This window comes from Adiantum capillus-veneris, chromosome 7, assembly GCF_014529385.1.
Source record: "Adiantum capillus-veneris isolate H3 chromosome 7, ASM1452938v2, whole genome shotgun sequence".
Taxonomy (NCBI): domain Eukaryota; kingdom Viridiplantae; phylum Streptophyta; class Polypodiopsida; order Polypodiales; family Pteridaceae; genus Adiantum; species Adiantum capillus-veneris.
In genome coordinates, this window is record NC_140937.1 from 144,437,807 (window position 1) to 144,509,895 (window position 72,089).

At 42.1% G+C, this 72,089-nt stretch overlaps 2 pseudogenes; both read left to right on the forward strand.

Annotated features, from left to right (window-relative positions):
• Nucleotides 1-17,737: 17,737 nt before the first annotated feature.
• On the forward strand, nucleotides 17,738-18,877 carry LOC147454740 (pyruvate dehydrogenase (acetyl-transferring) kinase, mitochondrial pseudogene; annotated as a pseudogene).
• Nucleotides 18,878-56,458: 37,581 nt separating this feature from the next.
• Nucleotides 56,459-57,598, forward strand: LOC147454741 (pyruvate dehydrogenase (acetyl-transferring) kinase, mitochondrial pseudogene; annotated as a pseudogene).
• The last annotated feature ends 14,491 nt before the right edge of the window (nucleotides 57,599-72,089 follow it).

Genomic DNA, 72,089 nt, shown 5'->3' on the forward strand with positions numbered 1-72,089 from the left:
TTTCCATGCATTGACAGAGTATGCATAACATAGGGCCACATTAATCGGCTAAGCATTAGCATAAATTTTTCAACCTATGTACGGCACATACTCCGAGGCGATACCTTGTCGTCCGGGAGGCATTCTCAAATGCGGAACCAATAACAGAAACAACAAAAAAAGGGCATGATTTTTGACTATTTTAAGGGTTGTTGTTTGATTGCGAAATTTTCTGGAGTAACCCAAGTACATATGCCCTTATACAGTAGGTATCTATAGGTATATGGGGTCAATCACCAAATCAAGTCCCTAGGTGTGTGTATATAAGTAGAAATAGCCATTTTTCGGACAAAATATTGGTAAAACGGAGAAATCCGGCCATAAAAATTTCATGTGAGTGTATATAATATTTTGCGGCGATGTTTGTGATTTATTATGATTTTTGGGTTTGATTTGCTATTTTCCTTTTAATTTTGCTAATTTTTGGCAGAAAAAATTCAAAAATATAAAAAGCAGGTGAAAAACGGTCGTAATGAAAAAAAAAATATGGGGATGATCAGTGACTATAGGACAACCTATGGTACAGTGGGGGTGCAATTATGAGACTGGAGTGGAAAGCGTGTTTTGGCCAGGTTTTGACCGAAATGCCAAATTTCTGGTAAACAGAGCAAATGGAGTCCAAATCAAGAAATTCTTGAGCCTAAACCACATCTCGCAAGAAGATAGGAGCACATGTCAAATTTCACGAAATGTGGTTCGGGGACCTCCATTATAAGAAATTTTCACCTCATTTTTAGCTCATTCTCACTATTGACTTTGTGGAGAGAGCTTCTGCTACCTAGAGCGGACCGACCTTCCAGCAGCTTCTACGATGCACACGACTATCCTTCGAGCTCCAGACATGATAAGTAGGCTCACCACCTTGAGCTTTTCGCGCATGTTTGTCATTATGTCGCGAAAACTAGCATAGGGGTCACACACAAAGCGGGCGGTAGAGACCTACAAGTAGAGACGGCGGCCTAACGGCTAACCCAAAAGCAACAAGACTTCATCGGTAGCTTACCCTAGCCTAGGAGACCAATCCTCGATGTCCAAAGGCAGTAGAAAACCATCCGGAAAAACCCTAATTCCTAGAAACCCGCAAGAGGCCACCAAATGGGAAATCGGTGAAACGACGACCAAATGCTACCAAAATTCATGGGTAGGAGCATCTCGACATGCTCGACAAGTCTATGAGACCCGCATGACCAAAAAGTGACCGGAGGCGGCACTAAACTTCAGAAATGGCATCAGACATACAAAGCGTCAAATTGCTCTTGCGGCCAAACCGCAAACCCGTTTGCCACCAAACTGCACGAGCGGCTTTCCTAGACCATCAACAACCAAGTCCTATGGTGGTAGACCACCACAAATAATTGAAGGTATGTAAACGCAACCACGGGTGCTTGTATAGCGACAAATTGCCAAATGAAGCTCCGGTGAAGCCAAAGTCGACAAAAACCATATGGCAAGGACCCCCAAGGGATCGGGAATCTATGGAGACCAACATCAAGAAATTTCATCGCCAAAAAGCACTCCAAAAGTCAAAAAATGGCTCGGAGACTCTGAAGTCCACACAGGGAGTTATTCTCTATCCATTTGACTTTTTTGTTGAAATTAGGCTCAAAAGGGACTCAGGGGGACCAAGGGCAGGCACTAGGAGCACCATCCATGAAAAAATCATCAGGAGACATCCTACGCGTAGGATGTCTCAAGGGCACTTTTGGGCATAGACTCCAACATTTTTTATCATACATAGTTTCTGAATGACATTTACAAGCTATCCACCAAGTCTCATCACATTTGGACCAAAATTGACCTCATATGCATGAAAAAACGCAAAGTTGGGGCATAGAGGAAATATTGGGCCATAGACCTACCAAAGCTTGTCCAAATCACATGAAACTTGCACAACACATTCACCAACACATCAACAACCAATCTGTGTGGTCAGAAGCAAAAAATGGTGAAGTAAATGGTGAAGTAGACATCCTACGCGTAGGATGTCTATTTGACTTTTTTGGCCTGCAGAGGATTTTTGTTCATTCCAGATCCAATCACCTCATCATCAGGTGCTCATATATCAATTTTGAAGCCATTCTAATCATTTTTGACCCCCAACACCTTCAAGATACACTTTTGAAGCCCAAAAACACCTCACAGGCCCTTACAAGCATCAATCCTTGTCCAAATCCAAATCCAAGAGAATGGCCATGTTCCATAGGCCAAGGACTATCCACAGAACAAATTTCATGAGATTTTGATGAAAAAGACATCCTACGTGTAGGATGTCTCCAGCATAAATTAGGCCTTCTGTGCAAAGAGTGACATCATGGGAGCCAATACCATGGTGCAATGAGCCCATATACCAATTTTCAACCCATTTGGACATCAATTGCTACCTATGATGGACTTTCTACCCAATTTGTGACCTAAAGCTGGAATCAACCCAAAAATCCACTTTTTGATATCCAAATCCAAATCCAGGCATGTAGCCATGTTCCATGAGCCATGCACTACCAGCATGGCAAGTATGAACCAATTTTGATGAAAAAGACATCCTACGCGTAGGATGTCTAGATGAAAATTTTTGGCCAGATTTGCACTGTGAGCACATGAACAGCTTCACAAGTTCCTTTTAAGCTTTATTTTCAATTTTCAAGTCATTTGGATAGTTAAAACTAAGTTTCGCAGCTAATATGAAAAAAACGCTAACTTCGGACTACTGAGTGCAACAGGATCTATGGCAGCCGCGAAGTCACCGACAAAGAAGAAAAGAATGACCATCAAGGATTACCTGGAAGAAGTGGAACCCTTCGTCATTCCAGAAGGAACACTAAATCCCACCAGCACATGGATACAAGAAGATCTGTTAGAGTCCAACGACCTAAAGATCTACCGAGGAGTGTTCAAAGACACTGAAGGCAATGTTATCGAGCTACCAATGCTGCCGCGAGAACTCAATGAGTTCGTAAGAAGCAAGATGGTCGAGTACTTGGAGAAGATTGATCTCCACAACTACATTGAAGCAATATCGGTAGGTGTGAACATAAAGAGAGTCTGGGAGTTTGTGACAACCATCAAAGAGGATGGAGTGGCCAAAGTAGCAGACCTACGAGGCACGCCAGAAACAGAGATAATTATCACTGAGCAGGTTGTAGTAGATTCACTAGACCTCTCCAACAAGGGGGATAGTGTAACGAAAAGAAGAGATGAGGTAAAGGTGTACAATGAGAAGAAAGGGAATTACACCTTTGAAGATATTCCCAACCCAAGAGTGGCAATCATGAGCCCGTTGTACAACCAATACTTCCACATGTGTACGAAGAGGCCACAGAAGTAGAGAATTCCGCCAGGTGCAATTGCCACGACATTCACTTGGGCAATGACGAAAGGCACCCGAAAGATAATCAATTATGCGGCGTATATACATGACAACTTAGTAAAGATGGGTAACAAGAAGCCAACCTATATTGTGCCAGGAGAACTAATCACTAAGGTGATTTATGGGGCACTAGACGCAAAAGGAAGGTGGCTTGAACCCCCGTCTCAGAACAACTCGCTGAGGCTAAAAGAAGACAAGGAAGACAAGCCCCAAAGAGCACCAAGGGTGGCTACAAGACTGAAAAGACGGCTAGAACCGGTTCAAGAGGAGCAACCAGAGCAAAAGAAAGGAAAGAAGGAATTTGCCCAAGTGCTTGCCAAAGAAACAAGGTCACAAAAAGTGGCAAGATTAGAGAGACTGATGGAGAGCTTCCGAGCAGAGAGAGCCCTCAAGGGTGATTTAAGTGAACTCTGGAAGCCATCTCTAGAAGCTATGTCGGGATCATCCCGAAGAGTGCAAAGGGACAGATTCGAGGACTATATCAAGAGCTTTGAGATTCTTGATGCCTCATCAGAGAATATACCGCATGTCCCTTTCACAGAGGAGGAAGTGGAGAAAACACGGCAGAAACTGCTAGATGAGCAAGAGAGCCAAGAAAGAGAAAGAAAAACTAAAGAAGATAGGGATTTAAAGGGCAAGCCTACATCTCTACCGTCCAGCCCTAAACCCACTCCTCATCCCTCACCACCGCCATCACCACCTCCTAGCAGCCCTCCACAAGAAGATAAGGAGGTTGAACACAAACCAGAAGAACGGGAAGAGGCCGAGCAAGAGCAGAGTCAAGATCCAAAGCCAAAGGAAGAGGCTAAGCCTCAGAGTGAACAAAAGGAGTTAGAAGATTCTTATCACAACTTTTTGGACCTGCTAGCTACAGGATAGACGGAGGAAGAAGCCGCCACAGTCGCATTCGACTTGGCGAGCACCGGGCCTAAAGAACAAATGCAAGGCATCAGGCTAGTGGAGTTAAAAGAAATTTCCACAGATACAGTGGACCTGCACCCGCCCTCTAACAACTGGGACGTGGTGATGACTAAGCTAACCGGGTTGAGATCGCAGTCCATGGCTTCAGAAGGAGAGATGGAAGCTCTCAAGGCCAATGAGGTGAAGATTAAAATGGAAGTGGACAGTCTACAAGGACAAAGCCAAAGACAGAAGGAGAGGGATAACCTAGCAAGGGCACTGCAAAAATGCCAAGCAATGGAGGAGGCAAATCAAGCAGCAGCAAAAAGAATGCAAGCAGTTGAAGAAGAATGTCAGCAGCTCAACAAATCACTGCTAGATGCCGAGAAGGAAAGAGATAACCTGACACTACAGCTGACAGAAGAGTCTAAAGAAGTAGAAGCCATGAGAAACGCCAAAGAAAAGGCGAAAATAGATCAAGAAGCCAGCCAAGATAAGGTCCTTGAACTCAAAGTAAAAGATCAGACCATCCAGAGGCTGCGAGCATCACCTGCCAGAGTGAGAGCTACTAGCTCGACTCACATCACTACAGAGAGTCAACTCTATGAAGAACAGATGCAAGAACTTCAGAAGGAGCTGACTCTAGAGAAAAAGCAGAGATTAATGATGGCAGAAGGATCTATCGTCATGCAAACAAGAATGGAAGAAGAGCAAAAAACCCTGCAAGAGGAAGTAGAAAGTATGAAAAGAAAGCTCGAGGAGGCGGAGAGGATAAACGCTGAACTAAATGACCTCCTTGTGAATACGGGTGAAGAAGCGAAAACGAAAAAGAAAAAACTCCTAAGGCAAATTGAGGAGTTGAAAGGACAGCAAGCAAGAGAGCCAGAGAGCACACGGCCAACAGCCAATGAGGGCATTGACTTAGAAAATGTGGCAGATCCGGTGGACACGCCTATGCAAGAGGAAATCCTAGAAGGATCCTCTCAAGAGCCACAGGATCTAACACAGAAGGAGGAAGAAAAATTGCATAAAGCAATAGAGGTGGAGCTCAGAGAGACAACAAAGGAAGCCTTGGAGTGGGAGTAGAGGGTTTTCAAGTCTATGACCATTCAGAAGATCGATGCCAGCAACCTCAAGCGCGAGTGGCTTCAACCCTATCTCCCATATCCATCGCTGAAATATGAGGCAGCCACCATCAACAAGCGGATAAGAGAAGAGCCAGCCGTACCACTTTACAATGCAGGTACCTCACAACCAGAAGGGGTCAGGCTAATTGTTGATTCTCAGCCAAAGTGGAGGAAAGCCTGGCTCACAAAGTACCCACAATACCTAATCCACTTGGTAGAGGCACCGAAAAATATCAGAGACAACCTCATCTTTTGTCCTCTACGAAGGATCAAGACGTAGAAAGTGCAGGAAATCTTGCAAAGGAGCCAACCCACTTGGCTGAACTACCCTAAGCTGCCGGGCTTGAAGGCAGGTGAGAGAATAAGTGTCCAATACATGGTGAAAACCCTAACGTGCGCCATCAAGTTGTTCACTGGCTCACTTGACCTTACATGCATTATGATGAAGAAAATCTGCAAAACCCTCTTAGCAGTGTTTGAGACTTTCAAGCCAGGCCAGGTGACCGACATCATCTTTTTCTTCTAGGATACTTACAGATGCGCTTATGATCTGTCTGTTCAGCCTTCCAAGGAGGTGATACATGAAATGTATCAGAGGATAATGTTTCTACCATCCTATCACCTCTAGGCTTTTGAAGAAGCGTTCTACAGAGGCTTCTTCACAATAAACACTGACATTTTTGGCCCGACAATGATGAACCTGCATGCAAGATACGAATCACTGCTAAAGATGCGAGAAACGATACGATGAAGAAGCAGATCAGCGGCCATGTCGGGGACAACATGAGCAAGGAGGGGGGGAGTGTTAGAAGCTGGACACACCCCACGGCAACTAACTACTCGGAAGATTATTATTTTTGTAATTATTCATTCATTGAGGAAAACTTGATTTTTTCACCTTGTAAATACTGGGACTTACAGAAGTTTCCACATGGTATCCTAGTTTTGATAAGTTAGATTGAGTAGATGGTTGATTTTGGAACTTTAGGGTTTGAGAATTGTAAGGTATATATACCACTTTTTGACCTTAATGAAAAACCTTTTGTCATTTTTAAAACGAGTTTTGAAGTCTGTGAGTGAGCGTACTGTGTACGAGAGAGAGTGTGAGATTCATCTTGATGCTTCGTGTGCACCGGTGGTCGGAATCGAGTGCTGAGAAGTGCAGTGTGTTGCCCCTGACGAGAGCTACGTGCCGATACCCACATTGCGCGTGTACGGTCCGGTTTTGTGAGCTCCTTCTACGAGCTTCATCTGGTGTTTGGGTCAGCATGAGTTGTCCGATTTTTCATTACAGCATATCCAGGCGTTCACATTGAGTAGAACTACACATTAGGCACTTTAGATTTTGGAAACGAAGACCTGCAGATTTCTGCCAGACATCCTACGTGATTTTTCACCGGGTGTTTTGGGTTGGAATTTTGGTTCATAGACCTTACGGAGAGCGACCTATTGGTGTTAGTAGGGTCTCCTTCAAGTTCTATGGTGTTTCAAGATTGTTTTGATGGGTGTTCGGCTCTAGAAATCGTTGTAGGAAGTTTCCTCTTATGCACTCTTGAAGGCTCTGACTTAGACAATTGGTAGAGACCTCTGTAGGAATTACTTAGGAGTCGGTCGAGTGTAGGTTGACACCTTATGCTTGCTTCCACGCGTCTGCGGGTCGCGCTTTGTCCTTAGCTGACATTATATGTTAGGTGAGTTCTCGCTGTGCTGACGTCCATCGTGGCGTATCCGTCCAACAGTAGTTTATGGGGAAAATGCTTCCTAAATATCACCACACATCTTTGAATTGTCAAGGTTATATATCACTGCACTTAGCATGGAATATAAGTGCATCCATACATGTGTCAACAATTGCAATATACTATACCGCAGTGAACATGCACATGCTTCCTCCTATCTCGTGTGCAAAGAAGCATGCTATTAGACCAGTGTGAGTGGGGCTCACCTACCCCGTAAGTTAATGAGGCATTTTCCACTTATCCATTGGATTTGGCACAAAAGAAGGTTTACAATGGAGCTTCTCACATGGCATGCCAACCACTGCTCAAATGATGGGATGATGCGTGTCCCTACCGATTCACCTGCATGGAGGAACATCAAAACTCATTTTCCCAAGTGCGAGCTAGAGCCTTGACACTTGAAGCTTGGGTTGGCAATTGACGGCATCAATCACTTTGGCACCAACTCTACATCATGGAGCACTTGGCTTGTGGTGATCACCAACCACAATACTTCACCATGGGAGACTACCAAGAAGGGATATGTACTTCTCTTTTTGCTTGTGCCAAAGAATTACAAAGTGGCAAATATCGATGTCTACCTCAAGCCCCTCATCAAGGAGTTGGAGGAGTTACGGAAGAGCATCCCCATGGTTGATGTTTCACTTCCAAGGGAGATGAGAGAGGCCATTGTGAGGGGTATCCTTATGTGGACCATGCATGACTATCTTGGCCTCGCAGAGATTTCTGTTATGTTTGTTCATTCTTCTCTCTTCCCTACCATTTGAATCTTGAAGCGTTTCTCTAACAATATGATACGAGTGTAGGGTTTTCTTGGCATCGGGTCACAATGCCTATCCTACTTGTGGGCCATCATTGGTGATGGAGCATCTAGATGCCTTCACAAGGTAATCTATCCAAACAACCATCATTTCTTGCCCCAAAAATCACATTAAACACAAGGCTCTAGCAAATAGAAAGACACCTCTAAAGCTTACAATGGTAGATTGGGCAACCATTTGGGAAGACTCTTCCTCTCTTTTTTTTCTCCCCCCCCCCCCCCCCCCCTCTCTCTCTCTCTCTCTCCCTCTCCCTCTCCCTCTCCCTGTCTCTCTCTCTATCCCTCCCTCTATATTCTCTCTCTCTCTCTCTCTCTCTCTCTCTCTCTCTCTCTCTCTCTCTCTCTCTCTCTCTCTCTCTCTTTCCATATATCCCTCTCCCTCTTTTTATCTCCCTATCTCTCCCTCTCTTTCCCTTTCCCTCTCTCATTCTCTCCCTCTCTCTCCCTCTTGCTCTCTGTCCCTCTATTCCTCTCCTCGTTCTATCTCCCTATCATTCCCTCTCTTTCTCCTCTCATTCTCTCCCTCTCTTTCCCTCTTTCCTCTGCCTCTCTCTCCCTCTTTCTCTTTGTCCCTCTATTCCTCTCCCTCGTTCTATCTCCCAATCATTCCCTCTCTTTCCCTCTTCCTCTATCTCTCTTTCCCTCTCTCATTCTCTCCCTCTCTTTTCACTTTTTCCCTCTCTTTCTATCTCTCTACCTCTTTCTCTCTTTCCCTCTATCTCTCTCTCTCTCTCTCTCTCTCTCTCTCTCTCTCTCTCTCTCTCTCTCTCTCTCTCTCTCTGTGTGTGTGTGTGTGTGTGTGTGTGTGTGTGTGTGTGTGTGTGTGTGCAAAAAACGCAATTGTTTTTTGACCTGGTAGACAACAGTTCACTCTTTGATCATAACGTCTTCACCTGAACTTTGATTTGGGTGATCTATAGCGTCAATCAAAGATCACCATGCTCTCTACACATTGATGTAAAAACAATATATTTAGAGTTATGAATGGTATTTTTGTAGCAACATGCTTGAAGTGAACATGTTCAAGAAAGTTGACTCTCATCTCTTATTTTACATACAATGTCTTCCGGCACTCGCAAGGGTTCTTTGTCTTCAACAAGGTCCACAACCATTGTGGAAAATGATCCAAAATCTCATAAGTGTGGAGGTGGCAACACAACCACCCAGCCAACGACATCAAAAACCATGATCATGGCACACTTGGCATTGCTGCAAGAGATCGTAAACAAACAAGGCGAAGACTTACGAGCACTTGCAATGGAGAATGGCACACTCAGGGTACTTGTGGTTGAGAATAAGAATCTCAAGAGGACACTTGAGATGCAAACAACACGCTTGATGCAACTTGAAGAGGAATTCAATGAATGTAAATGCTCTTTTGTGAACTTGAATGATTTGAAGGAGTACATGAGCAAAGTAGAGCATGACCATGTATCCAAAGAGGAGAAATTTGACACCATGAGTTGGGATGTATGCAACATGAAAAATGTATGTACAAACAAGTCTTGGACTGATGTATGTGGTAACAATGTGGTTTCTAGTTTCTCACTCATGCAAGCTATGGTTCAAACAAAGAATGTTGAGAATATGGATGTGGAGGAGTTGAAGGAATGGGAGCGGCGTTCCAAGAGCATTGTTATTTGTGGAATTCTCAAGTTAGAGACACCTCCTTTTCTTGCCATTGTTATTGAAGATTTCTTCAAAACCCACTTTGGCACGTCTGGAGTTATGGTCTATGGAGCACATAGAGTGGGGAAGCAAGGATCTCCTGGCTTGGGAGAACGGCCAATTGTATGCATCATGCCGGATGAGACCAAACAAAAGATTATCCTTGATAATAGCTGGATCTACTTGAGGGACACAGAATGTTTTGTATGTGAAGATTACACTATTAAGCAACAAAATATGCATCACAAGGCATATGAGGAAAAGAATAAGAAAAACAAGGAGATCTCTCACGAAGAAAATGTGCCCAAGGAGGAGGCAAGTCCCTTGAGAAAATAGGGATGCGTGACCTATGAGACCGAATTACAATTGAAAATATGATTTTGGAATTGTAATGGCTATCCATGGAATGTGGGGGTTGGAATTGATGAACTAACAAGCTAAGCCGATGTTGTACTTCTTCTTGAAACTTGGGAGCATGATACACAAAGGATTCAGGGCTTGGAGGATTACAATATACATTCATTGATGTGTTCGTAGAGTCTCAAGCACTCAAGAGGGCTAGAAGGGGTAGCATGTATGGTTAAGAAAGGATTGGAAGATTTTGTATCAATTGTGAAAGATTACAAGCACAAACGTTATGTATGGATGAAAATTATGACACCAAAAAGAGCACCCATTTTTGTAGCCAATTTCTACATTCCTTATCATGATTCCACCTTTTATGCTTGCATAGATAGAGATCAAACATTTTTTGATTTAGAAGAGACACTGCTTATTTCAAAGGCGAAGGTGATGTTATTGTATTTGGGGATATGAATGCTTGCAAAAAAACATTGCAACATGATAATCAACAATTTAATAGGCCATTCATTTTAAGGGTGTTGGAGGAAGTTCACTTGTATGATTGTATTTAATGGATGAGAAAGAGCCGGATCAATATGAAAAGTTACTTTTACACATGTGTAATAGCACGGGTATGCTCATTGCCAATGGTGTATCTTTGTGGAGTGGAACCAATGGATTTACATGTAGGAAACATAATGGGGACAGTGTGATTGACTATATGCTACTTGCCGAATCCATCATGTATCGCATACAGAGTTTTATGTTTGGACAATGGACCCGGGAACCCGACCATTGGACCTTATGTATTGATCTTTCATTTGGAGAAGCAACTAAGCATGATAATCTTAGCCAAATGGAAGAGAAGTTATCACTATGTATGGATTTTAAACGGACACCAATGTACATTGAAATGGTTGAGCAAAAGTTATAGATGACAAAGCTTCAATATGACGCACCATTGGAAACTAAATGGGAAGCCTTTAAGAAAATTATTTGTTCTTGTGCCGAAGAATGCTTTGCCATAAAGCATCTTATACATTGCATTAACAAAGATAGATCACGCAAAAGGTGGTTTGGTAAAGAATGTCAAGATGCTCAAAAGTCCTTGATAAAGCTTGATGCAACTATGGACAAAGACAACTATCAAAGTCATTTGCATACATACAAGGCATTGATTCAAAAGAAGAGAAGAAGATGGGAAGTAAAGCAACAACTTTTTCAAGTCCAGGAAAAGGCACATGCATGTGGAATATTTTGGAGAAACTTGAGGGGCAAGCGGGTTGAGAATTTTGGTAACTTGAGTCTTGTGGATATGTACACACATTGTAGGCAATTATATGAGAAAGCTGAAAAAATGCCATTTTATGGTTCACTCCCATGTATGCCCTCTTTTTTTACTATTGAGCATGTATTCGGTGGGCTTGAAAAGTTGGTCACTCGCAAAGTGGAAGATCTTCAAGGTATCAAGCCGGCGATGATCAAATGGATGGGAGTTTTACCCATGAGTGGATGCATGACATGTTCAACCTTGTACTTCAAAAAAGGTTAATGCTACAAGTGAATGAAGCTTTTCTACAATGACAATGTATTACAGCTTGGGAGAAATCCGGTTGTCTCGCATCGAAGGAAATGGGAGCTAAGTTGAATGGTTGAGATAGTGTGTATCGTTGACAAGGGGATAGGCTCAAGCATATAACTTTGTAAGTGTGAGTACGGTTTCCTCTTCCAGCAAAGAACGTGCTTTTGTAGTTGGGGGCAATATGGGTGGTCTAATGTATAAAGTGTGACCTGGGTGTTGGAGCAATGGAGAAGAGTCAAATCGACTGTGCACATTATGCTCACTGCTGCAAGTTCGAGAGTCTGAGTACCATGCACTACTAGAGTGCTCAGCTTTTGGTCACATCTGCACTTGCTTCTCTCACATTTTTAGCCATGCCTTAGACCTACACACTTTCCTCTCCTAGCCACAGTGTGGGCTCTCCATTGCGACTCTCATCACCATAATTTTGGAGCATTGAGAGTCACTCATTAGCCATACACATACTACATTATATGTAACTTTGGTCCCATAGGTCATATTTGACCTCCAAGGATGATAATAAAATCTATCTATCTATCTCTCTCTCTCCCCCCCTATTCTTCTCTCTCTCTCTCTCTCTCTCTCTTCTCTAACTCCTCCCTCTATCTCTCTCTCCACATTTTTTCTCTCTCTACTTTTTTAAAATGGATGTTTTCTTTTCAAACATTCATTTAAAGTTTTGTTAAAGTTTATTTTAAGTTTTTTAAACTAAACCTACTCTTTTTTTTAGGTTTTTGAAAATTAAACCTACTTATTTTCAATAATTTAGTTAATTAAAACTCAAATTCACTTACATTTTTCTCCTCTCTCTATTCATCGATCTCCCTCTCTCATGCATTAATCACACAAAATATTCTTTCTTCCCTCTCACACTATAATTAACCACACACTAATTACATGCACTAGTCACACACACCTCCCTCTCATTTTCTCTCTCTCTTTCACCAATCAATTGCACTCAACAAAAGAATACATTATACAAGTAAATCAATGCTAACTAATCGCCCAGTGGGAAAATAAACAAATCCATAATATAAATGGTGAGTATTTCAAACTATCTATGTGTGTGTTTGTGTGCGCATGTGTGCATGTCAAACATAGGGTAAGGGAGGGGGAGGTGAAAAACACTAACCTTGATTAGCTCCTTGCGGTCGAACATTCGAGCATGCTATGTCATTCTCCCACCATCGCACCCTAGCTCCAATGAACATCCGTGGAATACTCCCTCTCCAAATTGTTTGTGTGTGTGTGTGTGTGTGTGTGTGTGTGTGTGTGAGAGAGAGAGAGAGAGAGAGAGAGAGAGAGAGAGAGAGATGGAAGGGGGTGTGTATAAGGGGGAATCCGTTGTTGTTGCAGGTGCAATGATGGGTGAAATCTTGAGCAAGATAACTCCAAAAATATGGCATACCTTGCTCTGTTTTGTTTTTTAAAACCGATATTATTGCGGATATTATTGTGTCTATATTGCGGCTATTATCACACATATTTTGCGTTTTGATTTTTTAAAACATTGGAAAAGAATCTAATGTTGTAGAGGGTGATTTTTCAACTTCCAACAATCCTTTTTTGTACAAATTTTATTTTAGTTCATTCTTATTAGATTTTGTTTATTGTTTCTTTAATAATTACTTCTCTTTGCACTATTAAAATTTTAGCTCGTCCCCCTCGCCTTCTCTATACTCCCTACTTAGTTTTGAGAGCACATGAGTTTTTGAATTAAGCTAATTGCAATTCACGTGTCTGTAGGACAATTGGGATAATCGAGACCCTCCCATCTTCCCCAAATGCAAGCGATGGCTCAATGACAAGCTTCTTTGTCCTTGCACCAAGTAAAAATGAACAATCCCTCTCTTGAGGCATGGGGACCATCTATCTTGCAAGGTATTGAGGCATTCTTATCCTTCGGAGCATCTCACATGGCATGACAACTACCACTCAAATGATGGGATGATGCATGTCTCTGCTGATTCACCTCCATGGAGACACATCGAGACTCATTGGCCTGAGTTCGGGCTAGAGCGTTAACACTTGAGGCTTGGGTTGGCAAGTGACAATGTCAATCCATTTGGCACCACGTCTATATCATGGAGCACTTGGCTTGTGGTGATCATCAACCACAATATTTCACCATGGGAGTCGACTAACAAGAAGGGAAATATACTTCTCTCTTTGCTTGTGCGAGGGAAGTACAAACTGGAAAATATTGATGTCTACCTCGAGCCCCTCATCAAGGATTTGGAGGATTTATAGAAGGGCATCCCTATTGTTGATGTTTCACTTCTTCCAAAGGAAAGGAGAAAGGCCATTGTGAGGGGTATCCTTATGTGGACCATGCACGACTATCTTGGCCTTGGTGATATTTCTGGTATGGTATGTTCATTCTTCTCTCTTTCCTAGCATTTGAAGCTTGAAGCATTTCTCTAATGATATGATATGAATGTAGAGTTTTCCACATCAGGCCACAATGCTTGTCCTACTTGTGGGCCATCATTGGTGATGGAGCATTCAAATGCCTTACACAAGGTAATCTATCCAAACAACCATCATTTTCTACCCCAATGTCATAGCAAATACAAGGCTCCAACAAATGAAAAGAGATTGGGCAACCATTTGGGAAGAGCACCACAATATTGATCCACCCTTTTCTACTCCACTAAAAGGTATGTCACGCTACTCCATATTCTTAAGGCTTCCATATTGGAAGGACTTAAAAATACAAAATCTCTTGGATCCCATGCACATATGCAAGAATTTTGCTCAAACCCTATGGGACCACATTACGGGAAAAAAGGACTCTTTGGACACTAGGGAAGATTTGAGGACCTTGAAACGTCTCCCCACCTCCGCCACTCTGCATCAAGCCCCAAATGGAAAGATTGTGCTTTGTAAAGCCCCATGGATTCTAATAGAAGTTGAGCTAGATCAAGTGAAGGATTCCATCGCATCTATTCACACACCCATGGGGTACATGAGGTCACTAAAGGAAGCTTCCACAAAGGCAAAGAAAGGTGGAAGCGTTTTGTTGTATGGGTTGAGGACCCATGATTTGCACAAGATGTTAGAGGTAATTTTATCTTTCCTCTCTATCCTCTCCCTCCTTTCAATTAAATATTATATTATGTGCAAGACTAAAATCATATGGTATTTTAATCTTTTAATATTGTAGTTCATTTTGGCGGTGAGTAGTGTGTGTGCTGGGACAAGAAAGTGAGGGAAGCTATTTTAAAACTTAGGGAGTTAGTAGGGTACCTCATTCAACTAAAATTTTCTATAAACACTATATATCTTCTAGTGTCTTATTTTGATGTACTTTTGTGTGTTATCTTGTAGTTTTTGAGCTCTAAATAAATTGAAATAGATTCTTTTCTTGCTACTCAGTTGTTTGGAAATTGTGTGTGCCATTGAGGATGCATTTTCTCGATCCGTTCTTCTTAGTCATGTCCACATCTTGGTTCATGTGGTTGAGGAGATCGCTATATGTGGAGTATGTATGCACGACAAATGTTATTTCTAGAGATGTTTTTAAAGACTCCCAAAGATTTTGTGTGACTACAGGCCTAGCCAAAGGCATGCATGGCCAAAGGATGGATCATGAAAGATGCATTTGTTTACATTTCAGAGTATTTGGCACACCTTGATCCCTCAATGCCTTGCATGTTCTTAGATGAGGAGGGTGTGAGGATGACTTTACACCTACCAAGTGAAAAGGGAAAATTATTTAACATGGACATGGATCTACATCGTGTTGTCAAAAAAATTTGCATTCTCAATGCAAAGGTTACGACCACGTGGATGGACTTGTGGACAATGGCAAAGGCAAGGCCTTTGCAATAGAGGGAAGCATGGAAGCAAGCTCATGGAGGCATGAGGGCATCCCCAATTCCTCGACACCTTGCATGTTTCCCATATCTCATTAGCGAGAAAATGGATCCATGAGAAAATGACCGAAGCAAAGGCATGGGGAGACGAAATCACTAACAAAGAATTGGAGGTTGCACAAGGTTGTCTGCCAAAGGTATATAGTACTCATATATAGCACTCATTTTCCTTGATTTTATGTTTGTAACTGATTTTTTATTTTATAGTGCCTTTCCTTTAACTCTGTGTACTCAAAGGGTCGACACTTTTGTACATGCCACAATGGTGAGTGTCGAACCACCATGGAGTGCTACAGCATGGTAAACATTGACACAAATGGTGATGAATCTAGGTACTCTGCGACTATTGAAAGGACATTAGTACTAAAGGTAGAATTTTAGAATCTTTTATACCTTTATCTTTGAGTGCAGTGGTTTGCAAATGTGTCTAGACGGCATGAGAATGGGCTCTACATGGTGGACTTTAGTGTGTATCACACGAGGAGGTATGCAAACTTAGTTTTTTCACCTAATCGTGAACAGGTTAGTGTAGACGTTCTTTATCTTTATTTGCTTGTAACATAGTACCAATGTCGGTCAATTTGAGCTTCTCTTCTATAGGTCACATATATCCCATCAATCCATCAACCAAAACCTTGGTTTGTAGTTCTCGTAACACCTCTGGGAAGAACCATTTTTGCCAGTAATGAAGTGGAGACCGTATTCGACCCTCTTCCACCTACTACTTTGGATGAGGTTGAGACAAGGGATAGAGAGATCGATGATTTGGGTCCCAACACCGCCAATCTCAGCGAGGATGATTTCCAAGATGAAGATGATGAGATGAAAGATGACGAGTTTTAAGATGATGAAGCCATGACATCCACAAACAACAATTTAATTTCTCTCTTTATTTATTTAGGAGCCACTGGTTTAGATTTAGATCAAGCTACTTATAGAGATATTTTGGAAGATGATTTATGCATATTTTGTATATTTTATTCCATGAATTTTTTTTGTTGTGTCACCCATTCATCGCTCTCTCTCTCTCTCTCTCTCTCTCTCTCTCTCTCTCTCTCTCTCTAATTTTGTCAAGCATGATAAATTGTCATTGCAACTGCATTTTGACATTGCACAATCATCAGACACCAAGTTAGCAAATTTGAGCTTTAGTCAATTCCATATAACCTAGCCCTTGATCAATTGTCACGATAGATAGTTCATGATAGCAAAGTGTGGAAACATGTGGGCTACGACAATAGAGGCAGAGGGCTCCTTGCAACTGCTAACTTGAGAAATGGTGGTTTCCATGCCTCCTCCCATTTGCAAGAGAATATTGAGGAAGGTTCTTGCAAAAGTGCATGCCATGATAAGAAGCATTGGAGTGTCTGGATGGCCCCTTTCTTTTGGATGTGGAATTCTGGAATACTACAATTGGAGGATATGGTCAACAAATCAAGGTGAGGAAGCTGTAGGCTGTTTTCCATGCTTGCACCGCGAAGCCATATGGAATTATCCAGATTGTTCATACAGACAAACAAATTGATGGAGAGATTTATAATAGTCATGGCTATTGAAAGAAACGGTATTTAGTTGTATAGAGCTTTGGTCATCATGTATGCTAAATGTGGGTATTTTTGAAAGCACAAGTTGTTTTATGACAATTGCTTTCTTGAAAGTTTGACTATAGGATATTGAATAGGGAAAGGCGTAGGGAGCAATGGGCTATTGATAGCCAATGCAGAGCGAAGGATTGACTGTGGATGTAGTTGCTCATTGGCATAGGTTCAAAAGTTAAAACGCTTTCTATAGAAAGATATGCCCAAGAGGGAAAGGGGCGGGAAGCAATGAGCTATTGTCACACGAGGGTTTGTCTCAACCATAGCATTGTGTTGTTTTCAGCAATTGCACTGAGAGGGTTTCAAAAGGATATAGTCAACAAGACGAGCAAAGGGGAAAGAAGCAATATATAGAAAGCATGATCAAGCGTGGTGGTTTGTCTCATGTTTTACTAAGCTTTCCTCTATCCATGTAATCTTCAAAGCATGCCCTTGGCTCTCTCTGTCCTGGAAATGTTTCTTGGGATTGAAAATTCCTCTTCTGCCGTCCGGAATAGTTTATAATGTGTATGGCAAGCAGTTTTGAAGCATTTTGGAATTGAGTAGAGCTAAAATTCCAAGTCGGGCAGGCCACGTAGAGGAATAGAAAAGGCTATCAATCAGTGTTGTTTCGACAACAAGAGACAGGAGCAGCAGGAAAAGTTTTTGCACTATAAATTCCGAGGATGCATCGGCTGGCAGGGAAGGTGGCTGAGGAGGTGGGGCAGTGGAGCCTGAGGAGGCAGACGGCAGTGAGCTTGAAACGCATGCTGGACTTTGGCGTGTTTGCTACGCCGAGCAATCTGCTGCAGTCGGCGCAGTTCCTGCATCAGGAGCTGTCCGTGCGCCTAGCCCACCGCGTGGTCGAGCTGGAGGGCCTGCCGTCCGCCCTCGCCTCCAAGGCGCCTGTGCAGCACGTGCGCGACCTTTACGCCACCTCGTTCCAAGAGTTGCGCGCCTTTCAGCCCGTGCGAGACAGCCACGACGAGGCCGCGTTCACGCAGCTCGTAGACGCCATCAAGCAGCGTCATAACGACGTGGCGCCCTGCATGGCCATGGGAGTGCGCCAGCTCAAGCAAGAGTTCCAATCGCTCTCTGCTCAGAGCCGCTGTGCCACTATAGCTACTGCTGATAACAGTAATATCGACGACCTGCAAATCCATACCTTCCTTGACCGCTTCTACATGTCGCGCATCGGAATCCGCATGCTCATCGGTCAGCACGTTGCTCTGCACCGGCCGGAGCAACATCCCCCCGGGTACGTGGGCCTAATCTCTCCTCGCGAGAGCCCCCAGGCCGTGGCCCACGATGCTATTACCGATGCCCGAACCCTCTGCATGCGCACATATGGAGAGGCCCCCGAGGTGGAGCTGCATGGAGATCCCTCTGCCACCTTCCCTTACGTGCCATCCAATCTCCACCACATGCTCTTCGAGCTTCTCAAGAACTCTCTCCGCGCCGTTGTGGAGCGCTGCACCTCCTTGGGTCGTCTCGACAACCTTCCGCCCGTCAAGCTCGTGGTTGCCGACGGCCTGGAAGACATCACCATTAAGATCTCTGATGAGGGAGGTGGCATTCCTCGTAGAGGACTCCCAAAAATCTGGAGCTACCATTACACCACCGCCATCCATGGTACCTCCGATGTCTCTTCATCACCACCATCCACCCGCCGGGATGATTCAACCCCTACCATGGCCGGCTACGGTTGTGGCCTTCCTTTGAGCAGGCTCTATGCTCGATATTTCGGTGGAGATCTACAGCTCATTTCCATGGAAGGCCATGGCACTGATGCCTACCTCCACCTGCACAAGCTAGGTGATGTTGACGAGCCCCTAGCTTAGACCCTTGTCACACTGGGACGGACTGCACGAGAGGAAGTCTATGTTAAGCAGCAGCGAGGCGTTGTCAAAGGCGTTGTCCAATTAATTGTTCCAGCATAATTTTAATACTGTCTCTCTTGTCGATCTGTCTTTGTCTCTCTTTTCTTTTGGTGAAAAATATTGACACATCTATACTCTCTCTCTCTCTCTCTCTCTCTCTCTCTCTCTCTCTCCCCCCCCCCCCAAAAAGTGAATAGAACTTGAGAAGCCTTATATCTCTTCTTGGTGACTAGAACTTGAGAAGTCATAAAATCCTCAGGTAAACCTCCAATAAGTCTACCTTGACCCGAAAATATACATGGTAAACTAAATATAGAGAATGACATCCAAGTCATTAAAAAAGTGAACATATAGAAAAGGAAAAGGCCGCATTGATCATTAATATCGAATGTTTCCAAGTTTTAGTAAAATACGTAGTGGTAGGCTTGCTTGCCTTAAGACTATAATACACCATGTGCATTACATGAAGTCATTTCATGAGATCACAAACACGGAACAGGGGCATGATCTCCACTGTCCACACGGTTGGTTTGATGAGTGAGTGCTTGGGTTTAGAGAAAATGTAACCTCGGCTAGTAGGTTTATTGTATATATTCGGACTAGTTGGTGGTGAAAGTAACTGGTGCTAATGGAGTAATGGCCCTTACTTCACATTTAGAAAAACACTAATTAACATGAAACATTAAATACATGGAGGTTTTTGGCTGAAGAAGAGTTTAATTTGGTTTACAAGTGTAAATCCATTTTCTTTCACAATTACTTCTCAATGTCCACATGCTTTTCGGAGAATTTATGAACAGTTAATGTGATGGGTTCAAGAGTGTAAGACATGCTTGTGATGAGATCTTTACTATATAGATCTGGACTAGATAATGGTGAAAGTAACTAGCGTTCATGGGGTAATGGCCCTTCATTGCAAGAAAACTTTATGTCACATGAGGTGGTGAAGTAACTAGCTATCGGTAAAAGTGGGTAGTGTCAATGGGATCATACACCTTATGTAATGGCCATTCAATGTTTACCTATAATGATACAATATTTGGACTAGTTAGTGATAAATGCAAGTAATTTCAATGGGATCATTGCCTTTATTGCGTTCATTTAATCGATGATAATCTCATCCCCACCTTAGGTAGTAGCTCCACATGGGTGTAAGCATGTTAACATGCACAACAATAGCATGTCCCAATGAAACCTTAATGAGATTTAGCCTGCTTTAGGCATAAGCTCACCTAAGCATAGATTACATGTTCGGGTGCATAATAAAGCATCTTTTTCACATACATATGATTAGTATATTTATTACCAAAATAAGGAAAAAGATTATCAACATGAGAAGACAAAATATTAAAGGCCAGATTTCATAATGCTGACCATCCCTTAAAATGATTTTCATTACTCATACTCAAATATGTGTGCTCTCATACTTTGTCCTTTTTTTTTTATAATTACAAATGTATTTCCATCCACATGTGTGGAGTGGAAACCTATAGAAATCTTGAGTGGAACATTCAAAGAAATCAATACAAGAATTGCATATGTTATGTATGAAAACAAGTCACCATCCTTTTACAAAACAATTCATTTGTTTGTGAATTTTGTAGAATAAAATGTTCCAACCATAGAGGGTGCACATAGAGACCTAAGGGACTTACCAACTCCAGATTTAGGTTCACCAAATTGGGAAGCCCTTAATACACATTCCATAGATATCTTTAAAAATAAAATCAAAGATGATATGCAAAGAGCATTGACACCAAGAAGGATAAAATATCAAGGGTTTATGTTTTTGTGACATGTTTCAAATCTATGGATTTGCAAAAGACAAAGACCATTTGGTTGAGTAGGAAGATGTCCACAATCGAAGTGGGAAATGTACTTGGAGCTCATTTGATATCTAAAGATAATTTTCACATTGGTGACATGATTAAGTGTAGGGTAAGCCCATTCCTACATCTATCTCTGGGTTTATCTCCTATAATTTCTCATCAATCCCTCATTCTAGGGTATGATTATAGAAGATGGAGAGGAAAACTAGGCAATTGAATTCCTATCGATTCTAAGAAAAAGAGTGCAAAGTTTGAACTAGAATCAAGCTGAAGCTAATCAATGAGCCTAGAAAGTTGGTTGTCCCTATAAATGGTCCAAAGTTTGAGCAAGAAATCAAGCTCATTAAGCCATTCAATGATCCTAGAAAGTTGATTGTCCCTACTATTGAGCACAAAATCATATAGATCCCAAATCGACATGGCTATGGAGAATGAGAAGATCAAAGAGAGGAGAGGATAAGTACTTGGCGGGTGGAAAAAATGAAAGAGTGTTTTTTCAAAAGAGTGTTCACACCCTTGGCCCCCTAAGTTTTGGCTGACCCTAACGATTGCCCCCTTCATCCAAACTTGGCTTCATCATCATCATCATATGCCCCCTTGAGCTAAGTTCTTCACTCTCATGAAACAACGAGTTTTTGGTATAGTCTCTAACCTTAGATTAGGCTCGCAATTTGGTGCTACTACCAAGATACCAACAACACGGGTTTTTTGGTTTATGTCCAAACCTCAGGTTTAGGTTTACCCGTTAACCTCATGAGAGTGGGACACAAAGGTGGGGCTTCTCATTGGGAAGGTCTTACAACTTGCTAGGGTAGTGTCTCGTGACTCATCCCTTTCAATTTTCGATAAGTAGATAGACATGGGGTTAAATGTGGGGTTTTTTTCCAAATGAGCAAACAAATTCTTAGACATTATAGTGTGAAGACCGATCATTGAGAAGGCGAGAAGATGCCAATAGGATGGTCAAAAATCTTGAACCGCAAAGCCAAGATTTTGAGATGCCGAGATCCGTCAATGCCAAAGTCAATGCTAATTGGAGTGTTGAAGAAGCCATGTGAAGACACCTACATGGTTGTGTGTGTGTGTGTTCCTACACTCTCCCAATTTCCAAAGCTAGAGGCTTCAAATCTACTACCAATTGCTGAAAACACTACCGATTGCTAATAATGTGTACTATCTCTTGGACTTATTTTAGCGCTATTGAGAACCTTTTCAAGCCCGTGAGCTTCCTGATTTACATAATTTAGTGTTCCTATATATTGAATTAGCTCGTTTTTATTTCCCTGCCTTGTGCTCAAGAAGGTGCATTTTCTTGCCAATTTCCACGGTAAGGCCTTCCAAAGCTGCCTAATTGCAGATTTGATTCTACCCATGCTTCTCCTTATGTGCCAGGTTGTTCGATTGCAATTTAAAATGTTGCTTCAAGGATCCGCTTCATTTTGCTACTTCAGATATTATGCTTACAAGCACTAATTGTGTAGGATTCTGAAAAGGCTACCTTGGTTTGTTTGCCAGTCTAAAAAGTGACCAGATCTAACTGCTCCAAATCTTTTTGGAAGCTACCCAATTTTTCACATCCACTCAATCTTCTTATGTACCTAAGTTCCCTTGAGCCTTAGCTCGGGATGGAACTCGTGCTCTGATAAGGGGGTGGGGCTCATAACCCTTTCAAAAATTTTGTGCACTGTGTTGGGATGAGAGCTCACCAGCAGGTTTCTTAGATTTAGGACTTTCCAAAAGAGGCATGCTCATTGTATCCAAACCTTCCTCTCTTGTAGTAGCATTGACATGCCAGCTCAAGGACTCCACCTCATAGAATGTGTACTCCTGTTTACAAGCAAGGCAGAGCTCCTACAATGTTATTATGGTGCTTCATTATGCCACTGTTTAGCTTTCTTATTGATCTCCTTGGGATGAAACCAAAGCTTTGATACCAATTGTTGAGCACGGAAGCATATAGGCTCTGGGATTGGCATGGCTATGGAGAGTAAGTAGCTTCAAGAGAGGAGAGGATAAGGACTTTGGGTAGAAAAAGTGAAAGAGAATTTGTTTCATTACATAAAATACTTAATAAACTTCACAATATTTTCACATCATTGGACGCCCTAACCTCTACACCTACAAATTGGAAATTACAAGACATAAGGGAGTCACTTGATTTTCTTGATAAAACTACTCCCAACCATAGATTTAGGCTTGATGGTATTATGAGTACTAGTGTGGAGAATATAGTCTCATGTTAACATTTTCCTCCTCCAAAGGTTGTTTCTTTTGAGCCAATGGCTAATTAGAAGGAGCTAGGTATAGCTGATAGAATCTTGACTTATCTATGGAAGTCAAAGGGAGTTAGTTTTGATATGATGTATGGAAGTTTGAAAGAGGGTTAGATGTGGATTTGTGCCCTCCCAATTTCATCTTTGTATTTAGTTCTTAGAAAAGAAATGATTTCTTTATTTGTAGAAACTGTAGGGTTTTGGTGATATTATGGTCTACAGACATTTGTAATCAAAGTAATAGCTAGCTCAACCTACTTCTTGATGATGGTGATAGTGGCCTTATTTTGTCAAAGGTGTCTACCACCTGCTATATCACTAGTTCATGTTTATGGGTATTTGGGCTACTTCCACCATCATATTCATTTCCCAATTATTGAGTAGTTCGTTATCTACATCTTTGAATACATACTTGCCCATAGTTTGGTAGTAGATAGAAACGATTTCCTCTTCCACAATTTGGTATAATACCCGCTAATTCATAGACTTGGATGCTTTCGTTTTCCCCATGGTACAAGAGTGTAGTGCATCTTGTGTGGAGAAGGAAAAATCACTTGCAGACACGATGGAGTTTCTAGAAGCAGAAGGAAAAGCAAGAACAAAGACTATGTCATGCAAAGTATTTGCAGGTAATATCTTGTAATGTAATTTGCCTTAATATGTGAGAGTAGCGGAATTTAATGAGAGTACTTTCAAGAAATGATTTTGTGAGCATAGCGGGTTGACATAATTGAAGATAGCAACATAATCATAGCAATTAGTTAACTTGGCATAGACAATACTTTTGCAAGAGAGAGAGTTTAGAGAACATGACAACAGTCGAGGACCGGATTTATGTGGAGCCGGTCCCCCCTCCAATAGGCATTTGTATTATGATTTCTCCCATAAAGAGAGACTTCTTACAATACAGTCTTTGTGTTCCTTGTGACCTAGGTGATGCCATGAAGATGGAAGGCTTCATGCATCACAAACATAACATAAACTTGAAGAAAGCTTTAACTATCCCAAGCCTCAGTCCCAAGACCTCAAACACCTTCGAAGGTGGAGAGAGCTAGCGGGGAATGAGGGTAGGTAAGAGGAAGAAGAAACATTTCGTAGGAGAAAGAATTAGTTCCTCACTTATCATACTCTTGTTGCTAGCATACATAATAGCATAGTAATGAAGAAGAAGGAGATGGAAAGCTTAAGCATTGAAGCATGGCTCTTGGTTGGATTTGCACTCCATAGCCAAGAGTGTTGGTGTAGGCTCTCAACCTCTACCACTACAAGAGGCTATTCATATTAGCGACGCTCACACAGCGACGCTCAAAAAGAAAATTCCTGGCGTCGCTATGAGCGTCGCAAATTTCTTTGTAAATTTACGACGCTCATAGCGACGCCGGCTATGCTAAAAAAATAACCGAGCGCGTCCAAAAACTCAGATCTCAGATCTGAGTTTCTCGGGGCCCTCAAGCAAGGAGCAGGTAACACTCTCCCTCACTCTCTCTCTCTCTCTCTCTCTCTCTCTCTCTCTCTCTCTCTCTCTTTCTTCTCCACACACACACACACACACACACACACGAGGAGAGGAAGGAGAGCCATCTATGCTCCTTCCCTCTCCTCATTCTCATGTTCCCTTCCCCTCTTTCTCTCTCCCTCTCTCTCTCTCTCTCACACACACACATACACACACACACATAGTGTTTTTGAGAGAGAGAGAGAGAGAGAGAGAGAGAGAGTACAAACAAAAACAAAAACACACACACACATACATAAACAAAGAATGCACACACACATTGAGAGAGAAAAAGAGAGAGAGAGCATGCATAAACAAAAAACGCACGCATTGAGAGAGGAAAAGAGAGAGAGAACATGCATAAACAAAAAACACACACATTGAGAGAGGAAAAGAGAGAGAAAACATGCATACGATCCAAAAAAACGCACACACATTGAGAGAGAAAGAGAGAGAAACTAATTTAACGTCGTAGGAAACTAATTAAAATTAAAAGACCTAAAGATCTAGCCGACGAGGAGTTGAACTCAAGACCTATTATTCAAGAGGGAAATGGCATAATCAATCTATCATACTTGGCATGGGTGATAGAAAGGTTATACCATTTATCTCTTTTTATTGGCACACACATCCACACACGCGCACACACACAAGAAGAAGAGAGTTATAACGTCGTAGGAAACTATCTTAAAAGACGTTAAAGATTAGGTTATATGTAAACTTACATTAAATTAGATTTAGGTTTATTTTTAACTAGATTTACGTTTATTTACGCTAGATTTAGATTTACGTTATATTAGATTAGATTTAAGTCTCCATAGACTGCGATGCCTGCATGAAGCGGGTGAAGAAAGCCCTCAATGGAATATAGGGTATTGCTGCCTTCACTCATGGTGGGCTCCGTCGATCCAAAAGTACTGGTGAAATGTCTTCAGAAGATAGGGAAGAAGGTGGATCTTCAGGGCGGCAAGAGTCACTACATCCCCGACACAATGACCATCTAGACAACCTCTAGTCATTCAACAGCAACTTCAAAGTTAGTAACAAGAGCAAGAACGGTCTAAAGGGCCAATTGCTGTCGTCAGATGTGGATGGAGATGAGGCAGCATCACCGCCGGAAGTTAACTCTCACATCTTTAGTGATGAGAATGCCAACTCTTGCCGAGTTATGTGAAAAATTATGTGTTAAATTAGTTTTAAGGTTCTTATAATCCCTGTTAGTTTAGTTCTTTGTTTTTAATATAACATAATTTACGTTAGATTTAGATTTATGTTATATTAGATTAGACTTAGGTTTATTTAGGTTTACACACACACACACACACACACACACACACACACACACACACACACACACACACACACACACACACACAAGAAGAAGAGAGTTTTAACGTCGTAGGAAACTATCCCAAAAGACGTTAAAGATTAGGTTAGATGTAGACTTATGTTAAATTAGATTTAGGTTTATTTTTAGTTAGATTTATGTTTATTTAGATTTACGCTTATTTACGTTAGATCGAGTCCACGCAAGAATTACTTACGGTTTAGGGTTTAGAGTTAGATGAACAGTGAAAAGATCTACTGTGAAAAGATGTTAAGATGCTGTGAAGTGCTACAGCTAGAGAAGAGGCAAAGGGGTTTTGTCCACTACATGCAGTATCATGTAGACTTGGGTGTGTAGATTTCTTGTACCCACAAATATAGGTATTGACCAATAAAGACGAGATTATAACCCGGTGGTTCTGATCTCCGTGCACCTCTAGACCGAGGTGTGCGGGGATTGGACATGACTAGAGAATGTGAGGTAGAGAGAGAGAGAGAGAGAGAGAGAGAGAGAGAGAGAGAGATAAGACGAAGAATGCCAATAGAATATTAAATTTGTTGTCCAGGTTATAAGTTTTTTATCCTCATTATGAGTAGCGACGAGGATGTGGGACCGTCCAACCGAAACACCTATCTCTCAACGAGGGTCTTATGTCCTTGTAATCAATGCAAGCATGCTGTGCGACGGACAAGACGTGTTTCTTTGCAGCACGTTCGCGAATTTGGCGAGTTCGATCCATCTATTATAGATCGAGTTGTTGCCAATTATAACTCGTCGGACTCTGACGCTGGCCAACAAGCAGCAATCTTGCAACCCAATAGACGTGTTCGCAGGCGCTTTGGTCAAGCAGCATATGTGAGGCCACAAGATGTAGCCTCTGACAGCTCGGGGGATGATCATGCAGAGCACATTCCCAACGAGGCAATGTTTGAGCCCGAGATTGATGAAATGATCGAGACGATCATGGATTCAGAAAGGCTTATCTATGATGATATGAAAAGTGAAGCCGATACGCCATTGTATAATGGAGCACGTATGTCTAGATTGAAAGCACTCCTGGTTCTTCTCAACATGCAGGCAAAGTTTGGATGGAGTGACACTAGCGTCACAGCGCTTTAGGTGATCTATTACAATTAGTTTACTTTAATAAAACTCTAAATGTATAATGATCTGATAGATTTTTACACGACTGTATCATATTTTTATGTTGTGTAGATTGCTGAAAGAGCACATACTACCAGCTGACAATGTGATGCCAGATTCCCGAGATGAAGCAAGAAAGATTTTGCGAAACTTGGGGATGGATTACAATTCTATCCACGCTTGTCCTAATGACTGCATTCTTTTCAGAGGGGAATACATAGACATGGAGAAGTGTCCGAAATGTGATTTCGAAAGATATCGAGTAGATCTCCACGGGACAAAAATTCCACAAAAGGTTTTGCGACATTTCCCTCTGCTTCCTCGCATCAAGCATTTCTTCGAATGTAAGTCCATGGCCGCCCTAGCATCATGGCATGAGGAGAATAAATCTTCGGATGGTGTGCTACGAATTTCTGCAGATTGCGTAGCGTGGAAACATATAGATGGAACATGGTCGGATTTTGCCAGGGAAGCTCGAAATTTGCGCTTAGGCCTGGCTATGGATGGCGTAAATCCATTTGGTCAAAGATCAACATCTTACAGTGTATGGCCCGTTGTCATCGTCAACTACAACATTCCCCCGTGGTTGACTACGAAGAAGGGGCACCTATGGCTAAGCTTGATTGTGCCAGGGCGATATAAAGTGGGGAATATGGATGTGTATCTTCGTCCACTATTGGAAGAGCTACAACAATTGTGGATTGGCATAGAGGTGGTGGATATGAGCCGACACACAGGACGACGGAATGCTTTGATCAGAGGCATTCTAATGTGGACCATGCATGACTATCCCGGCTAACAGAATGCTCAGGTGATCTATTGACACTCCTCACTCAGACACTGTAAATCTTGTTTTTTCCCATAGTTGATCTATTATCATGTGTATACATGCAGGGCTTCAAACAAGCGGATACAGAGCATGTGTCACATGTGGACCTAGACTGAATGCACGTAGGGTACCCTCACTGAAGAAGAAAATCTACGAAGGTCATCAAGCGTATCTTCCAGAGAATCATGTGTTACGCGACGGCTTTTTGGGAAGAGAGCCACCAAGGATGTCTGCACAAGCATGGTTAGAGCAGAAGGAGATGTGCGATGACGGATTGCCTCCAGGGATGAAGAGACTATCTCTATGGTACGAGTTACCATACTGGCCCCGACTCATGATCAATCACTTGCTCGATCCAATGCACATATTCAAGAATGTGGGTAATCTACTATGGGACCATCTGACCGGCAAGAAAGATACTTTGGGAGCCAGAGTTGACCTTAGAAATGTGGATCGTATGGAGCAATATTGGCCGCAAACAGCGTCTGATGGATCGATAAAACTCCCTAAAGCACCATGGATTTTCACAGGAGCCCAAGAACGCAAAGTAAAAGAGACCATTCGATCTTTGCGGACCCCCACTGGCGTAATGCACTCGCTCCGAACGTGTTTTACTAAAGAAGGAAAGCTTACCGGTTTGAAGTCACACGATTGGCATAAAATGTGTCAGGTACGTTCATAGTGGACTTTAATATCATTGCATAAAATGTGGACTTTAATATCATTGCTGCACATACTTTACAGTTTATTTTACCGGTTGCCATTGAGGGATGTTTGTCTCTCGACATCCGTAACACAATCTACAAACTTGCAAAGCTGGTGCAATGGATCTCACAAAAGGAGATCAACGTAGACTCCATACCATTCGCCAAACTAAATGCTGCGGAGCTTGTGTGCATGTTTGAGAAACATTTTCCTACTACAATGCTAACCATTCAGGTGCATCTTCTTGTTCACATAGTTGATGAGGTGGAAATAGCTGGCACAGTTCATTCCAGATGGATGTTCTTCTTAGAGCGTTTCATGAAAACGCTTAAGGGATATGTGCGTCAAAAGGCACGTCCGGAGGGTAGCATGGCAGAAGGTTGGTTGGTATCAGAGTCCCTAGTGTACATTGGAGAGTGGCTAGACGGATTTGATAAATCCCGGGACACGCTATGGCGAACCATAGATGATGAGCGCATATCTGGGATTGTCATGTGCAATCTCGGTGTTGAGAAGAAGATGACGGAAGATCTAGAGGCTAAAATCAAACGATTTTGCATGCTTCACAATCCAGTGATGCAAAAGTGGATTTCACAATATGAGGATGCAAAGCAAGAGCGACAAAGGGCACGAATCGAGTGGAGACGGGGAAGACGACCACCGATGCACTATCCAGCGGTTCTGGAGAGCCTACCAACCTTCATGAGCTTAAGATGGTTGCACAACCAATTGAAAAGCGCACAACAATGCGGTGACGAAGTGACTGAAGAAGAGTGGGAGTACTCTCGGGGTTGCGCGACCAAGGTAAGTTTGCAATGTACGACTAGCAAGTGACTTTATTTATAAACGTTTGAACGGCCACTCATAATCTTTGTTCGTTGTAGTATAAGTCATACACAGCAGCATGGTGTAAAGGTCGACATTTTAGGGTGGAACGAATCGACAAAAAGCGTTTTACTCAAGATTGTGGAATCATGGCAAAATTTGAACAGTCTAGTCGACGACGTTCCTCTGATGCAGATCCTGTGGTGGCGGAACTCACTTACTTCGGCACGCTGCAAGAGATTTTGAGGATCGATTACAGAGGATTTTTTGTCGACTTGTTCGACGTGCAATGGTTCAAGATAATCATGGAGGGTCGCAACGCTACTGTGCGTAGAGGAGAGTCTGGTTTTCTTGAGGTGGATTCTACTAAGAAATGGACTGACCTAAGAGACACTTTCGTACTACCCGAGCATTGTGAACAAGTAAGTATGTAAATAGTTAACATCCCCCTTTTACAAGTTATGTGCTTGAAAGCTCTCATGTAAGTTATGTGGCTCTGGCAGGTAATATTTCATCCTACAAAGTCTACATCAAACTGGTGGTACGTCATAGAGGTAGCCCCTCGTAGTGCAAGGACGTATGAAGGCTACCATGTGCCAATCACAACGACATCAATGGAGGAGATCAGAGAAGATGCTCAATCAGAAGCCGCTGCGGTGGTGCCAGACGAGCATCAAGATGCTACTACTCTATATGGGGTGCATGCAGAGGAGCTACAAAATGAAACAGAGGATATGTGTTTAAACGGAGAGCTCTATATAGATATAGGAAGTTATGCTGAGTTATGCGAGGATGAGAGAGAGATCTCTTAAAGCCACAAATATTGTATTTGAACAATTTTGCTCCGTGTTGTAAAAGCTCTGGCTCTCTAAGTACCTTCCATGGTGTATAACGCTCTTTTCTACTCGCGCTCACATCTTTTGATTGAAAATTCTGAGTTTTCGACTTGCCTCTTCTATCACTCAATTCATTGCGTCATTGTATTTATATGCATCATTACGTGATTGTATTTAATGGTCTTTGCGTCATTGTCTACTCTATTCATTCAATATTAAGTTTAAATATTCGTGTGTTTAATGCAGGTATGGATGATGAGGAGTTTCTTTCTTCTTTGTCACCGCAGCAGAGACAGTGGTACGTGGAGCGTCATCGCTCTGGCGCATCATCGCGCATTCCTACTCCATCCGCATCTCCCTCTCTTTCGGAGCATTCGGCGCGGTCCGAAGCTTCGGCGTCGACGAGACGAGCTTCACACTCGTCTAGACACCGGTGCTCTAGTGGTGGCGGTGGCGGTTGTTGTGGGGATTCCGCCACCGATGCCTCCACACCGCCTCGTGTTCGACGAGGCTCTTTACCCTCCCCTTCTTTGCCCGCCCCCACACCAGCCACAGCATCGCCATCTACGCCAGGTTTTGCACGGCTGACTGTTCCTAGAAGCTACACACCTCTACCTACTCCGCCAGGAGCCACCCCACTCGACACTCCTCGCTTCGGGGCCCAGACGTCGGTGGAGACACCTGACGTCCGTACCCCCATCGACACGCCGCTAGAGACCCCTGCCGGGACACCCAGGTTCACGTGTCACCGGCCTGAGGGCTTGCCTTACTCCGTCGACATCAGCGGCGGCATCATCATGGATGATGACGGCAAGAAGGTGATCTCGCGCATGCGTGGTATTTGCTCTCACCTGTTTAGACACTACATACTAAACAAATGGAGTGAAGTACCAAGTGATTTAAAAAACAGAGTCATCAGCATACTTCATGATGAGTTTCCCGTTCCAACACGGGATCAACGCTTCAATGAAGACCTGATGAAGATTCGAATGCGCGAATACTGCAAACACAAGCGTTCCGAAGTGCAAAAAGCAATCAAGAATGGGTGGAACAGGCCAGATTGGCTGGCCAAAGAAGATTGGAAGAATGCGAAGAAAGCAGCGCGCGAGAATCCCGACAAGTGGAAGCAACAAAAGGATGCAGCCAGAGCGCGAGTAGAGGCAGGGAGCTCGCACCACTTGGGGAGCGGTGGATGGGCATCATTTGAGGCCGATTTTGTAAGTGTTTTCACATTGCTCTTTATGTTCGATAGTTTAGGGTCTATGAGTTTTTTAATTCTAACATAATGAAATCTTTGTATGTTTTGACAGTGGTCGATGACAGGACGTGATCCCACACCGTACGAGCGCGAGTACGTAGGCAGGAAGGGCTTAAACGCCCAGATGGACATTCTCAGTTCTCGCGGCGGCATGGTTAGTATTAGGGTTTACTCTTTTTTATTTTTTGTATTGTTTTATAAATGTCGTTATATGTTTATACTTACTGAAAGCTGTCTTATTGTCTTTTTTTGCAGAATCCGACAGATACGCCGCTTGGACTCGATGAGACGTCTGACTAGACGACGTCAGTTTAGCCGTAGCTAGATAGCATTAGTTTAGGGTTTCTCATAGCTTATGTATCATGAGACGGATTTTATACGTCTTTTTGAACCATGTATATTATTACATTTGTCACCGCAGTTCCTTTTGCCAGTCAATTCTTTATGCCTATGATGTTGTACAATTGTCATTATTACATTTGCCAATCAATTCATTTTGCCTATGATGTGTACAATTGTCAATTTTGCAAACAATGCGTCTTGTGGGTGACTATTTTGGGTCTATTATCTACCCTTGCACTTTTTTTATAACCCCCGTCGTCGCTAAAACCGTCGCTACGAGTGTCGCTACGAGAGCGTCGCTATATGCGTCACAAGAGCACACAACCTCTTGTAGTGTACTTGCTTGGAGAAGGAGAGGGAGCTCTTGCACTTTGCATAGTACACAATGAGAGTGCTTGTGAGTGTGTGTGGGTGAGTATACCCCCTAAGCACCCCCCTAGCTTGCTTGGGTCGACCCCCCCTTGTAGCTCATGCTTGAAGCTCATTGGACCCCTCCAAGCCTAGCCAATCACAAGCAGGAGCCATTACAAGCAACATGGGTAGCCTTGGGACAAGTGTCCCTCTTTCCCCTTTGAGAGAGAGGACTTGATAAATGCAAAATCAATTAGATAATTCAAGTAATTTATCATTGGACCCCTTTGAAGCCTAGCCAATAGGCTTCAAGCAACACATGAAGGTAACATGGGTAGGGACCTGACATGTGTCCTTGCTGCCTCTTCAAGCTGGGGCTTCCCTTGTGAGTGTGAGTGTGTGTTCTCTCTCTCTAATCCCTAGGAAAAGGGCTCGCCCCCCCTCTTGTAGGGATGCTTTTGACTTTAGGAGCTCAAGCACCTTAGTCATCAAGCATGACAAAGCACTTGAAGTAGGGGGTGTTCCCACAAGCATCTTAGGCAAGCTTCTCAAGGCACCTCAAGCACCTTAATCATGCACCAAGTCAAGCACCTCAAGCATGGAGCGAGTCAAGCACCTCAAGCATCTTAATCAAGCACCTCAAGCATGACAAGCACCTCAAGCAGGACAAGCACCTCAAGCACGACAAGCACCTTGAGCTTGGGCCGGGTTCCCACCTCAAGCTCAGCCCTAGCTTACCTAAGGTCAAAGGACTTTTACACACATTATTGGAGGTCTTCAATGAAGCTAACCCTAAGGTATTATGCTCCATTGGTTAGCCTTGCTCTTGATAGACCATCTCCCATTTGGGCCCCTTTACTATTGGCCCCGTGTTGAGATAGATCTATAAGCACATATCTATATCTTAACACTTGTTCCCGTTTATTCTCCCACATTAAGTGATCAATTTAATATGAGAAAATCATTTGGGTTGGTTAGATATTAGATTTTATGACATATCTCATGTGGAGATGGTAGTTTGTGTATAGAGGGAGGTGATGAAAATGGATTAGGTATAGAAATGTACCTCATTGTAGTTCTAATTCTAGCCCAGAATGCCCCACTCTGATCACTCTTTGAGAGAGAAGAACACTCGTTATTCGTTTGAAAAGCATGCATCGGCTGGTCCTTGTAATGACCATCGTTTTACTTCCTAAAAATATTTTCCATTTAATGCATCACTAGTCACATTGGTTGGTCCCTGTAATGACTATAATTTGATCTCCCAAAAAGATTCTCCATTTAATGCACCACTAGTTAAAGTTGAGCACTTCACATACTTTCCCAATGTCTGACCGAGTCTCCAAATAATCGGGTTGTTGAATAGATTATCTAATAGGTTATATAATGTCATCAATATAATCCTGTTGGTTACCTTATTTAGATCAGATCTTATAAAAAATAAATTTAGTATCCGAGTTTCAAAATTTGATGTATACCATCATTCAATAGGTTTGTTGGGGGTTCCCCTGGCACTGAATAATATAGCTTGATCTTTGACCCATAATGAACACTAGGTAGCATCAATCTAGAAAGATCTTCTAGTCTAATTGTACCATTCAAAAATATGTAGGTGAAACCATTAAGTCTAGACCATGCAATCTTTAGGCTGAACTTAGATTGATACAATAGAACTAAGTTCCCCTTTTGAAACTCACACACTTTCACTTTGCTGTGACACGCCAGTGTTTCCTATGTTGATGCACTGCCTCCTATTCTAGCATTGCCAATTGTTTAATCTCATCCAAATTTATTAATTCATCTTGTCTCTTTCTCAAGTCAGTGTTATAATCCATTGTATGTTAGACTACAATTAGTTTGAGACTAGGAACTGCAAATTTCAATGAGACTATAGTCTCTGCTCCATACACCATTCCGAACTAAGTCATTCTAGTAGTGATCTTGTAGGAAGCATTTGAACGTGGTTGTGGGGCTTTTTCTAGATAATATTATATAGAATCTAGTCTCTTTAGTCCTCTCACTACTCTTAGCTTGTCCATTGCATTTGGGCTAGTATAGCGTTGATTTTTTTTTAATGGATAATATCTTAGTCAAGATCTAAATAACATCACTAAGGAGATGTGTTTTCTAAATTGAGACCATTTCTAGAGGGCAACCATATCAACATATGATATGTGTATATATGAACTAGGTAGTGGACTTGATTGTGTTGTTTGGGAGTGTGCCTTGGGCTCCACCCATATACTGACATAGAATGTTGCCATCACTATGTACTTTTTATTCCTCGTCGTGTGACCTTCTTGAAAGGACTGAAGATGGTTAATGGAATCATGTCTCCTACTGTGGGTCTACCCATTCTCTAAAAAATATCACAAGTCTTGTTGAAATCTCACACATCTAACATCATGCTTTGCCACCATAACCCACTCTATAGAATCTTTGTGTGAGTGATATTAGTACAGAAGTACCCTCCTGAACTCCCAGTGTGAGCTTCAATAATAATCTGTATTTTTGTGTGCATAGATACCAACAATTCCACATCGATACAAAGATCCAACAATTTTAGTGAGCTTCAAACTTTTGAGGATAAGCACCTTCTTGCTTGACTATGACTAGTTCTCTGGTATACCCCCATACTGCAAGAAAGATTAGCTGGCTTACCTCTTTATGAAATTGATAAGATTCCTTCAATACGTATGGAAAGGGGGTCCACACCACAATGACTTTTGCTAGGATTATGAAAGATCTTAAACTCCAAAATAAACATCATCCATCTAATTATTCTTCCTTGGATTATGATCAAATACAAAAGAGCTTGATGATCTACATAGAAGTGAAATAACATTCCCAACAAATAGTGTTTAAATTTTGTAGCACTAAAAACCATTTTCAATACTTCCCCTCTGTAATTGAATAGACATTGTCTACCTTACTAAATCTTCAACTAACATATTATATTGGATAATAACCTCGCCCATCTAGTTGCACTAAAATAGCACCCATCTTCATTCCAAAAGCATCAACATACACATGGAAAATTATATCCTAGTTTAGTTGACAGATGGCTAATTTTGTGCTAATAGGATCTTTCAAAGATTGAAAGACCTTGGTTAAGCAACCTCTCTCTCATCTTAGCAAAAATCAGTATAAATCTCTATATTTTTGGAGAGATCTTCCCTAAAGACACATCAAGCACTCTTGTTATACTCATTAGGAATCTATTCTAATGATCACTATGCACATTCTATTTTCCGCTACACACAAGTTACTAGGCCATTAAAATGTTATATTGGTATCATAACACAAGGTTTCTCTTTTCTTGCCCAAGAAGTGAGGTCCTCAAGCTAGCTATAAATGGTTGTTATTATTAATTACAATTCAGTAAGTATAATATGAATTTTTCAGCCTTGCAGTGTGCCTGCCTTCGTGCAGATAACGGGGCATCACCATCGAGAGCTATGGTCTTAATAGTGGAGTCCTATGGGGCTTGCCTACAGCTTAACCACTATAAAGCTATTAGAAGCTTGATAGGAGCCGGTGATGTTTTGGTGTTGAAAGACCATCTCTTCTATTCCTTGCAATTAATGGTATTCAAGCCACGGGTACAGTAGCTTGAGTGCTTTTCTAAAGGGGTACAGTAGCCCCTATGCTTGTTAACTACCTTGTTTTCTAGGCTTCAACAAGCCATGGGCAATCCATCCCTCCAAAGTGAAGTGCAACGACAGCTTCGTGCTCATGGGATTCTCCAAGCTCCCCACCATGACAAGAGAGTACCTAGGAAGCTTCCTTGAGAGACTTTCAAAAGAGGCCTCTCTCTGATTCGGGAAGAAGAAGAGGATCCATACGAAGGGCTCAAAAATTTGCTTCTTGACGATGCATCTCCTTCTCAAAGGAGAACTCAAGGGCCCCCACCGAAGGAACAAGAAAGAAGTGAGTCTCGTGCCACCTCGGTGGAGATGGCTCCAGGAAGACGGCGGGCTAAACACTCTGCATCACCTCCTAAACGGAGAAGACCGTCACACACTTCTCCACACTATAATTCAAAGAGTATGACAAAAAGCAAGAGAAGAAAAAGGCGAGAAAGAGGTCACCCTCTTCTCTATCTTCTTCATCCTCTTCCTCTTATGAATAAATTTATGGTACCGACAAGGAAGACAAAGGCAAGAAAAAGACGAGAAAGAGGTCACCCTCTTCTCTATCGTCCTCAAATTTTTCATCTTCTAAAGAAAGCGATGGTGCAACTTTTGAACCATCAAAAAGAAGAGGCCATAGGAAATCCTATGGCGCGTGGAAGAGGTCGTCCAAGCTCAAGAAGTTCAAAGAAGGAGGAAAGAGCATCTATTTTCCTACCTACAATGGCACCTTTGGTGCTATGGACAAAGTCTTGGCCTTTATCCAACAATTAGATGCGGCGTTTGGAGATGAGGGATTCACGGAGTCCTCCAAGCTACACCATGTAGCCATGCACTTTCAAAAGTCTGCCAGGCAATGGTGGTCTAGCCTACGGGTCAACGGTGAAGCTCCACGAACATGGAAAGCTTTAAGAGCTTCCATCATGAAGCAGTTTTTGGCCACCGATGCCAAAGTACTCACCAAATGGCGAAGCTTGAAGCTCTCTCCCTACGAATAAATTCACAAATATGTAGACAAGTTTTGGGATTTACATCTCAAATCTACTATCTTCAAAATGATGGATTTTGGAGAGAAAAAACAACAATTTTGTGTGGTATTAATTGAAGAAATGGCAGAGTATGTCAACTCCCAAAGGCCACACACCATATCTGCGGTTATACACCATACTATGGTGGTTATTGAATCCATTTCCAAATAGGGGCTAAGAGAAATTCTAAGCCCACAGTAAACAAGGGTTCCAATGAGCCTAAGGGGAAGGACAATGTCCAAAGTCTCCTAAGGGCAATTCCAATAAGGACAAAGGTAAGGAGAAGGGAGTTTACAAATGTAAAAATAAACTCTCTCGTGAAGAGCTTGAGCGTTATCGCAAGGATAACCGTTGTTTCAAGTGTGGCGAGCAAGGGCATGCGTATCATGCTTGTCCCCAAAAGAACACATGCCATGAGCCTCCTAGAGCTACCTTGGTTGAAATTCAAGAAGAGAAAGCTCACCACAAAGGATCTCCTCTATGCCATGCTTGGGAAAAGGTAAGAGAACATGATGCTTTCATTCTCTTTGACCCTGGTTCTACTCACAATTTCATATCCACAAAGTTGGCCACCAAGCTAGGCATCCAAGCCTATGAGATGGGAGATGTCCTACGTGCAGATGGTGCCTTCAAGGGGCAAGAAGCTTCATTCACTCCCTTAATTGGGAAATTGAGGCTCCATGTCCAAAGCTATGTGGACAAAGAGGACTTCTTTATCTCTCCTCTCAAGCATGAGGATGTAATCCTAGGGGCACCATGGTTTGATTGCATGGCTACCAATGTTCAATTCCCTGAAAGAAGAATCTATTAGGTTCAAGGAAAAAGATATGTACATAGATGCTAAGGAAATGGGTAACATCATACCCATTGTACATATGCAAGCTTTCAATAAGTCAATAAAGAGCTCTATTTCCGTGTACATGATTTTTGTTAAAGAATCTCAAAATGAACCTAATGCTTTAGCAAAAGAAAACATAAACAATCACAAGGAATTAGAGTTATCCAATTTTCTCAAGGGGTCTCAAGATGTCTTTATTGACGACATCCCTTGTGAACTACCTCCTGAACGAGGCAATGATGACCATGCAATTGAACTTCTTCCAGAAAGTTCACCGTCTAATAAACCTCCTTATAGATTTTATCAAGCTCAACAAGAGGAGATTATGAGGCAAGTGCATGAGTTAGTTGAGACCGGTATGGTTAGGCCTAGCTCATCCCCATTTTGCTCACCTATGTTATTAGTGCAAAATAAAGACGCCATATATCGTATGTGTGTCAACTATAGAGCACTAAATAGGTTCACTTTCAAGAATAGGTTTCCCGTTCCACGAGTAGAAAACCTATTTGATAAGCTACAAGGGTCCACCTACTTTAGTAGGAGTGACCAAAAAAGTGGCTACCATCAAATAAGGATAGTTGATCAAGACATTGTAAAGACTGCGTTTCACAGTACATTTGGTCTTTATGAATACATTGTCATGCCTTTTGGCTTGACCAATGCACCAGCCACATTCAATTGCTTGATGGAGAAGCTATTCAGGCCTCACATAACCTTTAATGGAGTATTCTTTGATGATATTATCATCTACTCTAATTCACTAGACAAACACAAGCAACCTCCAGGTAATATTTCAAGTCTTAAGAGAGAATAAAATTTATGTTAATCGAAAGAAAAGTGAGTTTTTCTTTCAGTATTTAGGTCACATTATCTCTCAAGATGGCATCCAAATGGATCCATCAGAGTTAAAGCTAATAAAAGGATGGCCTAAACCAAGGAATCTTCATGAACTAAGAAGCTTTATAGGTATGTGTGCATACTATTGACGCTTCATAGAAAAGTTCTCACAAATCATGGGATCATTACATGAACTAACAAGAAAAATGTTAGGTATACATGGTCTGCCAAGGAGAACAATGCTTTTGAAAAGCTTATCTCTCAACCTGTGCTTACATTGCCGGATCTCTCAAAGCCATTTGAGGTCCAATGTGACGCTTGTGGTGATTACCTTGGAGCTGTTTTGCTCCAAGAAGGGCATGCCATAGCCTATGAAAGTCGAAGGCTCGATTCTATTGAGCAAGCTCTAGGCATGTATGAAAAGGAACTCCTCGTAGTTCTACATGCCTTGGACTCATGGAAGCATTATTTATTGGGGACTCCTTTCATTCTGCGGACAGACCACCAAAGCCTTAAGTACTTCATGATGCAAACCAAGCTCTCTAACAAACAAATGAGGTGGTAAAATTGCACAGCAAGCATATCATGTAGCCGATGCACTCTCAAGACGGCCGAGAGTGAATGCGGTTTCCATAGCAACTCACAATGATCTATCTTCTACGATAGATGAGTATGCTATTGATCCTGATTTTAGAGATGTAATTTCAGCCCTTGCACTAGGGAAGAAAGAGGAACCATTTACTTTACAAGATGGTTATCTTCTCTATGGCAATAGACTATGTGTTACTAGCTCACTATGTCAGAAAGTAGTGTATGAATCTCATGCTCCTCCTTATGCGGGACATACAGGGATTCAGTCTACCATAAAAGGGATTAAAACATATTTCCATTGGCCTACCATGAAAGAAAACATACAAGAGTATGTTTCTAAATGTGTGGTATGCCAAAAGACAAAGTTTGATACAGGGAAGCAACTTGGATTGCTTCAACCTTTTGCCAATCCCTAATTCACCATGGGAGAGCACATCCATGGATGTTATCTTTGAATTGCCTAAATCTATCCATGGGAATATGGAAATATGGACAATAGTAGACAGGTTCAGTAAACAAGCTCATTTTATACCTGTCAAAAAGACTATCAAAGCCCATCAAATGGCAACCCTCTTCATTTCACAAATCTTCAAATACCATGGCTTGCCAATGTCCATAGTGCTTGATAGAGATCCTAGAATGACCAGTAATTTTTGGAAGGGTCTCCTTGAGAATTTAGGGACAAGGCTAAATTTATCCTTGGCCTATCACACGCAAACGGATGGCCAAAGTGAAATAGCTAACCTAACAATTATTGATCTACTAAAAGCCTATGTAACGGAAGTAGATCAAAGGTCCCAATGGGAGAAGTCCTTACCCATAGTGGAGTATGCCTACAGTAACACTATACATACTTTCATGGGAAAAGCACCTTTTGAGGTAATTGAGGGAAGATCAAAAAGTCCCCTGCTACTCAAAGTACACGGGAAGATCTTTGGCACAGATGAGTATAGCCGAGACCTACAAGAATCTTTCCAGAGGATTAAGGATGCTATCTCTATCTCAATATTGAAATGGTACCCAAATGGTCTCAGGAAATTGTTAGCATTCTTTCCTTTGGAAGTGAGTTTGATAATACGGAATACAGATCCAAACAACAAACAATTCAACAAACAAAAAACTTCCAGTTGATAGCAGGACGGATGTATCATCTTGGATCGGACCAAATCCTACGATTATGTATAAATCCAAAAGAATTCGAGTGCTACTTTGAAGAAGCACATGTTCAGGATTGTGCATTTCATTGTTCAACAGTGAAAACACACCAAAGACTGAAACAATTGTGGGTTTATTCGCCAACTATGTATATGGACACACATTCTTATGTTACCAATTGTACTATATGTAGTGCCAAACGACCAGTGGATCACACGACATTGTTTCAGGTAAACATTGCACTTGCATGGAGTCAATATATCATTGACCTCTTAACCACAAGGACGTTCCCTGAGAACATCACAAGAGCATGGAAAAAAGCTATAGAGCAGGAAGCTCGTGACTTCTAGTTAATTGGGAACCAACTCTATAAGCGAGGAAAGGACAATCAACTTAGAATCTGTGCAAGTGAAAGTGAATACCTGCTGATTCTAGAACATGCACATAGCGGAATAAGTGGAGGCCATTTTTCGGGCGATAAGACGGCAAAAATTGTCTTAACCGTAGGAATTTGGTGGCCTACATTGCACATGAATTCTCAAGAGTTTGTAAAGCGTTGTGACGCATGTCAACGATTGCACATGGATGCTGAAGAGTTTGTAAAGCGTTGTGACGCATGTCAACGCACCAAGGTGCCAATAAAAAGAGATGAGATGCCATTATGGCAAATGATGGGAGCAAGAGCATTTGCAAAATGGGGCATTGATTTTGTGGGACCTATCTAACCCCCTGCATATCGCACCCATACCCAATATATCATTATGGCTACGGACTATCTCACAAAATGGGTCGAAGCCAAGGGAACACAAAAAGCTGATGCACGCACCACTGCACAATTTTTGTATGAGAATGTTTTTGTACGTTACGGGTTACCAATAGAAATTGTCAGTGACCGAGGGACACATTTTCTCAATGAAGTCATTGAATATTTGCTAAAGGAATTCATGGTCATACATAGAAAATCTGCTCCATACCATCCACAGGCAAATGGACAAGCTGAGGCCACAAATAAAACACTATGCACGATTCTCACTAAAATAGTGTCAGAATCAAGAACAGATTGGGATCAATAGCTACACTCAACACTATGGGCATACAGAGTAGCTTACAAAACATCGATAGGAACAACACCATACAACATGGTGTTTGGCCTAAATGCTATACTACCCATAGAGTTTTTAATTCCAACTCTACGAGTAGCAAAACGCTTAGAATGGACAGGGCATGAGCTCTCTTCAAGAACAGATGATCTTGAAAAGCTAGATGAACTCCTCTTACGAGCTGTGGCTTCAATCTATGCTAAAAAGAGAAGACAAAAAGAACTTTTTGACAAACATGTGCGCACTAAAGAGTTCAAAACACGTGATTACGTACTTGTTTATACTTTGAAGCAACATGCCATGAAACTTAAAAAGCGTGAGACGGGACCATTTGTGATTAGTGATCTATCACAAAGTGGAGCTGTCAAGCTTGCTACATTAGCAGGTGAAGAAATGCCAAACTGGATTAGTGGATGTCGCCTGAAGAAATATCATCTACCACTCACACAGGAGATGCTCCAACAAATTCATCAAGGAAAACAAAGAATGAAGGAAAAACAAAGAGTACAAGAGGAAGCTCAAGCAGAAGTACAAGAACGCATAGCAAAAAGAAGACTTCTGCGACAACAACAACAAAGTGGAGCACCATTGCGAATCAATGCCATTCGACTGACGAAGTTGGATGAAGACACAGTGGAGACAATAATTGCGGTCAAAGTGGGCAGCAATCAAGTTGAATCGAGGGCATTGCTTGATTCGGGAGCTCAAGCAAATTTGATCTCTTACGGATTATACCAACAGCTCAAAGCCACAGGTCAAGTTCATCCTACTCCTCAAGTTCTGGAAAGTAGCACATCAAATCCGTTGAAAACATTGGGCTGGACTATATTGCATGTACATATACATCAATATATTTACCCACACAAATTCTATGTGGTGGAGAATGAAAGCACACAACACCCAATGATGTTGGAGCAACCTTGGCAAAAAGAGTACAATGTACAGATATATTGGAGTGCGAATGCAATCAAAATTCAGCATGGACACAAACAACAGGTGATAGCTTTTTCTCAGCAATGTCGGAATAATCAGCTGCAAGCCATGCAATCACCGGAAAAAGAGCCAAAAGCAAGAATTCCACCAAAGAACAACATGATATTCGAGACCAATAGACAGGTAAAAGGCAACAATGTTAATTACAGACATACGAAGTCACCGGCCACAATGCAAAGATCTAGGGTACCAAAACAAGGGAAACAAGTATGGATGCGGAAGGATAGAAATGACATGGCAGACAAACAACAATGCAACAAAAGAATTCCAATGAAGCAGATGGTTCAACCAAAAACCAAGGGCATAAAACAGGTATGGATCCCCAAGAAAATGCTTAGCCATAACCCAAATGTCACTCGCATTTGGATACCAAAACAAAGGCAAAAGAAACTCCCTTCAGTACAAGCAACAACGGAAGACAGACAACTGCATTTAAAATAGGAAAATCGACTTATGTGGATGCCAATCAGCAACAAAACAGTGGCAACAAAGGAAGTAGAAAAACATCTACAAAAACCGGCAGAAAAAAAATACCAATGGAAAGCAAAGGCAATACAGCCCATAGCCATTCCGGCCAAGCCAATCCTCTACATAGAAACAGATATGGTTATATCAACAGTGTCGGCAAAGCAATTGCCTTTTGCAAAAAAGACAATTAAGCAAAGAGCAGTAGAGCTACAACTGTTACTTGCAAAGAAAACAGGAAACCTCGACGGCGAATGCCAATAAGCATCTTGCTTATTCCCTTCTCTTGCACAACATTAATTTTTCCATGCATTGACAGAGTATGCATAACATAGGGCCACATTAATCGGCTAAGCATTAGCACAAATTTTTCAACCTATGTACGGCACATACTCCGAGGCGATACCTTGTCGTCCGGGAGGCATTCTCAAATGCGGAACCAATAACAGAAACAACAAAAAAAGGGCATGATTTTTGACTATTTTAAGGGTTGTTGTTTGATTGCGAAATTTTCTGGAGTAACCCAAGTACATATGCCCTTATACAGTAGGTATCTATAGGTATATGGGGTCAATCACCAAATCAAGTCCCTAGGTGTGTGTATATAAGTAGAAACAGCCATTTTTCGGACAAAATATTGGTAAAACGGAGAAATCCGGCCATAAAAATTGCATGTGAGTGTATATAATATTTTGCCGCGATGTTTGTGATTTATTATGATTTTTGGGTTTGATTTGCTATTTTCCTTTTAATTTTGCTAATTTTTGGCAGAAAAAATTCAAAAATACAAAAAGCAGGTGAAAAACGGTCGTAATGAAAAAACAAATATGGGGATGATCAGTGACTATAGGACAACCTATGGTACAGTGGGGGTGCAATTATGAGACTGGAGTGAAAAGCGTGTTTTGGCCAGGTTTTGACCGAAATGCCAAATTTCTGGTAAACAGAGCAAATGGAGTCCAAATCAAGAAATTCTTGAGCCTAAACCACATCTCGCAAGAAGATAGGAGCACATGTCAAATTTCACGAAAAGTGGTTCGGAGACCTCCATTATAAGAAATTTTCACCTCATTTTTAGCTCATTCTCACTATTGACTTTGTGGAGAGAGCTTCTACTACCTAGAGCGGACCGACCTTCCAGCAGCTTCTACGATGCACACGACTATCCTTCGAGCTCCAGACATGATAAGTAGGCTCACCACCTTGAGCTTTTCGCGCATGTTTGTCATTATGTCGCGAAAACTAGCATAGGGGTCACACACAAAGCGGGCGGTAGAGACCTACAAGTAGAGACGGCGGCCTAACGGCTAACCCAAAAGCAAAAAGACTTCATCGGTAGCTTACCCTAGCCTAGGAGACCAATCCTCGATGTCCAAAGGCAGTAGAAAACCATCGGGAAAAACCCTAATTCCTAGAAACCCGCAAGAGGCCACCAAATGGGAAATCGGTGAAACGGTGACCAAATGCTACCAAAATTCATGGGTAGGAGCATCTTGACATGCTCGACAAGTCTATGAGACCCGCATGACCAAAAAGTGACCGGAGGCGGCACTAAACTTCAGAAATGGCATCAGACATACAAAGCGTCAAATTGCTCTTGCGGCCAAACCGCAAACCCGTTTGCCACCAAACTGCACGAGCGGCTTTCCTAGACCATCAACAACCAAGTCCTATGGTGGTAGACCACCACAAATAATTGAAGGTATGTAAACGCAACCACGGGTGCTTGTATAGCGACAAATTGCCAAATGAAGCTCCGGTGAAGCCAAAGTCGACAAAAACCATATGGCAAGGACCCCCAAGGGATCGGGAAGCTATGGAGACCAACATCAAGAAATTTCATCGCCAAAAAGCACTCCAAAAGTCAAAAAATGGCTCGGAGACTCTGAAGTCCACACAGGGAGTTATTCTCTATCCATTTGACTTTTTTGTTGAAATTAGGCTCAAAAGGGACTCAGGGGGACCAAGGGCAGGCACTAGGAGCACCATCCATGAAAAAATCATCAGGAGACATCCTACGCGTAGGATGTCTCAAGGGCACTTTTGGGCATAGACTCCAACATTTTTTATCATACATAGTTTCTGAATGACATTTACAAGCTATCCACCAAGTCTCATCACATTTGGACCAAAATTGACCTCATATGCATGAAAAAACGCAAAGTTGGGGCATAGAGGAAATATTGTGCCATAGACCTACCAAAGCTTGTCCAAATCACATGAAACTTGCACAACACATTCACCAACACATCAACAACCAATCTGTGTGGTCAGAAGCAAAAAATGGTGAAGTAGACATCCTACGCGTAGGATGTCTATTTGACTTTTTTGGCCTGCAGAGGATTTTTGTTCATTCCAGATCCAATCACCTCATCATCAGGTGCTCATATATCAATTTTGAAGCCATTCTAATCATTTTTGACCCCCAACACCTTCAAGATACACTTTTGAAGCCCAAAAACACCTCACAGGCCCTTACAAGCATCAATCCTTGTCCAAATCCAAATCCAAGAGAATGGCCATGTTCCATAGGCCATAGCTACGTGCCGATACCCACATTGCGCGTGTACGGTCCGGTTTTGTGAGCTCCTTCTACGAGCTTCATCTGGTGTTTGGGTCAGCATGAGTTGTCCGATTTTTCATTGCAGCATATCCAGGCGTTCACATTGAGTAGAACTACACATTAGGCACTTTAGATTTTGGAAACGAAGACTTGCAGATTTCGGCCAGACATCCTACGTGATTTTTCACCGGGTGTTTTGGGTTGGAATTTTGGTTCATAGACCTTACGGAGAGCGACCTATTGGTGTTAGTAGGGTCTCCTTCAAGTTCTATGGTGTTTCGAGATTGTTTTGATGGGTGTTCGGCTCTAGAAATCGTTGTAGGAAGTTTCCTCTTATGCACTCTTGAAGGCTCTGACTTAGACAATTGGTAGAGACCTCTGTAGGAATTAGTTAGGAGTCGGTCGAGTGTAGGTTGACACCTTATGCTTGCTTCCACGCGTTTGCGGGTCGAGCTTCATCCTTAGCTGACATTATATGTTAGGTGAGTTCTCGTTGTGCTGACGTCCGTCGTGGCGTATCCGTCCAACAGTAGTTAATGGGGAAAATGCTTCCTAAATATCACCACACATCTTTGAATTGTCAAGGTTATATATCACTGCACTTAGCATGGAATATAAGTGCATCCATACATGCGTCAACAATTGCAATATACTATACCGCAGTGAACATGCACATGCTTCCTCCTATCTCGTGTGCAAAGAAGCATGCTATTAGACCAGTGTGAGTGGGGCTCACCTACCCCGTAAGGTAATGAGGCATTTTCCACTTATCCATTGGATTTGGCACAAAAGAAGGTTTACAATGGAGCTTCTCACATGGCATGCCAACCACTGCTCAAATGATGGGATGATGCGTGTCCCTACCGATTCACCTGCATGGAGGAACATCAAAACTCATTTTCCCAAGTGCGAGCTAGAGCCTTGACACTTGAAGCTTGGGTTGGCAATTGACGGCATCAATCACTTTGGCACCAACTCTACATCATGGAGCACTTGGCTTGTGGTGATCACCAACCACAATACTTCACCATGGGAGACTACCAAGAAGGGAAATATACTTCTCTTTTTGCTTGTGCCAAAGAATTACAAAGTGGCAAATATCGATGTCTACCTCAAGCCCCTCATCAAGGAGTTGGAGGAGTTGTGGAAGAGCATCCCCATGGTTGATGTTTCACTTCCAAGGGAGATGAGAGAGGCCATTGTGAGGGGTATCCTTATGTGGACCATGCATGACTATCTTGGCCTCGCAAAGATTTCTGTTATGTTTGTTCATTCTTCTCTCTTCCCTACCATTTGAAGCTTGAAGCGTTTCTCTAACAATATGATACGAGTGTAGGGTTTTCTTGGCATCGGGTCACAATGCCTATCCTACTTGTGGGCCATCATTGGTGATGGAGCATCTAGATGCCTTCACAAGGTAATCTATCCAAACAACCATCATTTCTTGCCCCAAAAATCACATTAAACACAAGGCTCTAGCAAATGGAAAGACACCTCTAAAGCTTACAATGGTAGATTGGGCAACCATTTGGGAAGACTCTTCCTCTCTTTTTTTTTCTCCCCCCCCCCCCCCCCTCTCTCTCTTTCTCTCTCTCCCTCTCCCTCTCCCTGTCTCTCTCTCTATCCCTCCCTCTATATTCTCTCTCTCTCTCTCTCTCTCTCTCTTTCCATATATCCCTCTCCCTCTTTTTATCTCCCTATCTCTCCCTCTCTTTCCCTTTCCCTCTCTCATTCTCTCCCTCTCTCTCCCTCTTGCTCTCTGTCCCTCTATTCCTCTCCTCGTTCTATCTCCCTATCATTCCCTCTCTTTCTCCTCTCATTCTCTCCCTCTCTTTCCCTCTTTCCTTTGCCTCTCTCTCCCTCTTTCTCTCTGTCCCTCTATTCCTCTCCGTCGTTCTATCTCCCTATCATTCCCTCTCTTTCCCTCTTCCTCTATCTCTCTTTCCCTCTCTCATTCTCTCCCTCTCTTTTCACTTTTTCCCTCTCTTTCTATCTCTCTACCTCTCTCTCTCTCTCTCTCTCTCTCTCTCTCTCTCTCTCTCTCTCTCTCTCTCTCTCTCTCTCTCTCTCTCTCTCTCTCTCTCTCTCTCTCTCTCTGTGTGCAAAAAACGCAATTCTTTTTTGACCTAGTAGACAACAGTTCACTCTTTGATCATAACGTCTTCACCTGAACTCTGATTTGGGTGATCTATAGCGTCAATCAAAGATCACCATGCTCTCTACACATTGATGTAAAAACAATATATTTAGAGTTATGAATGGTATTTTTGTAGCAACATGCTTGAAGTGAACATGTTCAAGAAAGTTGACTCTCATCTCTTATTTTACATACAATGTCTTTCGGCACTCGCAAGGGTTCTTTGTCTTCAACAAGGTCCACAACCATTGTGGAAAATGATCCAAAATCTCCTAAGTGTGGAGGTGGCAACACAACCACCCAGCCAACGACATCGAAAACCATGATCATGGCACACTTGGCATTGCTGCAAGAGATCGTAAACAAACAAGGCGAAGACTTACGAGCACTTGCAATGGAGAATGGCACACTCAGGGTACTTGTGGTTGAGAATAAGAATCTCAAGAGGACACTTGAGATGCAAACAACACGCTTGATGCAACTTGAAGAGGAATTCAATGAATGTAAATGCTCTTTTGTGAACTTGAATGATTTGAAGGAGTACATGAGCAAAGTAGAGCATGACCATGTATCCAAAGAGGAGAAATTTGACACCATGAGTTGGGATGTATGCAACATGAAAAATGTATGTACAAACAAGTCTTGGACTGATGTATGTGGTAACAATGTGGTTTCTAGTTTCTCACTCATGCAAGCTATGGTTCAAACAAAGAATGTTGAGAATATGGATGTGGAGGAGTTGAAGGAATGGGAGCGGCGTTCCAAGAGCATTGTTATTTGTGGAATTCTCAAGTTAGAGACACCTCCTTTTCTTGCCATTGTTATTGAAGATTTCTTCAAAACCCACTTTGGCACGTCTGGAGTTATGGTCTATGGAGCACATAGAGTGGGGAAGCAAGGATCTCCTGGCTTGGGAGAACGGCCAATTGTATGCATCATGCCGGATGAGACCAAACAAAAGATTATCCTTGATAATAGCTGGATCTACTTGAGGGACACAGAATGTTTTGTATGTGAAGATTACACTATTAAGCAACAAAATATGCATCACAAGGCATATGAGGAAAAGAATAAGAAAAACAAGGAGATCTCTCACGAAGAAAATGTGCCCAAGGAGGAGGCAAGTCCCTTGAGAAAATAGGGATGCGTGACCTATGAGACCGAATTACAATTGAAAATATGATTTTGGAATTGTAATGGCTATCCATGGAATGTGGGGGTTGGAATTGATGAACTAACAAGCTAAGCCGATGTTGTACTTCTTCTTGAAACTTGGGAGCATGATACACAAAGGATTCAGGGCTTGGAGGATTACAATATACATTCATTGATGTGTTCGTAGAGTCTCAAGCACTCAAGAGGGCTAGAAGGGGTAGCATGTATGGTTAAGAAAGGATTGGAAGATTTTGTATCAATTGTGAAAGATTACAAGCACAAACGTTATGTATGGATGAAAATTATGACACCAAAAAGAGCACCCATTTTTGTAGCCAATTTCTACATTCCTTATCATGATTCCACCTTTTATGCTTGTATAGATAGAGATCAAACATTTTTTGATTTAGAAGAGACACTGCTTATTTCAAAGGCGAAGGTGATGTTATTGTATTTGGGGATATGAATGCTCGCAAAAAAACATTGCAACATGATAATCAACAATTTAATAGGCCATTCATTTTAAGGGTGTTGGAGGAAGTTCACTTGTATGATTGTATTTAATGGATGAGAAAGAGCCGGATCAATATGAAAAGTTACTTTTACACATGTGTAATAGCACGGGTATGCTCATTGCCAATGGTGTATCTTTGTGGAGTGGAACCAATGGATTTACATGTAGGAAACATAATGGGGACAGTGTGATTGACTATATGCTACTTGCCGAATCCATCATGTATCGCATACAGAGTTTTATGTTTGGACAATGGACCCGGGAACCCGACCATTGGACCTTATGTATTGATCTTTCATTTGGAGAATCAACTAAGCATGACAATCTTAGCCAAATGGAAGAGAAGTTATCACTATGTATGGATTTTAAACGGGCACCAATGTACATTGAAATGGTTGAGCAAAAGTTATAGATGACAAAGCTTCAATATGACGCACCATTGGAAACTAAATGGGAAGCTTTTAAGAAAATTATTTGTTCTTGTGCCGAAGAATTCTTTGCCATAAAGCATCTTATACATTGCATTAACAAAGATAGATCACGCAAAAGGTGGTTTGGTAAAGAATGTCAAGATGCTCAAAAGTCCTTGATAAAGCTTGATGCAACTATGGACAAAGACAACTATCAAAGTCATTTGCATACATACAAGGCATTGATTCAAAAGAAGAGAAGAAGATGGGAAGTAAAGCAACAACTTTTTCAAGTCCAGGAAAAGGCACATGCATGTGGAATATTTTGGAGAAACTTGAGGGGCAAGCGGGTTGAGAATTTTGGTAACTTGAGTCTTGTGGATATGTACACACATTGTAGGCAATTATATGAGAAAGCTGAAAAAATGCCATTTTATGGTTCACTCCCATGTATGCCCTCTTTTTTTACTATTGAGCATGTATTCGGTGGGCTTGAAAAGTTGGCCACTCGCAAAGTGGAAGATCTTCAAGGTATCAAGCCGGCGATGATCAAATGGATGGGAGTTTTACCCATGAGTGGATGCATGACATGTTCAACCTTGTACTTCAAAAAAGGTTAATGCTACAAGTGAATGAAGCTTTTCTACAATGCCAATGTATTACAGCTTGGGAGAAATCCGGTTGTCTCGCATCGAAGGAAATGGGAGCTAAGTTGAATGGTTGAGATAGTGTGTATCGTTGACAAGGGGATAGGCTCAAGCATATAACTTTGTAAGTGTGAGTACGGTTTCCTCTTCCAGCAAACAACGTGCTTTTGTAGTTGGGGGCAATATGGGTGGTCTAATGTATAAAGTGTGACCTGGGTGTTGGAGCAATGGAGAAGAGTCAAATCGACTGTGCACATTATGCTCACTGCTGCAAGTTCGAGAGTCTGAGTACCATGCACTACTAGAGTGCTCAGCTTTTGGTCACATCTGCACTTGCTTCTCTCACATTTTTAGCCATGCCTTAGACCTACACACTTTCCTCTCCTAGCCACAGTGTGGGCTCTCCATTGCGACTCTCATCACCATAATTTTGGAGCATTGAGAGTCACTCATTAGCCATACACATACTACATTATATGTAACTTTGGTCCCATAGGTCATATTTGACCTCCAAGGACGATAATAAAACCTATCTATCTATCTCTCTCTCTCCCCCCCTATTCTTCTCTCTCTCTCTCTCTCTCTCTCTCTCTCTCTCTCTCTCTCTCTCTCTCTCTCTCTCTCTTCTCTAACTCCTCCCTCTATCTCTCTCTCCACATTTTTTCTCTCTCTACTTTTTTAAAATGGATGTTTTCTTTTCAAACATTCATTTAAAGTTTTGTTAAAGTTTATTTTAAGTTTTTTAAACTAAACCTACTCTTTTTTTTAGGTTTTTGAAAATTAAACCTACTTATTTTCAATAATTTAGTTAATTAAAACTCGAATTCACTTACATTTTTCTCCTCTCTCTATTCATCGATCTCCCTCTCTCATGCATTAATCACACAAAATATTCTTTCTTCCCTCTCACACTATAATTAACCACACACTAATTACATGCACTAGTCACACACACCTCCCTCTCATTTTCTCTCTCTCTTTCACCAATCAATTGCTCTCAACAAAAGAATACATTATACAAGTAAATCAATGCTAACTAATAGCCCAGTGGGAAAATAAACAAATCCATAATATAAATGGTGAGTATTTCAAACTATCTATGTGTGTGTTTGTGTGCGCATGTGTGCATGTCAAACATAGGGTAAGGGAGGGGGAGGTGAAAAACACTAACCTTGATTAGCTCCTTGCGGTCGAACATTCGAGCGTGCTATGTCATTCTCCCACCATCGCACCCTAGCTCCAACGAACATCCGTGGAATACTCCCTCTCCAAATTGTTTGTGTGTGTGTGTGTGTGTGTGTGTGTGTGTGTGTGTGTGTGTGTGTGTGTGTGTGTGTGTGTGTGTGTGTGTGTGTGTGTGTGTGTGTGTGTGTGAGAGAGAGAGAGAGAGAGAGAGAGAGAGAGAGAGAGAGAGAGAGAGAGAGAGAGAGATGGAAGGGGGTGTGTATAAGGGGGAATCCGTTGTTGTTGCAGCTGCAATGATGGGTGAAATCTTGAGCAAGATAACTCCAAAAATATGGCATACCTTGCTCTGTTTCTTTTTTAAAACCGATATTATTGCGGATATTATTGTGTCTATATTGCGGCTATTATCACACATATTTTGCGTTTTGATTTTTTAAAACATTGGAAAAGAATCTAATGTTGTAGAGGGTGATTTTTCAACTTTCAACAATCCTTTTTTGTACAAATTTTATTTTATTTCATTCTTATTAGATTTTGTTTATTGTTTCTTTAATAATTTCTTCTCTTTGCACTATTAAAATTTTAGCTCGTCCTCCTCGCCTTCTCTATACTCCCTACTTAGTTTTGAGAGCACATGAGTTTTTGAATTAAGCTAATTGCAATTCACGTGTCTGTAGGACAATTGGGATAATCGAGACCCTCCCATCTTCCCCAAATGCAAGCGATGGCTCAATGACAAGCTTCTTTGTCCTTGCACCAAGTAAAAATGAACAATCCCTCTCTTGAGGCATGGGGACCACCTATCTCGCAAGGTATTGAGGCATTCTTATCCTTCGGAGCATCTCACATGGCATGACAACTACCACTCAAATGATGGGATGATGCATGTCTCTGCTGATTCACCTCCATGGAGGCACATCGAGACTCATTGGCCTGAGTTCGGGCTAGAGCGTTGACACTTGAGGCTTGGGTTGGCAAGTGACAATGTCAATCCATTTGGCACCACGTCTATATCATGGAGCACTTGGCTTGTGGTGATCATCAACCACAATATTTCACCATGGGAGTCGACTAACAAGAAGGGAAATATACTTCTCTCTTTGCTTGTGCGAGGGAAGTACAAACTGGAAAATATTGATGTCTACCTCGAGCCCCTCATCAAGGATTTGGAGGATTTATAGAAGGGCATCCCCATTGTTGATGTTTCACTTCTTCCAAAGGAAAGGAGAAAGGCCATTGTGAGGGGTATCCTTATGTGGACCATGCACGACTATCTTGGCCTTGGTGATATTTCTGGTATGGTATGTTCATTCTTCTCTCTTTCCTAGCATTTGAAGCTTGAAGCATTTCTCTAATGATATGATATGAATGTAGAGTTTTCCACATCAGGCCACAATGCTTGTCCTACTTGTGGGCCATCATTGGTGATGCAGCATTCAAATGCCTTACACAAGGTAATCTATCCAAACAACCATCATTTTCTACCCCAATGTCATAGCAAATACAAGGCTCCAACAAATGAAAAGAGATTGGGCAACCATTTGGGAAGAGCACCACAATATTGATCCACCCTTTTCTACTCCACTAAAAGGTATGTCACGCTACTCCATATTCTTGAGGCTTCCATATTGGAAGGACTTAAAAATACAAAATCTCTTGGATCCCATGCACATATGCAAGAATTTTTCTCAAACCCTATGGGACCACATTACGGGAAAAAAGGACTCTTTGGACACTAGGGAAGATTTGAGGACCTTGAAACGTCTCCCCACCTCCGCCACTCCGCATCAAGCCCCAAATGGAAAGATTGTGCTTTGTAAAGCCCCATGGATTCTAATAGAAGTTGAGCTAGATCGAGTGAAGGATTCCATCGCATCTATTCACACACCCATGGGGTACATGAGGTCACTAAAGGAAGCTTCCACAAAGGCAAAGAAAGGTGGAAGCGTTTTGTTGTATGGGTTGAGGACCCATGATTTGCACAAGATGTTAGAGGTAATTTTATCTTTCCTCTCTATCCTCTCCCTCCTTTCAATTAAATATTATATTATGTGCAAGACTAAAATCATATGGTATTTTAATCTTTTAATATTGTAGTTCATTTTGGCGGTGAGTAGTATGTGTGCTGGGACAAGAAAGTGAGGGAAGCTATTTTAAAACTTAGGGAGTTAGTAGGGTACCTCATTCAACTAAAATTTTCTATAAACACTATATATCTTCTAGTGTCTTATTTTGATGTACTTTTGTGTGTTATCTTGTAGTTTTTGAGCTCTAAATAAATTGAAATAGATTCTTTTCTTGCTACTCAGTTGTTTGGAAATTGTGTGTGCCATTGAGGATGCATTTTCTCGATCCGTTCTTCTTAGTCATGTCCACATCTTGGTTCATGTGGTTGAGGAGATCGCTATATGTGGAGTATGTATGCACGACAAATGTTATTTCTAGAGATGTTTTTAAAGACTCCCAAAGATTTTGTGTGACTACAGGCCTAGCCAAAGGCATGCATGGCCAAAGGATGGATCATGAAAGATGCATTTGTTTACATTTCAGAGTATTTGGCACACCTTGATCCCTCAATGCCTTGCATGTTCTTAGATGAGGAGGGTGTGAGGATGACTTTACACCTACCAAGTGAAAAGGGAAAATTATTTAACATGGACATGGATCTACATCGTGTTGTCAAAAAAATTTGCATTCTCAATGCAAAGGTTACGACCACGTGGATGGACTTGTGGACAATGGCAAAGGCAAGGCCTTTGCAATAGAGGGAAGCATGGAAGCAAGCTCATGGAGGCATGAGGGCATCCCCAATTCCTCGACACCTTGCATGTTTCCCATATCTCATTAGCGAGAAAATGGATCCATGAGAAAATGACCGAAGCAAAGGCATGGGGAGACGAAATCACTAACAAAGAATTGGAGGTTGCACAAGGTTGTCTGCCAAAGGTATATAGTACTCATATATAGCACTCATTTTCCTTGATTTTATGTTTGTAACTGATTTTTTATTTTATAGTGCCTTTCCTTTAACTCTGTGTACTCAAAGGGTCGACACTTTTGTACATGCCACAATGGTGAGTGTCGAACCACCATGGAGTGCTACAGCATGGTAAACATTGACACAAATGGTGATGAATCTAGGTACTGTGCGACTATTGAAAGGACATTAGTACTAAAGGTAGAATTTTAGAATCTTTTATACCTTTATCTTTGAGTGCAGTGGTTTGCAAATGTGTCTAGACGGCATGAGAATGGGCTCTACATGGTGGACTTTAGTGTGTATCACACGAGGAGGTATGCAAACTTAGTTTTTTCACCTAATCGTGAACAGGTTAGTGTAGACGTTCTTTATCTTTATTTGCTTGTAACATAGTACCAATGTCGGTCAATTTGAGCTTCTCTTCTATAGGTCACATATATCCCATCAATCCATCAACCAAAACCTTGGTTTGTAGTTCTCGTAACACCTCTGGGAAGAACCATTTTTGCCAGTAATGAAGTGGAGACCGTATTCGACCCTCTTCCACCTACTACTTTGGATGAGGTTGAGACAAGGGATAGAGAGATCGATGATTTGGGTCCCAACACCGCCAATCTCAGCGAGGATGATTTCCAAGATGAAGATGATGAGATGAAAGATGACGAGTTTTAAGATGATGAAGCCATGACATCCACAAACAACAATTTAATTTCTCTCTTTATTTATTTAGGAGCCACTGGTTTAGATTTAGATCAAGCTACTTATAGAGATATTTTGGAAGATGATTTATGCATATTTTGTATATTTTATTCCATGAATTTTTTTTGTTGTGTCACCCATTCATCGCTCTCTCTCTCTCTCTCTCTCTCTCTCTCTCTCTCTCTAATTTTGTCAAGCATGATAAATTGTCATTGCAACTGCATTTTGACATTGCACAATCATCAGACACCAAGTTAGCAAATTTGAGCTTTAGTCAATTCCATATAACCTAGCCCTTGATCAATTGTCACGATAGATAGTTCATGATAGCAAAGTGTGGAAACATGTGGGCTACGACAATAGAGGCAGAGGGCTCCTTGCAACTGCTAACTTGAGAAATGGTGGTTTCCATGCCTCCTCCCATTTGCAAGAGAATATTGAGGAAGGTTCTTGCAAAAGTGCATGCCATGATAAGAAGCATTGGAGTGTCTGGATGGCCCCTTTCTTTTGGATGTGGAATTCTGGAATACTACAATTGGAGGATATGGTCAACAAATCAAGGTGAGGAAGCTGTAGGCTGTTTTCCATGCTTGCACCGCGAAGCCATATGGAATTATCCAGATTGTTCATACAGACAAACAAATTGATGGAGAGATTTATAATAGTCATGGCTATTGAAAGAAACGGTATTTAGTTGTATAGAGCTTTGGTCATCATGTATGCTAAATGTGGGTATTTTTGAAAGCACAAGTTGTTTTATGACAATTGCTTTCTTGAAAGTTTGACTATAGGATATTGAATAGGGAAAGGCGTAGGGAGCAATGGGCTATTGATAGCCAATGCAGAGCGAAGGATTGACTGTGGATGTAGTTGCTCATTGGCATAGGTTCAAAAGTTAAAACGCTTTCTATAGAAAGATATGCCCAAGAGGGAAAGGGGCGGGAAGCAATGAGCTATTGTCACACGAGGGTTTGTCTCAACCATAGCATTGTGTTGTTTTCAGCAATTGCACTGAGAGGGTTTCAAAAGGATATAGTCAACAAGACGAGCAAAGGGGAAAGAAGCAATATATAGAAAGCATGATCAAGCGTGGTGGTTTGTCTCATGTTTTACTAAGCTTTCCTCTATCCATGTAATCTTCAAAGCATGCCCTTGGCTCTCTCTGTCCTGGAAATGTTTCTTGGGATTGAAAATTCCTCTTCTGCCGTCCGGAATAGTTTATAATGTGTATGGCAAGCAGTTTTGAAGCATTTTGGAATTGAGTAGAGCTAAAATTCCAAGTCGGGCAGGCCACGTAGAGGAATAGAAAAGGCTATCAATCAGTGTTGTTTCGACAACAAGAGACAGGAGCAGCAGGAAAAGTTTTTGCACTATAAATTCCGAGGATGCATCGGCTGGCAGGGAAGGTGGCTGAGGAGGTGGGGCAGTGGAGCCTGAGGAGGCAGACGGCAGTGAGCTTGAAACGCATGCTGGACTTTGGCGTGTTTGCTACGCCGAGCAATCTGCTGCAGTCGGCGCAGTTCCTGCATCAGGAGCTGTCCGTGCGCCTAGCCCACCGCGTGGTCGAGCTGGAGGGCCTGCCGTCCGCCCTCGCCTCCAAGGCGCCTGTGCAGCACGTGCGCGACCTTTACGCCACCTCGTTCCAAGAGTTGCGCGCCTTTCAGCCCGTGCGAGACAGCCACGACGAGGCCGCGTTCACGCAGCTCGTAGACGCCATCAAGCAGCGTCATAACGACGTGGCGCCCTGCATGGCCATGGGAGTGCGCCAGCTCAAGCAAGAGTTCCAATCGCTCTCTGCTCAGAGCCGCTGTGCCACTATAGCTACTGCTGATAACAGTAATATCGACGACCTGCAAATCCATACCTTCCTTGACCGCTTCTACATGTCGCGCATCGGAATCCGCATGCTCATCGGTCAGCACGTTGCTCTGCACCGGCCGGAGCAACATCCCCCCGGGTACGTGGGCCTAATCTCTCCTCGCGAGAGCCCCCAGGCCGTGGCCCACGATGCTATTACCGATGCCCGAACCCTCTGCATGCGCACATATGGAGAGGCCCCCGAGGTGGAGCTGCATGGACATCCCTCTGCCACCTTCCCTTACGTGCCATCCCATCTCCACCACATGCTCTTCGAGCTTCTCAAGAACTCTCTCCGCGCCGTTGTGGAGCGCTGCACCTCCTTGGGTCGTCTCGACAACCTTCCGCCCGTCAAGCTCGTGGTTGCCGACGGCCTGGAAGACATCACCATTAAGATCTCTGATGAGGGAGGTGGCATTCCTCGTAGAGGACTCCCAAAAATCTGGAGCTACCATTACACCACCGCCATCCATGGTACCTCCGATGTCTCTTCATCACCACCATCCACCCGCCGGGATGATTCAACCCCTACCATGGCCGGCTACGGTTGTGGCCTTCCTTTGAGCAGGCTCTATGCTCGATATTTCGGTGGAGATCTACAGCTCATTTCCATGGAAGGCCATGGCACTGATGCCTACCTCCACCTGCACAAGCTAGGTGATGTTGACGAGCCCCTAGCTTAGACCCTTGTCACACGGGGACGGACTGCACGAGAGGAAGTCTATGTTAAGCAGCAGCGAGGCGTTGTCAAAGGCGTTGTCCAATTAATTGTTCCAGCATAATTTTAATACTGTCTCTCTTGTCGATCTGTCTTTGTCTCTCTTTTCTTTTGGTGAAAAATATTGACACATCTATACTCTCTCTCTCTCTCTCTCTCTCTCTCTCTCCCCCCCCCCCAAAAAGTGAATAGAACTTGAGAAGCCTTATATCTCTTCTTGGTGACTAGAACTTGAGAAGTCATAAAATCCTCAGGTAAACCTCCAGTAAGTCTACCTTGACCCGAAAATATACATGGTAAACTAAATATAGAGAATGACATCCAAGTCATTAAAAAAGTGAACATATAGAAAAGGAAAAGGCCGCATTGATCATTAATATCGAATGTTTCCAAGTTTTAGTAAAATACGTAGTGGTAGGCTTGCTTGCCTTAAGACTATAATACACCATGTGCATTACATGAAGTCATTTCATGAGATCATCAACACGGAACTGGGGCATGATCTCCACTGTCCACACGGTTGGTTTGATGAGTGAGTGCTTGGGTTTAGAGAAAATGTAACCTCGGCTAGTGGGTTTATTGTATATATTCGGACTAGTTGGTGGTGAAAGTAACTGGTGCTAATGGAGTAATGGCCCTTACTTCACATTTAGAAAAACACTAATTAACATGAAACATTAAATACATGGAGGTTTTTGGCTGAAGAAGAGTTTAATTTGGTTTACAAGTGTAAATCCATTTTCTTTCACAATTACTTCTCAATGTCCACATGCTTTTCGGAGAATTTATGAACAGTTAATGTGATGGGTTCAAGAGTGTAAGACATGCTTGTGATGAGATCATTACTATATAGATCTGGACTAGGTTCATGGGGTAATGGCCCTTCATTGCAAGAAAACTTTATGTCACATGAGGTGGTGAAGTAACTAGCTATCGGTAAAAGTGGGTAGTGTCAATGGGATCATACACCTTATGTAATGGCCATTCAATGTTTACCTATAATGATACAATATTTGGACTAGTTAGTGATAAATGCAAGTAATTTCAATGGGATCATTGCCTTTATTGCGTTCATTTAATCGATGATAATCTCATCCCCACCTTAGGTAGTAGCTCCACATGGGTGTAAGCATGTTAACATGCACAACAATAGCATGTCCCAATGAAACCTTAATGAGATTTAGCCTGCTTTAGGCATAAGCTCACCTAAGCATAGATTACATGTTCGGGTGCATAATAAAGCATCTTTTTCACATACATATTATTAGTATATTTATTACCAAAATAAGGAAAAAGATTATCAACATGAGAAGACAAAATATTAAAGGCCAGATTTCATAATGCTGACCATCCCTTAAAATGATTTTCATTACTCATACTCAAATATGTGTGCTCTCATACTTTGTCCCTTTTTTTTTATAATTACAAATGTATTTCCATCCACATGTGTGGAGTGGAAACCTATAGAAATCTTGAGTGGAACATTCAAAGAAATCAATACAAGAATTGCATATGTTATGTATGAAAACAAGTCACCATCCTTTTACAAAACAATTGATTTGTTTGTGAATTTTGTAGAATAAAATGTTCCAACCATAGAGGGTGCACATAGAGACCTAAGGGACTTACCAGCTCCAGATTTAGGTTCACCAAATTGGGAAGCCCTTAATACACATTCCATAGATATCTTTAAAAATAAAATCAAAGATGATATGCAAAGAGCATTGACACCAAGAAGGATAAAATATCAAGGGTTTATGTTTTTGTGACATGTTTCAAATCTATGGATTTGCAAAAGACCAAGACCATTTGGTTGAGTAGGAAGATGTCCACAATCGAAGTGGGAAATGTACTTGGAGCTCATTTGATATCTAAAGATAATTTTCACATTGGTGACATGATTAAGTGTAGGGTAAGCCCATTCCTACATCTATCTCTGGGTTTATCTCCTATAATTTCTCATCAATCCCTCATTCTAGGGTATGATTATAGAAGATGGAGAGGAAAACTAGGCAATTGAATTCCTATCGATTCTAAGAAAAAGAGTGCAAAGTTTGAACTAGAATCAAGCTGAAGCTAATCAATGAGCCTAGAAAGTTGGTTGTCCCTATAAATGGTCCAAAGTTTGAGCAAGAAATCAAGCTCATTAAGCCATTCAATGATCCTAGAAAGTTGATTGTCCCTACTATTGAGCACAAAATCATATAGATCCCAAATCGACATGGCTATGGAGAATGAGAAGATCAAAGAGAGGAGAGGATAAGTACTTGGCGGGTGGAAAAAATGAAAGAGTGTTTTTTCAAAAGAGTGTTCACACCCTTGGCCCCCTAAGTTTTGGCTGACCCTAACGATTGCCCCCTTCATCCAAACTTGGCTTCATCATCATCATCATATGCCCCCTTGAGCTAAGTTTTTCACTCTCATGAAACAACGAGTTTTTGGTATAGTCTCTAACCTTAGATTAGGCTTGCAATTTAGTGCTACTACCAAGATACCAACAACACGGGTTTTTTGGTTTATTTCCAAACCTCGGGTTTAGGTTTACCCATTAACCTCATGAGAGTGGGACACAAAGGTGGGGCTTCTCATTGGGAAGGTCTTACAACTTGCTAGGGTAGTGTCTCGTGACTCATCCCTTTCAATTTTCGATAAGTAGATAGACATGGGGTTAAATGTGGGGTTTTTTTCCAAATGAGCAAACAAATTCTTAGCCATTATAGTGTGAAGACCGATCATTGAGAAGGCGAGAAGATGCCAATAGGATGGTCAAAAATCTTGAACCGCAAAGCCAAGATTTTGCGATGCCGAGATCCGTCAATGCCAAAGTCAATGCTAATTGGAGTGTTGAAGAAGCCATGTGAAGACACCTACATGGTTGTGTGTGTGTGTGTTCCTACACTCTCCCAATTTCCAAAGCTAGAGGCTTCAAATCTACTACCAATTGCTGAAAACACTACCGATTGCTAATAATGTGTACTATCTCTTGGACTTATTTTAGCGCTATTGAGAACCTTTTCAAGCCCGTGAGCTTCCTGATTTACATAATTTAGTGCTCCTATAGATTGAATTAGCTCGTTTTTATTTCCCTGCCTTGTGCTCAAGAAGGTGCATTTTCTTGCCAATTTCCACGATAAGGCCTTCCAAAGCTGCCTAATTGCAGATTTGATTCTACCCATGCTTCTCCTTATGTGCCAGGTTGTTCGATTGCAATTTAAAATGTTGCTTCAAGGATCCGCTTCATTTTGCTACTTCAGATATTATGCTTACAAGCACTAATTGTGTAGGATTCTGAAAAGGCTACCTTGGTTTGTTTGCCAGTCTAAAAAGTGATCAGATCTAACTGCTCCAAATCTTTTTGGAAGCTACCCAATTTTTCACATCCACTCAATCTTCTTATGTACCTAAGTTCCCTTGAGCCTTAGCTCGGGATGGAACTCGTGCTTTGATAAGGGGGTGGGGCTCATAACCCTTTCAAAAATTCTGTGCACTGTGTTGGGATGAGAGCTCACCAGCAGGTTTCTTAGATTTAGGACTTTCCAAAAGAGGCATGCTCATTGTATCCAAACCTTCCTCTCTTGTAGTAGCATTGACATGCCAGCTCAAGGACTCCACCTCATAGAATGTGTACTCCTGTTTACAAGCAAGGCAGAGCTCCTACAATGTTATTATGGTGCTTCATTATGCCACTGTTTAGCTTTCTTATTGATCTCCTTGGGATGAAACCAAAGCTTTGATACCAATTGTTGAGCACGGAAGCATATAGGCTCTGGGATTGGCATGGCTATGGAGAGTAAGTAGCTTCAAGAGAGGAGAGGATAAGGACTTTGGGTAGAAAAAGTGAAAGAGAATTTTTTTCATTACATAAAATACTTAATAAACTTCACAATATTTTCACATCATTGGACGCCCTAACCTCTACACCTACAAATTGGAAATTACAAGACATAAGGGAGTCACTTGATTTTCTTGATAAAACTACTCCCAACCATAGATTTAGGCTTGATGGTATTATGAGTACTAGTGTGGAGAATATAGTCTCATGTTAACATTTTCCTCCTCCAAAGGTTGTTTCTTTTGAGCCAATGGCTAATTAGAAGGAGCTAGGTGTAGCTGATAGAATCTTGACTTATCTATGGAAGTCAAAGGGAGTTAGTTTTGATATGATGTATGGAAGTTTGAAAGAGGGTTAGATGTGGATTTGTGCCCTCCCAATTTCATCTTTGTATTTAGTTCTTAGAAAAGAAATGATTTCTTTATTTGTAGAAACTGTAGGGTTTTGGTGATATTATGGTCTACAGACATTTGTAATCAAAGTAATAGCTAGCTCAACCTACTTCTTGATGATGGTGATAGTGGCCTTATTTTGTCAAAGGTGTCTACCACCTGCTATATCACTAGTTCATGTTTATGGGTATTTGGGCTACTTCCACCATCATATTCATTTCCCAATTATTGAGTAGTTCATTATCTACATCTTTGAATACATACTTGCCCATAGTTTGGTAGTAGATAGAAACGATTTCCTCTTCCACAATTTGGTATAATACCCGCTAATTCATAGACTTGGATGCTTTCGTTTTCCCCATGGTACAAGAGTGTAGTGCATCTTGTGTGGAGAAGGAAAAATCACTTGCAGACACGATGGAGTTTCTAGAAGCAGAAGGAAAAGCAAGAACAAAGACTATGTCATGCAAAGTATTTGCAGGTAATATCTTGTAATGTAATTTGCCTTAATATGTGAGAGTAGAGGAATTTAATGAGAGTACTTTCAAGAAATGATTTTGTGAGCATAGCGGGTTGACATAATTGAAGATAGCAACATAATCATAGCAATTAGTTAACTTGGCATAGACAATACTTTTGCAAGAGAGAGAGTTTAGAGAACATGACAACAGTCGAGGACCGAATTTATGTGGAGCCAGTCCCCCCTCCAATAGGCATTTGTATTATGATTTCTCCCATAAAGAGAGACTTCTTACAATACAGTCTTTGTGTTCCTTGTGACCTAGGTGATGCCATGAAGATGGAAGGCTTCATGCATCACAAACATAACATAAACTTGAAGAAAGATTTAACTATCCCAAGCCTCAGTCCCAAGACCTCAAACACCTTCGAAGGTGGAGAGAGCTAGCAGGGAATGAGGGTAGGTAAGAGGAAGAAGAAACATTTCGTAGGAGAAAGAATTAGTTCCTCACTTATCATACTCTTGTTGCTAGCATACATAATAGCATAGTAATGAAGAAGAAGGAAATGGAAAGCTTAAGCATTGAAGCATGGCTCTTGGTTGGATTTGCACTCCATAGCCAAGAGTGTTGGTGTAGGCTCTCAACCTCTACCACTACAAGAGGCTATTCATATTAGCGACGCTCACACAGCGACGCTCAAAAAAAAATTCTCGGCGTCGCTATGAGCGTCGCAAATTTCTTTGTAAATTTGCGACGCTCATAGCGACGCCGGCTGTGCTAAAAAAATAACCGAGCGCGCCCATAAACTCAGATCTCAGATCTGTGTTTTTCGGCGCCCTCAAGCAAGGAGCAGGTAACGCTCTCCCTCACACTCTCTCTCTCTCTATCTCTTTTTCTTCTCCACACACACACACACACACACACACACACGAGGAGAGGAAGGAGAGCCATCTATGCTCCTTCCCTCTCCTCATTCTCATGTTCCCTTCCCCTCTTTCTCTCTCCCTCTCTCTCTCTCTCACACACACACATACACACACACATAGTGTTTTTGAGAGAGAGAGAGAGAGAGAGAGAGAGAGAGAGAGAGAGAGAGAACAAACAAAAACAAAAACGCACACACACATACATAAACAAAGAATGCACACACACATTGAGAGAGAAAAAGAGAGAGAGAACATGCATAAACAAAAAAACGCACGCATTGAGAGAGGAAAAGAGAGAGAGAACATGCATAAACAAAAAACGCACACATTGAGAGAGGAAAAGAGAGAGAAAACATGCATACGATCCAAAAAAACGCACACACATTGAGAGAGAAAGAGAGAGAAACTAATTTAACGTCGTAGGAAACTAATTAAAATTAAAAGACCTAAAGATCTAGCCTATGAGGAGTTGAACTCAAGACCTATTATTCAAGAGGGAAATGGCATAATCAATCTATCATACTTGGCATGGGTGATAGAAAGGTTATACCATTTATCTCTTTTTATTGGCACACACATCCACACACGCGCACACACACAAGAAGAAGAGAGTTATAACGTCGTAGGAAACTATCTTAAAAGACGTTAAAGATTAGGTTATATGTACACTTACATTAAATTAGATTTAGGTTTATTTTTAACTAGATTTACGTTTATTTACGCTAGATTTAGATTTACGTTATATTAGATTAGATTTAGGTCTCCATAGACTGCGATGCCTGCATGAAGCGGGTGAAGAAAGCCCTCAATGGAATATAGGGTATTGCTGCCTTCACTCATGGTGGGCTCCGTCGATCCAAAAGTACTGGTGAAATGTCTTCAGAAGATAGGGAAGAAGGTGGATCTTCAAGGCGGCAAGAGTCACTACATCCCTTACACAATGACCATCTAGACAACCTCTAGTCATTCAACAGCAACTTCAAAGTTAGTAACAAGAGCAAGAACGGTCTAAAGGGCCAATTGCTGTCGTCAGATGTGGATGGAGATGAGGCAGCGTCACCGCCGAAAGGTAACTCTCACATCTTTAGTGATGAGAATGCCAACTCTTGCCGAGTTATGTGAAAAATTATGTGTTAAATCAGTTTTAAGGTTCTTATAATCCCTGTTAGTTTAGGTCTTTGTTTTTAATATAACATAATTTACGTTAGATTTAGATTTATGTTATATTAGATTAGACTTAGGTTTATTTAGGTTTACCCACACACACACACACACACACACAAGAAGAAGAGAGTTTTAACGTCGTAGGAAACTATCCCAAAAGACGTTAAAGATTAGGTTAGATGTAGACTTACGTTAAATTAGATTTAGGTTTATTTTTAGTTAGATTTACGTTTATTTATTTACGCTTATTTACGTTAGATCGAGTCCACGCAAGAATTACTTACGGTTTAGGGTTTAGAGTTAGACGAACAGTGAAAAGATCTACTGTGAAAAGATGTTAAGATGCTATGAAGTGCTACAGCTAGAGAAGAGGCAAAGGGGTTTTGTCCACTACATGCAGTATCATGTAGACGTGGGTGTGTAGATTTCTTGTACCCACAAATATAGGTATTGACCAATAAAGACGAGATTATAACCCGGTGGTTCTAATCTCCGTGCACCTCTAGACCGAGGTGTGCGGGGATTGGACATGACTAGAGAATGTGAGGTAAAGAGAGAGAGAGAGAGAGATAAGACGAAGAATGCCAATAGAATATTAAATTTGTTGTCCAGGTTATAAGTTTTTTATCCTCATTATGAGTAGCGACGAGGATGTGGGACCGTCTAACCGAAACACCTATCTCTCAACGAGGGTCTTATGTCCTTGTAATCAATGCAAGCATGCTGTGCGACGGACAAGACGTGTTTCTTTGCAGCACGTTCGCGAATTTGGCGAGTTCGATCCATCTATTATAGATCGAGTTGTTGCCAATTATAACTCGTCGGACTCTGACGCTGGCCAACAAGCAGCAATCTTGCAACCCAATAGACGTGTTCGCAGGCGCTTTGGTCAAGCAGCATATGTGAGGCCACAAGATGTAGCCTCTGACAGCTCGGGGGATGATCATGCAGAGCACATTCCCAACAAGGCAATGTTTGAGCCCGAGATTGATGAAATGATCGAGACGATCATGGATTCAGAAAGGCTTATCTATGATGATATGAAAAGTGAAGCCGATACGCCATTGTATAATGGAGCACGTATGTCTAGATTGAAAGCACTCCTGGTTCTTCTCAACATGCAGGCAAAGTTTGGATGGAGTGACACTAGCGTCACAGCGCTTTAGGTGATCTATTACAATTAGTTTACTTTAATAAAACTCTAAATGTATAATGATCTGATAGATTTTTACACGATGTATCATATTTTTATGTTGTGTAGATTGCTGAAAGAGCACATACTACCAGCTGACAATGTGATGCCAGATTCCCGAGATGAAGCAAGAAAGATTTTGCGAAACTTGGGGATGGATTACAATTCTATCCACGCTTGTCCTAATGACTGCATTCTTTTCAGAGGGGAATACATAGACATGGAGAAGTGTCCGAAATGTGATTCCGAAAGATATCGAGTAGATCTCCACGGGACAAAAATTCCACAAAAGGTTTTGCGACATTTCCCTCTGCTTCCTCGCATCAAGCATTTCTTCGAATGTAAGTCCATGGCCGCCCTAGCATCATGGCATGAGGAGAATAAATCTTCGGATGGTGTGCTACGAATTTCTGCAGATTGCGTAGCGTGGAAACATATAGATGGAACATGGTCGGATTTTGCCAGGGAAGCTCGAAATTTGCGCTTAGGCCTGGCTATGGATGGCGTAAATCCATTTGGTCAAAGATCAACATCTTATAGTGTATGGCCCGTTGTCATCGTCAACTACAACATTCCCCCGTGGTTGACTACGAAGAAGGGGCACCTATGGCTAAGCTTGATTGTGCCAGGGCGATATAAAGTGGGGAATATGGATGTGTATCTTCGTCCACTATTGGAAGAGCTACAACAATTGTGGATTGGCATAGAGGTGGTGGATATGAGCCGACACACAGGACGACGGAATGCTTTGATCAGAGGCATTCTAATGTGGACCATGCATGACTATCAGGTGATCTATTGACACTCCTCACTCAGACAGTGTAAATCTTGTTTTTTCCCATAGTTGATCTATTATCATGTGTATACATGCAGGGCTTCAAACAAGCGGATACAGAGCATGTGTCACATGTGGACCTAGACTGAATGCACGTAGGGTACCCTCACTGAAGAAGAAAATCTACGAAGGTCATCAAGCATATCTTCCAGAGAATCATGTGTTACGCGACGGCTTTTTGGGAAGAGAGCCACCAAGGATGTCTACACAAGCATGGTTAGAGCAGAAGGAGATGTGCGATGACGGATTGCCTCCAGGGATGAAGAGACTATCTCTATGGTACGAGTTACCATACTGGCCCCGACTCATGATCAATCACTTGCTCGATCCAATGCACATATTCAAGAATGTGGGTAATCTACTATGGGACCATCTGACTGGTAAGAAAGATACTTTGGGAGCCAGAGTTGACCTTAGAAATGTGGATCGTATGGAGCAATATTGGCCGCAAACAGTGTCTGATGGATCGATAAAACTCCATAAAGCACCATGGATTTTCACAGGAGCCCAAGAACGCAAAGTAAAAGAGACCATTCGATCTTTGCGGGCCCCCACTGGCGTAATGCACTCGCTCCGAACGTGTTTTACTAAAGAAGGAAAGCTTACCGGTTTGAAGTCACACGATTGGCATAAAATGTGTCAGGTACGTTCATAGTGGACTTTAATATCATTGCATAAAATGTGGACTTTAATATCATTGCTGCACATACTTTACAGTTTATTTTACCGGTTGCCATTGAGGGATGTTTGTCTCTCGACATCCGTAACACAATCTACAAACTTGCAAAGCTGGTGCAATGGATCTCACAAAAGGAGATCAACGTAGACTCCATACCATTCGCCAAACTAAATGCTGCGGAGCTTGTGTGCATGTTTGAGAAACATTTTCCTACTACAATGCTAACCATTCAGGTGCATCTTCTTGTTCACATAGTTGATGAGGTGGAAATAGCTGGCACAATTCATTCCAGATGGATGTTCTTCTTAGAGCGTTTCATGAAAACGCTTAAGGGATATGTGCGTCAAAAGGCACGTCCGGAGGGTAGCATGGCAGAAGGTTGGTTGGTATCAGAGTCCCTAGTGTACATTGGAGAGTGGCTAGACGGATTTGATAAATCCCGGGACACGCTATGGCGAACCATAGATGATGAGTGCATATCTGGGATTGTCATGTGCAATCTCGGTGTTGAGAAGAAGATGACGGAAGATCTAGAGGCTAAAATCAACCGATTTTGCATGCTTCACAATCCAGTGATGCAAAAGTGGATTTCACAATATGAGGATGCAAAGCAAGAGCGACAAAGGGCACGAATCGAGTGGAAACAGGGAAGACGACCACCGATGCACTATCCAACGCTTCTGGAGAGCCTACCAACCTTCATGAGCTTAAGATGGTTGCACAACCAATTGAAAAGCGCACAACAATGTGGTGACAAAGTGACTGAAGAAGAGTGGGAGTACTCTCGGGGTTGCGCGACCAAGGTAAGTTTGCAATGTACGACTAGCAAGTGACTTTATTTATAAACGTTTGAACGGCCACTCATAATCTTTGTTCATTGTAGTATAAGTCATACACAGCAGCATGGTGTAAAGGTCGACATTTTAGGGTGGAACGAATCAACAAAAAGCGTTTTACTCAAGATTGTGGAATCATGGCAAAATTTGAACAGTCTAGTCGACGACGTTCCTCTGATGCAGATCCTGTGGTGGCGGAACTCACTTACTTCGGCACGCTGCAAGAGATTTTGAGGATCGATTACAGAGGATTTTTTGCCGATTTGTTCGACGTGCAATGGTTCAAGATAATCATGGAGGGTCGCAACGCTACTGTGCGTAGAGGAGAGTCTGGTTTTCTTGAGGTGGATTCTACTAAGAAATGGACTGACCTAAGAGACACTTTCGTACTACCCGAGCATTGTGAACAAGTAAGTATGTAAATAGTTAACATCCCCCTTTTACAAGTTATGTGCTTGAAAGCTCTCATGTAAGTTATGTGGCTCTGGCAGGTAATATTTCATCCTACAAAGTCTACATCAAACTGGTGGTACGTCATAGAGGTAGCCCCTCGTAGTGCAAGGACGTATGAAGGCTACCATGTGCCAATCACAACGACATCAATGGAGGAGATCAGAGAAGATGCTCAATCAGAAGCCGCTGCGGTGGTGCCAGACGAGCATCAAGATGCTACTACTCTATATGGGGTGCATGCAGAGGAGCTACAAAATGAAACAGAGGATATGTGTTTAAACGGAGAGCTCTATATAGATATAGGAAGTTATGCTGAGTTATGCGAGGATGAGAGAGAGATCTCTTAAAGCCACAAATATTGTATTTGAACAATTTTGCTCCGTGTTGTAAAAGCTCTGGCTCTCTAAGTACCTTCCATGGTGTATAACGCTCTTTTCTACTCGCGCTCACATCTTTTGATTGAAAATTCTGAGTTTTCGACTTGCCTCTTCTATCACTCAATTCATTGCGTCATTGTATTTATATGCATCATTACGTCATTGTATTTAATGGTCTTTGCGTCATTGTCTACTCTATTCATTCAATATTAAGTTTAAATATTCATGTGTTTAATGCACGTATGGATGATGAGGAGTTTCTTTCTTCTTTGTCACCGCAGCAGAGACAGTGGTACATGGAGCGTCATCGCTCTGGCACATCATCGCGCATTCCTACTCCATCCGCATCTCCCTCTCTTTCGGAGCATTCGGTGCGGTCCGAAGCTTCGGCGTCGACGAGACGAGCTTCACACTCGTCTAGACACCGGCGCTCTAGTGGTGGCGGTGGCGATTGCTGTGGGGATTCCGCCACCGATGCCTCCACACCGCCTCCTGTTCGACGAGGCTCTTTACCCTCCCCTTCTTTTCCCGCCCCCACACCAGCCACAGCATCGCTATCTACGCCAGGTTTTGCACGGCTGACTGTTCCTAGAAGCTACACACCTCTACCTACTCCGCCAGGAGCCACCCCACTCGACACTCCTCGCTTCGGGGCCCAGACGCCGGTGGAGACACCTGACGTCCGTACCCCCATCAACACGCCGCTAGAGACCCCTGTCGAGACACCCAGGTTCACGCGTCACCGGCCAGAGGGCTTGCCTTACTCCGTCGACATCAGCGGCGGCATCATCATGGATGATGACGGCAAGAAGGTGATCTCGCGCATGCGTGGTCTTTGCTCTCAGCTGTTTAGACACTACATACTAAACAAATGGAGTGAAGTACCAAGTGATTTAAAAAACAGAGTCATCAGCATACTTCATGATGAGTCTCCCGTTCCAACACGGGATCAGCGCTTCAATGAAGACCTGATGAAGATTCGAATGCGCGAATACTGCAAACACAAGCGTTCCGAAGTGCAAAAAGCAATCAAGAATGGGTGGAACAGGCCAGATTGGCTGGCCAAAGAAGATTGGAAGAATGCGAAGAAAGCAGCGCGCGAGAATCCCGACAAGTGGAAGAAACAAAAGGATGCAGCCAGAGCGCGAGTAGAGGCAGGGAGCTCGCACCACTTGGGGAGCAGTGGATGGGCATCATTTGAGGCCGATTTTGTAAGTGTTTTCACGTTGCTCTTTATGTTCGATAGTTTAGGGTTTATGAGTTTTTTAATTCTAACATAATGAAATCTTTGTATGTTTTGACAGTGGTCGATGACAGGACATGATCCCACACCGTACGAGCGCGAGTACGCAGGCAGGAAGGGCTTAAACGCCCTGATGGACATTCTCAGTTCTCGCGGCGGCATGGTTAGTATTAGGGTTTACTCTTTTTTATTTTTTGTATTGTTTTATAAATGTCGTTATATGTTTATACTTACTGAAAGCTGTCTTATTGTCTTTTTTTGCAAAATCCGACAGATACGCCGCTTGGACGCGATGAGACGTCTGACTAGACGACGTCAGTTTAGCCGTAGCTAGATAGCATTAGTTTAGGGTTTCTCATAGCTTATGTATCATGAGACGGATTTTATACGTCTTTTTGAACCATGTATATTATTACATTTGTCACCGCAGTTCCTTTTGCCAATCAATTCTTTATGCCTATGATGTTGTACAATTGTCATTATTACATTTGCCAATCAATTCATTTTTCCTATGATGTGTACAATTGTCAATTTTGCAAACAATGCGTCTTGTGGGTGACTATTTTGGGTCTATTATCTACCCTTGCACTTTTTTTAAAAAGTGAATCAAGTACAATATGGTTGATGGGTGGCAGGGCATTCAATGCCCTGCCACCAAAAAAAAATTCTCTCAGGCGTCGCTATAAGCGTCGCTATTTATGGCTCTGTAGCGTCGCTATAGTCTTCTGTGTAAACGTCGCTATGAGCGTCGCTATATAGCGACGCATATAGCGACGCTCTCGTAGCGACGCTCGTAGCGACGGTTTTAGCGACACCGGGGGTTATAAAAACCCAGTGTATTTCCGTCGCTAACAGCGTCACAAGAGCACACAACCTCTTGTAGTGTACTTGCTTGGAGAAGGAGAGGGAGCTCTTGCACTTTGCATAGTACACAATGAGAGTGCTTGTGAGTGTGTGTGGGTGAGTATACCCCCTAAGCACCCCCCTAGCTTGCTTGGGTCGACCCCCCCTTGTAGCTCATGCTTGAAGCTCATTGGACCCCTCCAAGCCTAGCCAATCACAAGCAGGAGCCATTACAAGCAACATGGGTAGCCTTGGGACAAGTGTCCCTCTTTCCCCTTTGAGAGAGAGGACTTGATAAATGCAAAATCAATTAGATAATTCAAGTAATTTATCATTGGACCCCTTTGAAGCCTAGCCAATAGGCTTCAAGCAACACATGAAGGTAACATGGGTAGGGACCTGACATGTGTCCTTGCTGCCTCTTCAAGCTGGGGCTTCCCTTGTGAGTGTGAGTGTGTGTTCTCTCTCTCTAATCCCTAGGAAAAGGGCTCGCCCCCCCTCTTGTAGGGATGCTTTTGACTTTAGGAGCTCAAGCACCTTAGTCATCAAGCATGACAAAGCACTTGAAGTAGGGGGTGTTCCCACAAGCATCTCAGGCAAGCTTCTCAAGGCACCTCAAGCACCTTAATCATGCACGGAGTCAAGCACCTCAAGCATGGAGCGAGTCAAGCACCTCAAGCATCTTATTCAAGCACCTCAAGCATGACAAGCACCTCAAGCAGGACAAGCACCTCAAGCACGACAAGCACCTTGAGCTTGGGCCAGGTTCCCACCTCAAGCTCAGCCCTAGCTTACCTAAGGTCAAAGGACTTTTACACACATTATTGGAGGTCTTCAATGAAGCTAACCCTAAGGTCTTATGCTCCATTGGTTAGCCTTGCTCTTGATAGACCATCTCCCATTTGGGCCCCTTTACTATTGGCCCCATGTTGAGATAGATCTATAAGCACATATCTATATCTTAACACTTGTTCCCGTTTATTCTCCCACATTAAGTGATCAATTTAATATGAGAAAATCATTTGGGTTGGTTAGATATTAGATTTTATGACATATCTCATGTGGAGATGGTAGTTTGTGTATAGAGGGAGGTGATGAAAATGGATTAGGTATAGAAATGTACCTCATTGTAGTTCTAATTCTAGCCCAGAATGCCCCACTCTGATCACTCTTTGAGAGAGAAGAACACTCGTTATTCGTTTGAAAAGCATGCATCGGCTGGT